Raw genomic sequence first — 72,089 nt, forward strand, 5'->3', positions numbered from 1 at the left:
TATACATTGTCCAAGGACTGGTAGTACAAATCATGAGCTTCTAAGATTAGAATTTACAAAGCTGGTATGAAATAAATACATCATCTGTTCGAAATGTACATAAACAGATTTTTATAACTCTAAGGCTACCATGAACAAGAGACAGCTATAACCGGAACGCATGTACGTCTTCAAATCCTGCTCTCATCGATTACAGCAACATCAACATCCAATATCTGCACGCAAGGTGCAGAAGTGTAGTATGAGTACAACCGACCCCATGTACTCAATAAGTAACAAACCTAATCTTAGGTTAAAAGTAGTGATGAGCTGGAACACCGGTCGGGGTCCAACACTAATAGCCAATAACAGTTCATGACAACATAATGAAATTAATAAAAGAAGTATCTCAAAGATAAAATACTCAGTTTGTTCACAGTTCTAGAAAAATAGGCTTGCTTTTTAAGGATATCAGTGAAAACCCAAATCCTTTACCGAAATCACCAAATTTATGAGTAAGTTTGAAAACTGTGATTTTTTCCCGAAAACTTTTCAACAATAGGTAAGATGTTTCATTATCAAATGGCATGAGGAAATTACATCTCTATGCCTACATGTCAATATGCAGGTGGAATTATGCATGACACCAAAAACCGGAGTGACAAAAAGAAATACATCTCTATGCATGTCAAATGTAATGTATCTCAGTGATAAGCTCATGTACTCACACTCTCAGAGTCTCACTGTCTCACACTTTTCACTCATCATGCTCAATTACTCGACATGCTCAGTCACTCAGTACTGTATATGGCCAATTCAGCCTAGGGGAAATCCATCCCAAATACATATATATCAACTAACAGTTAGTCACTCAGTACTGTATAGGGCCAATCCAGCCCGGAAAAGAGCCATCCCCAAATATATATGCTTCAGGCAAGATCCATGCCCAGGGAAGATCCATCATTCAGTATAATCAATTGCGCTCACTGGGGGTGTGTACAGATTGCGAAGGGTCTCCTTCAGCCCAAGCACCATAATAAGCCAGATCCAGGCATAAATCAATATAACATGTTGCGGCGTGCAGCCCGATCCCTTAATATCACTCACAATTATGCCCTCGGCCTCACTCAATCATCAATCTCTCTAGTCTCTCGGGCTCACAATGCCATGAAACTAGCCCAAAAATAATGATATGATGTGTCAATATCTAGCAACAGATACTGAGATATGATATGCAATAAATGAACATGACTGAATATGGAATTGCAATGTAAGCAAATAACTCAACAGCAAGAATGACCTCAGTAGGTCCCAACAGAATAAGCATATAGCCTAGATATAGTTTCTAACATGGATCACAGCTCAACAGCTCTAGTACGTAGAGATTTCATAGTTATAGATAAGATCAGGTAACTACACAATACTACAGAAATAATAGAGTCACAATTCATACGGTGCACGCCCACACGACCGTCATCTAGCATGTGTGTCACCTCAACACCAAAGACATAACACAAAATTCGAGGTTTCATACCCCCAGCACCAAGTTTAGAAGTGTTACTTACATCGAACAAGCCAAATCCAATACTGGACAAGCCAAGGGATGCTCCAAAAATGCCATCTCGTGCGTACCGACCTCCTAACGGCTCGAAACTAGCCAAAAGTAACTCAATTACGTCAATTAATGCCTAAGGAAATAATTTCAAATGATAAGGGTCGAATCTTTAATCAAAAGCCCAAAATCGACCCAAAAGTCCAACCCGGGCCCGTACCTTGGAACCCGATGAAAATTACAAAATCTGATAACCCATTCAATTACGAGCCCAACGATACTAGTTTCACTCAAATTTGACTCTCAATCGACATTCAAAACTCAAAAACTCACTTTATGAAGCTTTAGGCTAAAATCCTTAATTTTCTCATTAAAACTCATAATCCAATTACCAAAAATGAAGATAAAATCACGGAATATAATTAAAACCGACTGTAGAACACTTACCCCAATCCTTGTGATGAAATTTGCCTCCAAAATCGCCTCAATCCGAGTCCCGCATCTAAAAATATGAACAAAACGACCAAACTCTCGATTTAAAGCTTCTGCCTAGTCATTTCTGCTTCTACGGACACAAGAGCCGCTTTTGTGGCGTCGCTTCTGTGGCACGAGCTCCACATATGTGGACTCCACTAGCCAACCAACCCCTCGCACCTGCGGATCTCCATCCGCTTCTACGCAACCGCAGGTGCGAAGCCAAACGCGCTACTGCGCTCCATCTCGTTTCTGCGCCCAAGACCATCGCTTCTGCGGGGCCGCAGATGCGCCCAAATTTCCGCTTCTACGATTTTCCTCACCAAGCTCTCCCTCTCTTCTGCAACCAATTATCTATATCTACGGACTCGCATCCGTGTCTATTCTTCCGCAGATGCGGAAGTACCAGAACCAACATGCCTTCAGCAATGCAACATGAAATGAAAATGATCTTAAACTCACTCGGGCTACTCGGGACCCCGTCCAAATATGACAACAAGTCCCATGACGCAACACGAACCTATTCTAGGCCTCAAATCTCACTTAACAACATCAAAATGACGAATCGCACCTCCAATCGACTTAAATGAACTTTGAACTTTCAATTTCCGAAACTTGCGCCAAAACATATCAAATCAACTCGGAATAAACCCAAATTATACACACAAGTACCAAATGACATAGCAAAGCTATTTAAATTCCCTGAACCAAAATTCAAATCCGATATCCTCAAAGTCAACTTCCGGTCAAACTTATGAACTTTCCAAACCTTCAAATTTCCGGCTTTCGCCATTTAGTGACGAATCCTTCTAGAAATATCCAAATGTAAATCCGGGCATACATCCGAATCCAAAATTGCCATTCGGATCTAACAGAGCCATCAAAACTCTGTTCCGAGGTCAAATTCATAAAAGTCAAACTTGGTCGACTCTTCCTACTTAAAGCTTAAATCATGAAATTCATTATTTCAAATCGATTTTGAATAATCTGAAAACTAAAATCAATGATTCACATAAGTCATAATACATCATACGGATCTACTCATGCCCTCAAACTACCGAGCGAAGTGCAAATTCTCAAAACGACCAGTCGGGTCATTGCAACAGGAATTATGGTCATAGGGAAGTTCTCTCAAAAGTTTGAACTGGATGCTCCTCAGATGGTGTACAAAACTGATATGACCCCTTTCCACAAGTTGTTGTTTCACTTTGTCAATTTCTGCATTTTATAGAGGTTTGAGAGAAGGCATGAGGCTACCCTGTTAGATATGGCTGTGATGGAACTGCTTGACACTAGTATACCTATCAATCTCCCTAGCTTGTGATTCAGCACCTGGCAAGAGTTACAGATACCTCCAAGCCTAAGCATGTTATGCTTTATGGATTCATGTTGACTGAGTTGTTTGACAAGCTTAACATTGTCGCTTAAGTATAGAAATCATAATGATATCTTCCTGTTAGCAGCAGGGCAGAAGACCAACAAGTTCTGCTATTCTACCTGGTAGCAGCATGGCAGCAGAGCTCACTAAGAGGTTGGAGTTGACTGTTGAGGAAAATGCCAAGCTTCGAGAAGATAATTATGAGTTGAGAAAAGAAACCAGACAGCTTAGGGAAGAGCTCAGAAGGGATAGGGAAGCTCATGCCCAATAGATTGCCACCCTTGTAAAAGCATTGACCCCATCTACCTCTCACCCATGAACTTGTTCCTTCCCCTAGTGTCCTTAGTTTCTTTTGTTATCCCACTGATGCTTTAGTTTTTTTTTCTTCTGTTCTAGTCTGAGTAGGTTGCAGCATGTTTAATTTATTTTGGTCTAATGGTTTAAGATAAGGCCCTGAGCTTATTTTGGAACTGCTAAATGACTTCTCTTATAATGTTTTAATGCTTCACATATGGTTATCATTAACTTAGTCGGTTTGCTTTGATAATTCTTGAGCTTGTATTGTAGCCTGTATGGCCATGAATCTTTCATTAACTGTGCTTAATATGTCTAACATCTTTTTATTATTTTTTTATGATGCCAAAAAAGGGAAGACAGAGTTGGGGTGCAGTGTATGTTGTTATGGATATGTTTGTATGTGGTGTAATGCGCTTGTTGATCATGATTTGGTGTGATTACCCGGTTCTAGTATGTACAAAGTTTGTCATCATCAAAAAAGGGGAATTTGTTGAGTATTGAGATTTTGATGATTAGCAAAGTTTATTCAGTTGAAGTGTTCTAAAAACCAAATCCCCAACATAGCTGCCTAACCGCTTTAAGAACCAGCTCCTCAGGGTTAAGGACCAGCTCCTCAAGGTTAAGGACCAGCTCCTCGGGGTTGATGATTGTACATATTTTCAAGAAAGTAAATTTATATCAAAGTTACCTAGGTCCGAGTTTGGTTGAAGAAGACTGCTACTTATGATAAGGGTCGTTGCCCAAGAAAATACGTATGAATGAGAGAGAGACAAGAGTCCCAAGACTTGTGGAGTCTTTGAAACAGAAGGAGTCCTATCAAACGAGAAGCTGACTACTTTTAGGACTCCTAGAAGATCAGCACGTCAACTAAAGAATTACATTTTACACACTACTAGTTGAGTACCCGTATTGTTTTCTTCTTGAGTCATTCTAGTGAATGTATTTTAGGAAGTGTCACAAATAATTAGTGAGTTGGAGTGAGTGGTTGTTTTACAAGTTAGAGTAACTTGTAAATCAAATAGTTGTAGTAGGAGTACTAGAGAGTATTGATTTACAGTTTTGTACTCGATATATTTGGCTCATTGTTCTAGTGAAGTTGAAATTAAAAATTCTACGTAGTAGGTCGTGGTTTTTGCACTTTTTCAGCCGGGTGATTTTTCACGTAAAATTTATTGTTTTTACTTTACTGCTTATTTTACTTCACGTTTAAGGAGTAAGGTAAAGAACCAAGTTCTTTAGTAATTCATAAGGTCACTCAAACTAACACAACTTTTCCAAACATCTTAAAAATATTTGTGAATATAGTATCTTAATTTGAGTTATATAAAGAAGAATTCTTATATAGAGTTAATAGCCTATTTGACCAAGCTTCTTTTTGGTCGAAAGTATTTTTTTTCTAAAGTTAAAATATTTGGCCAGACTTTTAGAAGGAAAAAAATATTTTTGAGTAGAAGCAGAAGCAATTTTTGAGAAATGGAAAAAATAGTTTATCCCCAAAGGCACTTTTGAAAAAAATACACTTAAAAATACTTTTTAAAAGTTTGGCCAAAATACTAATTACTGTTCAAAAGTGTTTTTTAAATTAATCAGTCAAGCACAAACTACTTCTCAAAAAAATACTTTTTTGAAAATTATTTTTGAAAAAAATACTTTTCAAAATAAGTTTTTTTTTAGAGGTTTCGCCAAATATGTTAATGTGTTGATCCTTCGTGTTTTAGACCTTTTCAGAACCCTTGTACTTAAAACCTTGTCGCTTTTTTGGGGGTTTTGGGGGGCACAAATGGAGTATTTTCCTTTTGACGAAATAAAAAGAGGGGAAATACATGAACTGATATCCTTATGTAACGACATTATATTGTATTTCAAGTACTACTAGGGTAACAATGGTTAGGTTTGAGAACCAAAAATTCTCAAAACAAAGAGACAAGAAACGAACTTTGCGGTTACAGTGTCGGATTTCGTTAGTAGTTTAAAAGATTGCACACTCATCTCCCACGTCCTCTTCATTCCTTTTCTTTAATCCCCCAACAGAACTCATAGTATATTCAAGAAAAGCTTACCACGTTCTAACATCTCTTCTGTTAATTACTGTTAACTTTTCATTAATTTTTATCAATCAGTGTGGTTAATTGTCATGACCCAATGATTAGATTAAGACAGTTAGCCTTCGATGACTCATTAATGACATAATAAGCTAAGTCCAAGATTACATTAATCCAATTAAAAGGCTAACATATTTTATTTCATTATTGCATGAACTTGGCCCCTCTTCTTAGTTGTACTTTGCCTGTTGGTTGGCCCCACATTGGAAAAAAAACCTTTGTAAATTAATCATTTGGAATTATGGATTTCAATTAAAAAAATCAAGTAAATCTTCATCTAAACATTCTTTCAATTCCTTTGTAACCTTTTCTCGTATAAATGTCCCCAACTTTTCGCTCATTCCAAGTGTGAGATCATCCTCAAAACCTTATTTTGTCAGTATATCAGTTGACAATACTATTTAGTAAAGCCACCTCTATTTCTCTTTGGCCTAACTCCCTTTACACTTTTAACCAAAAAAATGGAGCAAATTGGAGCTTTTTTTGATGAAGAATGGGAGTCATTAACCAAATTATTCTCAAGTACTGAAACTGCAGATTTCATGCTTCAATTGCATGGCGATCAAGGCAGCTTGTTCGCGATAAATGCTCGCGAAAATGCTGGCTCGGGTTATGAGAATGGTCCTCCACAATCAGCATTATATCAATTAGGTGATGAACAACATGAAGCTAACACTAGCTTTCAGTATTTTTCTCAAGAAAGTAGCATTACCAGCTGTGGAAGTGATGGCATTTTTTTCACTAACAATTCGAACCACGACATTGATCATGATGTTAATAACCAGCTTCTTCAAGTAGCAATTAACAACCAACCTGATGATCAGTCCATTGATTTCTTTATTATGGACAACAAAAATAATCTTGAAAATTTGTCTATTAATTTTCCTGATGATACTAATGACATGGACTCACCCTCATCCAAAGAAGAAATGGTATGTGACCAATTGGACAATGTTGGAATTTCCCCTGTTTCAAGCAAGGAAATGCAGCTGAAGAGGAAGTTTGACAAAATTGCACTTCAATCAAGTTCAAAGGAACAAAAACTCAAGGAGGAATTACCTGAGAATCCGAAGAAGAAATCGCGGGGATCATCACAAGATGTGAGTTTAATTTAAGAACTTTAACAAAAGAGATTGATTAATATTATCTTTGTATATGAATCTCATTAGATTATTTACTCAATGCAGGCACAGAAAAATAAGAAAAAGGCACAGCCAAAAGGGAAAAAGAATCAAAAGATAACTCAAATTAACAATGAAGAAGGAGAAGATCAAGAAGCTAATAATGCAGCTATTCAAAATGGACAGAGCTCAAGTTGCTGCAGTTCTGAGGATGATTCTAATGCTTCTCAGGAATTAAATGGAGGGGCAATATCTTCAAAATCTAAAGGGAAATCAAGAGCCAGCAGAGGAGCTGCTACAGATCCACAAAGCCTTTATGCTAGGGTAATAATTAACACCAGCTTCATTTATTCACTTATTGTTCATTAACTTGTTCAGAGATTTATAATGTTAATAAACTAAGATTTTTATTTGCAAAAATTGCAGAGAAGAAGAGAAAAGATCAATGAAAGATTGAGAATCTTGCAGAACCTTGTTCCCAATGGCACTAAGGTAATAATGCTTTTTATTATAATACTTACACGTTTGTCCATAGATTTTTTTTCCTATTTTTTGGATTTTTTTTTCAAAAACGTGTTTGTCCATAGATTTTTGCAAGTTTTGGAGATTTTTCGAAAATGAGTTTTTCAAAACCACTTTTTCAAATTTTTCCAAACGCCTACGAATTCATCTAAAGGAATGAAGAAATTCAAGAATCCTCTTATTGAGTATTTTTCTTATTTGCTATATACATCAGGTTGACATTAGCACAATGCTTGAAGAAGCAGTTACTTATGTGAAGTTTTTGCAGCTTCAAATTAAGGTAAATAACAAAGCCTTCACATTTTCCAGTTTTTTTGGGGGATTTTTACATAAATAGCCGGTGATATTCATTATTTAATTTTTCTAGCCATATACTAAGATTATACATTGATTATACACAATTATACATATATAATGCATAAATTATGCATGTATTATACCTCCACCGGCTGTTTTTAGTTTAAGTGATTGGGTGAACGGCTATTTGTTGTTAATTCTTCTTTCTTTTTTTCCCCTTAAATTTGATTGATTGAATATGGGAGGTAATATAGCATAATTTACTAAATATTTCTTCTCTTGCTACAGTTACTGAGCTCAGATGAACTGTGGATGTATGCTCCAATTGCTTACCATGGAATGGACATTGGTCTCTATCAAAAGATGATGCCAAGTTTGTAATAACTTTGGAAGCTAACATTGCCTTGCAATTTTTTATTAGTTGTTATACCTTGAAATAACAGATACAACAGAAACCACCCAAGTATGTTGACTATGTAAAAAAAACATCTATCATTTCTTGATCATGAGGAGTAATTCTCATGTTTTATAAAGTAACCATCATTTAATGAATTAAGGTGAGAATATCTGTCGACTATGATTTAGTGATAATAGTGTATGTAAAGATCAATATTATGTCTTTATTAGATTGATGTAAACATTGAGTACGAACAAGCTTTTTCGGATATAAGTGTCTGTAAATCAAGAAATTGAAAGAATGAGAATTTCTTTTCTCTTTTGTTTCTACCTTCTTCTCTTGATAACTGATAGACAATAGGATTACGTATAAACAATTTGAAAGATCAAAATAAAACAAATCTTATTATCCTTGTTTATTGGCTATTTTGCTGAAAAGAACTCGAACCTACTTGTTTGGACCAAGCCACATTGGCAACAAGGGAAGAACGTTAAGGCATGCAGTTAGTGTGCATTTTGCAACGAATATACACCAATGCATTACCAATCTTAAAAGCGATAATAGGAGAAATTCAAATTTCAGATATGTCCATAGACATGCCAGTAGATTTGCTTTAATTAAAAAAAAGCTCAACTTCCAAGATTAAAAATTAGACAAGTGTTCAATGTATTAAAATACAAGATCGGAAAAAAAAAGGCTCAAATGTAAGTAGTAAGTAGATAGATCTGTTGTCACGAACCAAAAATCACTAGTCGTGATGACACCTAACTCGACCCGCTAGGTAAACCAACTAACAGACAATACAATCCAAATGAAATTATAGGAAAATAGTGAAGAATTATCTCGACATTTACAAATTAACTCAAGAACTGGTAGTACAAATCATGAGCTTCTAAGACATGAAATTTACAAAGCTGATACAAATAATTACACGGTCTGCTTGAAAGTTACATAAACAGATTAACAAAATCTAAAGTTACCAAGAACAAGTGGCAGCTATATCCGGAATGCACGAACATCTTCAGGGTCAGCTCCCGACATCACCAGCAGCTTCGCTCCAAAAATCTACACGCAAGGTGCAGAAGTATAGTATGAGTACAACCGACCCCATGTACCCAGTAAGTATTTTGTCTAACCTCGTCGAAGTAGTGACGAGGCTTTTTAGTTAAAAGATGCTCACTGATAAAATATGTACCGTAAACTAGCAATAAAACTATACTACAGTATAACAGAATAGAGTACACGAAATGAATGTACAAAGCAATAGCGGAGTACTAGAAGAGATCATAATTCAACAGTTTCCAATATCTCGACCAATCTTTTCCTTAGAACGAAAACCAATAGACCACAATAGTCACCCCATAACTTTCATAGCGTGAGGAATATACTCTGATATCAAGTCAAGTGCACGACAACACCCTTCGTGCATTTATCTCATCCTCAACAAATATGCGTAAAACAGTACCAATCGGATGGCAGAAATGCCGATAACAGTAATAACAAAGTAGGAAATACGCAAGTAAAAATAATGAACGAGGATATACATAAGGGCATCGGTAAGAGACTAGGCGGAAAGCATAGGGGTAATGACAACAATTAGGGAAAGGAATATAACTTCAACTAACTAGCATGGTGGAGGCATAAATATAGATATAACGAATAAGAGGGGAACACGTGATCTTTATGCGTTAACAAGTAGAAGCATGAATGACTAACACGGTAGAAGGCATGTACTAAGTGCAACCAAAATAGATACGACAAAGATATAATTATGACAGCAGGAAGTAGGCATGGTATTTTGCAAGTTTAGCAAGTAGAAGGCATGAGTGACACAATAACAAATAAGATAAAGGACAAGAACAGGGCATTAACGACAAGTCATATAAGGACCATAAATACAACAATAATAGCTCAATGTAACGACATGAACGTATATACAAAAGAAAGATATCACAACATAATGCATGTCCCCCGTCCTCATCTGCACGGAAACACCCATCGTGCCATGAACTCATGATAATTTAAAGCATGATAATATAAATGAAATGGAACGGCATCACCCTTCGTTCTTTACACTCACATAACATGGCACGGCATCACCCTTCATGTTTTTACTCTCAATAATATGGCATGGCATCACCCTTCGTGCTTTTACTCTCAATAATATGACATGGCATCATCCTTCGTGCTTTTACTCTCAATAATATAGCACGGCATCACCCTTCGTGCTTTACACTCTCCCTCACATGATAATATATAAACAAAGGAACAACATCACCCTTCGTGTTTTACACTCTTTCTTACCAAGCATATGTATATCAATGACAAACAAGGTATAAAGCATAAATAACGTCAAGGAGAGTGTTTAAACGAATATTCTAAATGAATCCCAATCATAGCTTTTCAAGCCAACAATAGTTCAATAAACCTGCAAGAACCTTATTATTCAAGTATTCCAACAAATCTCACAAATGATCTATAACATAAGTATATAGAATCTAGTATCTCAAGAATATCGGTCGTAGCAATGTATTAATGATTATGCATATTGATGACCGAATTAAACACACCAATGTATTCTCAGAATTTCATCAAATTTGATCAAGTTATAATAAGCTAAGTCTTAGTTTCTAACATTTAATACTATGTTCTTAGTATCTAGGAGTCAAGGCATGAGGTAAGAAGGTCACGTGATTCTACAAGATACAATTTATAATATAATTTACCCCCGAGCATGGTTAACCCTGGCACATGCATATATGCTCATCACCTCATATATGTATCACTCACGCATGTAGTAAACAATGTCAAATAGTAGGAAAAATTTCCTCAACAAAGTTAGGCAAGACACTTACCTCAATTCGGCTAACTCAATACTCAATTTAGCTTTTTCCTTTACAAATTCACCTCTGCTCAGCTCAATCTAGTCAAAGACGACTTAAATACATCACATAATGCAAGGGAAAATAATTTCAACTAATAAAGCTATGATTTTTATACAATTTCTAAAAGTCAACAAAAGTCAACCCCGAGCCCGCCCGGTCAAAACCCGGGTCCAATGGTAGGTCTTGACTACCCATAGCCTCATGAGTCCAAATACGTATTTTGTTTCCAAATCCGAGTCCTATGCGACTCTCAAATCCCAAATTTTTATTTTTCAAAGTTTTGACAAAATCCACAAATTTTCATGAATTTGATGTTAAATCTTATGTAAAATCATGAAATGTAGTTGAGAATTAATTAGAGGCACTTACCCAATGATTTGGTATGAGAATTCCTTCACAAAATCGCCTCCTATCGAAGCTAGGGTTCAAAATATAACAAAATGAAGCTAAGTCTCGGAATTCTCAGAATTTAGCAGGCTGCAGATGTTGCATTTGCGACATGGGGTTTGCAAATGCGACCTCCGCAAATGCGAACCAGAAGTTTTCCTGTCAAGGTCGCATTTGCGATCCCAAAACTTCGCAAATGCGAAGATCAATATCTCGGAAAAGCGACAGGGTCCATCGCAAAAGCGAACAACCCCACATCGCAAATGCGAATCTCCCCCCAGCAGCCCAAATTTCGCAAATGTGATGGCTGCTTCGCAATTGCGATTATCGCATTTGCGACAAAAACGTCGCAAATGCGATGACACCAGTACCAGCACTCAAAAATCATGAAAAGTCATTCTAAAACCAATCTTAAACTCACCCGAGCCCCCGAGGCTCCAAACCAACCATGCACCCAGGTCCAGAAACACAACACGAACTCGCTCGAGCGATCAAAACATCAAAATAACCTCTAGAATCACGAATCGGACGCCTAAACGCATGAAGATCAAGGTAAACTTCAAGAACTTCTAGAATCACAACCGAGCGTCTGAACCATATCAAATCAACTCCAAATTGAGCCAAATTTTGTAGACAAGTTTTATATGACGAAATGAACCTACTCGAGGCTTCAAATCACGCATAACAACCTCAAAACGACGAGTCGCACCTCAAGTAAAAATCAATGAACTTTGAAACTTCAACTTCTACAACTGATGTCGAAACCTATCAAAACACATCCAATTGACCTCGAATTTTGCACACACGTCACATTTGACATTACGGACCTACTCCAACTTCCGGAATCGGAATCCGACCCCGATATCGAAAAGTCCACTCCCGATCAAACTTCTCAAAAATCCAACTTTCGTCATTTCAAGACTAATTCGACTACGGACCTCTAAATTACAATCTGGACGCGCTCCTAAGTCCAAAATCACCCAACGGAACTAGCGGAACCAACGAAACTCCATTCCGAGATCCAATGCTAAAGGTCAAACTTGGTCAACTCTTCCAATTTAAAGCTTAAATCTTGAAGTTCATTCTTCCAAATCTATTTCGGATAACTTGAAAACCAACACCGACGATTTACACAAATCTTAATACATCATGTGGAGATACTCGATCCCTCAAACTATCGAGCAAAGTGCAGATGCTCAAAACGACCAGTCGGGTCGTTACATTTGTATGGGTCAAAAATTACCTCTGATATGATAAAACCATATTAATATTAAGGAGGCACTCGCAGATTGTCACGTGTCGTCAGTACGGCTTTAATAAAGACCTATCCAAGGTCGAAATGGTCCCTAAAGTGATGAATGGTATGGTCGAATGGTTAGCAAAGATCAGGGTCGAGAAGTCATCGTAGATCAAGGTCGAGGTCGAGCATCTTAGACAGAGTTAACAGCTAGTTTTAGAATATGACACAAAAGAGAATATTCTAGTGGATATTCTCTGTACTTGTGCTATTAGAGTTTTTAGGAATATGTTCCCTATAAATAGAAAGAGACATAATGACAGGGGACATAAGATTTGTAAAAAAATACATTGACTTTATAGAGAGAATCTGACTTTATTGCAAGCACACGAGAAACACCTTTTTACTAAGATTCTTACATAACCTTTTCCACTAGATCCAAGAACTACTTGAACATTCGAAGGCTTATTAATCATTCATAATTGTCAGAAGAAATATCCACAAATCTCACCTATTTTTCGGGTGACTTGCATGTTCTTATTTACATAAATGTCATCCATTGCTATTTCTTATTATTTAATACTATCTTTCTCCAGTTGGGTCATTGAATATTGTTAGCATTGTCCATATTTATTGCCCTTCGGTAAAGCATACATATTATCTATTACAAAATCGGCTATTTTGTCTTTTAGATATTAATATTAGCTAAGATTGACTCTACTTTATTTAAATCTAATTGGTTGAACCCGAATCTAAAATTTGGGTCAAGCAAGTTCCTTCGGTCATCGAGTATGCTATCGACTTTTCACATGTATTATGATAATATCGCTCATCTTTTGACTCTTATGGAACACCTTATCATACACAACGAGCCACTAGAGTCATTATAAAAGCTCTAGCACGAAAATAAGTTAAATTAACTATAAATGGTTAAATTAAAATTATCTAAGGTTTCACTTAATGGGCATTTCAATCTAAGCTAGCGTTTGGACATAGATTTGATTGAAAAAAATAAATTTTTGAAGTTATGTTGAAAAATAATTTTTGAAAGTTGAAGTTGTGTATGGACATACATTTTATTTGAAAAAAAAACTTGAAAGTTTGTGAGTGGAAGAAAAAATTTCACCCAAAAACTGCCCTGAACTAGTTTTTGGGAACTTGAAATTTTTTGATTTTTTTCCCCAAAACATATATTTCATAAATAAACAATGTTTTCAAAAAAACATTCTGAAAAAATGAAGCCAAAATATATGTCCAAACACGATCTAAATAGTTCAAACCTCAGTCATTAATTGCATAATTTTAAAATAACCATTTAATGAGGATGAATAGATGTGGACCATTCAGATCTTGAATGTTATCTTAAAATTATTACTCTTTCTGTCCCACTTTATGTGGCGGGGCTCGGATTTCAAGAGTCAAACTTCTTAATTTTAATTGTGAATTCAAACATAGAATCTTTAAATTTTTTGAAATAAAATTTACTCCCACCGTTCACTTTTACTTGTCCACTATTGACTTTGCACTTCCCTTAAGAAATAATAAATGAAGTGCATAACTTACCATGATATTCATATTAATTGATACATATTTTTAATGGATTTGAGAAATGATTTAAAATGAGTAATTAATATTCTGGGTATAACAGAAAAAAAAAAAATTGTGTTCTCTTGATATGTTAAAAGTAAAAAATAAAAGTGAAAATCTATTTTTAGAATACTGGACAAGTAAAAGTGAACGGGGGAGTATATATTTAGAAACTACATAAAAAGTTCAGTCACAATTATTAACAATTCAAAATATCTAAAAGGTATATAAAAAAAATAACGTTAAAAAAACTCATTTCATTCTCGAAATCTAAACTTCGTCACATAAATTGGGAGGGAGGTGTAAGAAACTATTCAAAAATATGAGGAATATAATTATCTGATTAAAAATATAAGGAATGTATCTATACTTAACATAGTAGTATTATAAAGATGTTTGGCGTAATTCATCAAATAGTACATGGCTAAAAGGCCTCCTGGCCACTTGAACTTGCACCCGATTGTCATGACGGTAAATAAATTTTCAAAATTCTCAAATGAATACTTCAACTCGAGAATAAGTTGTTTAATAAACACATCTGACAGTTGAATCATAGCGCGCACATTACAATTTTACAAACATGGCAACCCAGTCAGCAATAAATAAATTAAAACCTGCCACGTGTAAGGCGCGAAAACTCACTAAGTACCGAATATTTCCCATTCATTTTTTACTGAAAGACCCTAAAACACTCATTTCATTTTCAGTCGTCTCTCTCAAAGAACTCTACATTTTCAATCGTCTGCTCAAATGGAGTGAACGGTTGTCATAGGATTTTCCGCCCATTAGATCATCTGCTCATTATGTTTATTTTTCTTTCAAAATCGGTCCCGAAACAAGAATCTGAGTGTTTCGTGTAGCGTCTATTTCTCCTTCACCGGAAACATAGAAATCATTCAGGGTCCGATTGTAGTCTTTTGTGAAATTTCTGGTTGTTTTCTTATGTTTTTATGCGTTATTGAAGTTGGACATAATAGATAATGTTTTGTATGCATGCAATGGTTCTTTCGTTATTTAGGGTTTAAAATTAGGGCTTTTTGGAATAACACACTAAATTCTTATTTTTTTCTCTAAATTTTGTTGGTTCCTAACTGATTTGGCATGTAGTGATCAAGTTATGGTTCTTTTCCCGCATTTGCTTGTTGTTTTTCAAAGACAGTTCAAATAATATTGTCTTTTTCTTTTGAATATTTTACTAATTTGGACTTATCTTATCTTATTTTCATAGGGGTAGTGACGAGCTCGAAACACACACCTAAATTATGCTCGCTAATCAAAGATAGTATAGTAAAATATCGTATCCATAGGGATTAGATTTAAACAGTATTTTCGTAGTTTCTAGATTGGTTGCTATCCAAGATGATCAACATTTGAGATTTATAAGATGTCTAATTAAAATTAACAAAGAATCTAAAGTTATTGACTAATAACAATCGAAACAAGGAATAAGCAAAGAAGGTTATCAATGGGAGAAGATAGTGTTTTGATAGGATAGGTGCAAGATAATTTTTTGGGATCTAACTCTAGGTAATTCGCTTTTAATATTAAAGTGGGTCTCTCGAATTTACTCAATTATTAGTTCAAACAGCAAAAGCTCCTCTCTCGATTAAGTCTTAACCTCACAAGATGAATCAATTTAAGCACGTAAAGATATGCAAGAATGCATAGTGGATTGGTCTTTAGGAGAACTTCTCTCAATTATCCTCCTAACTAGGTTTAATTAATGATTCAGCTAGCCTCTTTCGATTACTAAGAAGAATTAATGAACTCGACCAACAATATAATGCAAAGAATTTACAAGTTATGCCTCTCTCGATTACATGAACAAGTAAATATAGATGCAACAATTAAATCATCCAAAAATGCGTCAATACATAAAACTAGAGTTATAATCCACAAATAATCATCAATACACCAAATCCATCAAACCCTAAAGGTAACTACTCCATAGATATGGAGCAATTCATCACAAATAAAGTTAAAGTATAGAAAAATACAAATTCAATCTAAACTCGGGTCTTGAGTGAGAAATGAATGATGAAATCCTTGTACTCGTGTTCTTCCAATTCCTCCTTAGCTTCCTTAGGTCGAATATGTGACAAAAGTCCAGAAAATAATATTTTTCTATGTATTTATACCAAGTAGGGTCGGGCCTAGATGAAATCACCTTTTTCTAGCCGAAATAGGATATTTACTCTGTAAAAAATACGCAGGCGCGCCGAATGGGGCGACACGCCATGCGTGGCATTAGTAGGGAAATCCAGAGAGCTAATTTTTTCACTTTGCGGGAATTTTGCACTAGCGCCCCGGTACGCATGGCGCGGGGCGGTAGTGTAATTTTTTCAGAGTAATTTTGTTTTCTCATTTTTTGACATCCAGACTTGGTCCTCAACCCCCGAACATGATCCCGACTTAATTTCTTGGGCTTTTACTCAGATTTCAAAGCTCCGACTTATTCTATTTAGCTCCAAATTATCTTCATAGCTCGGAATTACTTCTTGCAAGGCATAAAACACACAATAAGTGCAAAATATAACCAATTAAAGCTCAAACACAAATAAAGTGTTGTGAGTTAGAGTGCAATAAGCGACAAAAATACGTAATTATAGCCTACCATCAACACCCCACACTTAAACCATTGCTCGTCCTCGAGCAATCAAACTACACTTCACATAGACACGATATTTTTAAACAACTCTCATAACTCATCACACCAAGAATAATTAAAACAGATTAAGCACTCTAATGTAATATCCTTGCCTCAAGATTTGACTCAAAAGCACCACACTTTTCACAACCCGCTCACTTACTCTAACACAGAGGTCAACGACATTACCTTTCCTTCATGAATCAAGTGCCCTCACACAATAATAGAGAGTAGTTTCACACACAATAAAATTTAAGAACAATTACGAACTCAAGATAGAAATAATTCACTCACTCTCAGAATCATATACCATAAAAGACGTACCATAGGCTTGCCCGTAAGGATCAAGTAGGACTTTAATTAGTTGTAATGTAGGCTGCAGGATGGGTAGGATACATTTGGATATAAGAGTGACTACACTTCCCTAAATACTTTAATACATACAATTAACCATTCAAAACCCCACACTTATGTCAAACCATAACTCCACATTTACATCAATATACATTAACTCCCTACTTCTTTAAGAACAATTACATCAAGAGTCACCACTATCAAAGAATATTTTGCACAACAATACAACTATTTTTTTTTCTTTTTCAATTCAAGTAGCTCTTACATTTTCAAAACAGTACACTTTCTTCCTTATTTCAATAGTTCCATTCAAAAGCCAAACCAATCACCCTACACTTTACCTTTTACAAAGTTCATAACAAATTTACGTGCTCACGAGAGGTAAAAGTTCAAATTCAAACAAATGAGTAAGGTTTGTACTGTGGTTGCTAAAGAAACATGATTACATTCTCAAAAGGGTTAACTACGATACATAACAATTAGGTGGGTAAAAGCTTATAATTGGCTTAACAAAAAAGGCCTAAATCACTTCCAAGACTGAATAAAACTACTATTACGCTTTGCAAACATACGGGGCAAGTTCTAGACATCAAATGCAATGCACAGAATAACACATAACCTCACACACACATGGCACATAACTTATTCAGGATCGGATTTATCCCGACTCTCTAATCAAAGAAATTAAGCAAGGTCAAGATCAAACAAATTAAGGTACTTATATACGAGTCAAGAGCTGAGCTTAAGCGTCACAACTAAAGTACTCATTATTCTCAAGGTATAATAAGGTCAAGAGATATTGCTTTCAATTCAAACCATAGCACAAGGTTTCCTACTACTTCACAAAATAAAAACTAACTACACCCGGTTCAAACAAAACTCTTAGAAAAGAACCGCGACACAAAAAAAAACCAAGGGGGAATTATTACACTACCTAACAAAAGAAATCTTTTTGTCTTTTTCTTTCTACTTTAATCCCTTAAGAAACATGTCTATGATATCCATCGTCGGCAAAAATCGAAAATTTTAAATTTTTTATGGTTTTTCAATTATTTTCTATCTCTAACTACTACAACTAACAAAAACTAACACTAATATACATACATACAACATATCCTCCACCCCACACTTTAAGTTGTGGCATGACCTCATGACACACAATTAAAAAATATAAGGTAAAGAAAATTTCCCTGAATATCTAGTCGGGGCCTGAGTCAAAGTCGGGCTCCATTCTCCGCGCCTGAACTAATGCGCACATCCCTGCAGACAACGGCGTCAAAATTTGACAAGCGCAAAATACAACACAAAATTATTGCTCGCTAGTCAAAGATAGCATCGTTTAATTATCGTCTCCACAAGGATTGGATTTAATCAATGTTCGAATAATCTTCAGTTGATTACGATCCAGGAGAATTAACACTTGATTTGATTACTATTACTACGATTAACTACTAAAAATTAAGCAATTAACAATTGATCACAAAAGACAGCGGATGAGCAATAAAGGAATATCAAAGAGAGGAATAATGGTATTTGACTAGGTAGGTGTAAGATAATTGACTCGGGATCCAATTCTTGAGTGAATTCACTCTATAATACTATTGATTCTCACGAATTCAACAAATCATCAGATTACACTTGAAGTGAAGGTTCCTCTTCCGATTAAATATTAATTTCTGTAATTAATCCAATTGAAGCACGGTAGACAATTGCAACAATAAAAAATGATGGTCATGATCTAAAGGGTAACTTCTAACGAATATTTTTCTATTTTCTAGTTCGATTAACAATTCAAGAGGCTCTTTCAATTACTTATTTGAATAACGAATTTAAACTAGAGCATAAAATGTAAAGCAATTCAATATCAAGCTCATCTTTCGATTAAGCAAAATAAGAAATGACTCCACATTATGAATTAAACTCCAACAATTAATTTTGACAGTTATCAAGAATCGAATCCCTAATCAAGTTATCAAAACACCGTATCTATCAACACCCTATTGGAATTTACTCCATATCTATGGAATAAGTCATCTCAATAAGGTTCAAAAAAAAAAAATCAATACTAATGATTCGATACAAACTCGCGTATCACACCGATTGTAGGTTGAAATCCCGAAGAATTCTTGTGTCTTCTTGCCTTGGTTGCTTCTCCAATCTTTTTAGGTCAAAAGTCCCTTCAAAAATATCTTTTTGGTGTATTTATACCCTGTAGGAGTGGGCCCAGGCAAAATTACCTTTTCCAAGCCGAAATAGTACAAATACATTGAGAAAATTATACATGCGCGCCGCGCATTGTGCCGCCCCATGCGGGGCGCTAGTGAAAAAGTTAAGAGAGCAACTTCTGACGAGAAGCAGTACAAAAACACTGTCGCGGTGCCCTGGGTGTCGCGGTAATGGAATTTTGCTATTGTGTCACATTTTGCTTCATGATGAACGATTTAACTTTGCCCCTTATGAGGCATAGCCTAGCACATGACATGTTAGTGTCCAACATCAGAAGGGTCTTGTTTTGCATTTATCTCAAATTTCTTGGCACAAGGCGGCACATGACGAATTGCACGACGTGGAACTTGACAATTATTAGAATGTTGAACTTTCACTTTGCTGAAAATTTGCATAGCACGACGTGGCATCCTTGGTTTATTTCCTTACATTTTTTTCTTTCCTTTTTTTTCTAGGCATACTCGGTCCTTGACTCCCGAACTCGATCCCAACGCCTTAACTCTCGAACTTATACTCAGACTTCAAAGTTCGCTTTTATTCCTTTTAGCTCTATAAATTCTTTTTAGTCCGAAATCTCGACCTACACAACAAAAAACACGTAATGATTATAAATTGACCATATTTTAGCTCAAACACAATTAAAGTATATTAAATAAAAGGTGCAAAGTAACCAAAAAATTCGTATTTCTAGACTACCATCACGTAGTGAGGCAGGATGGTTGTTCTTGTGAAATTACAATTTCACCATCATGAACAACTGGTAGCTGGCCCATTAATGAGGTATGAAAATGGTATAACATGGTCTACTATTGTAACTGTTGACACTGATGAATTGCATGTTATTCAACTCAAAAAATGGGCAAATGATATGGGGTACTTAGGTGTGGAGAAATTTGCATGTTAAGTCAATAAAAAAAGAGCATTTCGATTTATTAAGTATGATGCTGATATGTTAGAATTCTGCAAAGACCTTCATGATGGGGATTTTATTGATGTTTATTTATATCAAATTGTTAATATACCATGTGTTGATATTGAATTGGATGAAATATTAAGTAGTGGTGTAGACCCCAGTGATATTCCATATGACCAAACAACTGGCTTTAGTGAAGTGCCACAAAGGCAAACAAGTAGAGCTAATGCTAGGGCAAAAAACTCACCTACCAATGATATAAATAGTGGTTGTTTTATTGAGAAAAAGGGTAAAGGGAGTATTGCTGATATAGAAGAGTCTACTGAGGATGAAGGGGAGTTCTACAACTTTCATCTAGCCATAGTTTCAGATTGTGATGAATTTGAGAGTAATTCCAAGAGTGAGGATGGTGAATATGAGGGTGTTTCTGCTGATGAGGATACAAATAAGTCATTTTATGATGCTGATGACGATGTTATTGGAGAGACAAGTGATATAAAAGCTGACCTAGTTGCTGCTAGATATACCAAAGTAAATCAGAAGAACTGGAAAGAGAGATCTAGTGATGTTAATGTAGATGAGCTACCTAGTGGCTCAGTAGGCATTGACCCTGGATTTGAAGATTTTTACAAGGACAAGACTACTAAATATGCTGGCAAATTGGAAGGGGATGAGCAGTACCTAGACAGTTCAGATCCAGGGAGTGAGGATAGTACTGATGATGATATAGATGCAGATGATGAGGTGCAGAACCTTCCTCCAAGAATATACAGTAGAAAGGTCTACTTTGACCCTAACTGTAAGAAAATTATTTTCCAACTGGGAATGGTCTTTGAAAATGTTAGACAATTTAGATCTGCTTTACAAGACTATGTTGTACAGAGGATAATTCAGTTAAAGTTGAGGCCAAATGAGAGGAATAGGGCCAGGGCAATATGTTTGAACTCTAGTATATGTAGATGGCATATTTTAGGCAGATTACATGGCCACATACAGAACTTCATTGTTAACACATACTACCCTATTCATTCATGCTTCCAGTCACAAAGAACAAGCTTGCTAACACAACTTGGATAGTTAAGCATTACAAAGATAAGATCATTAATCAGCATGACATAAAGCTTAAGAAGTTGCAAGAGTTGATAAGAATTAAGTATGGTGTGTATGTAGGAAAAATAATATATGCGAGGGCTAGACAGAAGGTAATAGGTAAGTATTTAGGTGATTGCAAAATGGAGTTTGCTAGGATTAATGATTATGCTGACATGATAAGAACTACTAACCCTGGTAGCACTGTTGTGGTGAGGACTTCAAAAGAAATAGAACCTGGTAAAGAGGTATTTGTGAGGATATACATTTGTCTACATACTTTAAAGACAGGTTGGTTAGAAGGGTGTAGAAATATAATTGGCTTTAATGGTGCATTTTCTGAAGGGAATATGTAAAGGTGAGCTATTGTCATGCATTGCTAAGGATGGTAATAAACAAATGTACCTTGTTGCTTGGGCAGTGGTTGAGAAAGAGACCATGAACAATTGGTCATGGTTTTTTAGGTGTCTAATAGAGGACTTGAAACTGACAGAATCTGAAGGTGAAAGACTAATAATTATGTCTGATATGCAGAAGGTATGTGTATTGTTTTAATATTATTTTTTACTTTAATACTTAAGCTTGCATTATATGAATTCTAACAGTGTATTTTTGTTGTTCAAGGGACTTGTTCAAGTTGTATCTGAATTGATGTCAAATGCTGAGCATAGAATGTGTGCAAGGCATATATGAAGCAACTGGAAGAAAATACGGAGTGGTGAGAAAAGAAGTAAGAAAATATGGGGTTGTGCAAGAGCTTCAATTGAAGCATTTCTGAAGGTTAAACTAGATGAGTTGGCAGAATTGTGTGGCAATAAGATAATAGAAGACTTACTTAGATATCCCAAACAGTCATGGTGCATGGCCTTTTTTAAAGACTGTAGTAAGTATGATGTTGTGAAGAACAACATGTGTGAGACCTTCAACAGTTGGATACTTACTTCTTGGCACAAGTCAATCATAACCATTTGGAAGAGATCAGAGTTAAGGTAATGAAGAGGATGACTAATATGAGAGAATTTGCTACAAAGTGAAATTATGATATATCTCCTATGGCAATGGGGTACATTGAATATCAATCTATAAGAGCCACCAAGCATCAATATAAATGAAATGGGGACACTGGATTTGAGATCCAAGATAGAATTTACAAGCACATAATTAATTTTGTAAAGAAAGAGTGCACATGTAGAATGTGGCAATTGAAAGGCATACCCTGCTCCCATATAGTTTGTGCAATTTTTTTAAAAAGGTATGACACTGCTGACTATATTGAGCATTGGTATAAGAAGGAAACATACCTCAAGGCATTCAATTGTTACATTCAACCTATGACCAACACGGAGATGTGGCCTCTAACTCAAAACTCCAAAGTTGAGCCTCCTCTAATTACTAAGATGCCTGGTAGACCTAAGAAACATAGAAATTTGGTAAAAAGTATGACAGTGCTAACAAAAAAGGCTGTGCAATTCTGGTAAGAAACAAATACTCCTTATGCTTTAAGTGTTTTTAGTCTTTTGCTGAATGTTTTATATCATGGGTGTTTTAGAAAGGGCAAAGTTCAACTGCTGGTGCTAGTAGTAGTACTGCAAATGCCAAGGCTATTACAGCTGTATCAAGAGGTCATTTTGGTACTACTGCTAGTGGTGGATCTGCAGCACAACAATCTGGTACTACTGCAACAGCTAGATCTGCAACTCAAAGAAATTCTGGAACTGCTGCTGATGGTGGATCAGGAACACAACAATCTGGAACTACAGAAGAAAGATCAAGGACTCCTCAACAAATTCTTTAACTTTAGGTGGAAGGCCTAGGACTGCTGGATTTGGAATACTGTTTGGTGAATCAGGGATAGTCATAGAGAGGGTAAGTATGTGAAATTCTGTCCAATTATTGTGTCTAATTACTATACTAAGTTCTGAAATTATATTTCTATTTGAATGTAGTTTGGGTTAAAGGACAAAGTCACCCATTATCCTAGGCAAATAATTAATACTAGCGAGACCAATATTAATCTTGGATATAGATCACCTGGACTAAGGTGAAAAGGAACAAATGCAGTAACACAACGACAACTTCAACAACAAGCTAGAAGGAGACAAACTCAGGCAACCCTAAGCCAATCTGAAACTCCTTCTTCAACTCAACCAAACCTGAGTCAATCTCAGTCCAACTTCAACTAGTCTCAATCATAATGATTTGAAGAAATGTTTCTTTTTGTGAAAGTTTAAGTCTTTAGTATCAGCACTTATTTGTAGGTTATTTTGTGGAAGATTTAGTCTGAAATATTCAGAACTTAGTTAATGTTGTTTTGGTTTGGTTTAGGCACAATAGTAAACTGGTTTTTGCTAGTGTGCATATTTGATGGCCTACTTTCGAATCAAGATTGTTGTTTTGAACTTGTCTAGTATATGTTCAGATATTAATACCAAGCATCACTTTTCATTGCAGCAAAATACTTCATACACTTGACATTGTCATTGTTTGTTAAGAATAAACATATGATACAAAGATCCTAAGCTAAGAATAACACTACAAAGAGCAGTGCAACAACAACAAACACAATTACATATTATTTTTCCCTATTCCTTCGCTGCTCATTCACAAGAATTTTTGTTAGCAGTCCCAAAATTACTTGTTTGTAATGATCTGGAAGAGGTGGGTCAATACACCTGAAAAAATTACATCAACTACTTCTACCATACTTTGAGCATCCTAAGGACCTTCTACCCGGATTGGTGGGCTTCCAGGTTATGCAAACAACAACGTCAACTCCACAACGATGAAATACACGGCTTTCCATTGTATTCTTAGCCTGAAGAATAAAATATCGACCTAGAGAAGAAAAAATTGACTTGAATATGTAAAAAAATTGAAGAGAGAAGAAATTCAAAGCTTGTATACATCAAAAAATGGAGGTTGTAGGCCAACGGAGGAGGAAGAAGAAACCCTCTAAATAGATGGGCCCTTGGGTTTATTACCGTTGGGCATTCAAAAAAGAACATTCACGGTCCTGTCAAGCGTGAACAACAGCTAACTAGGAATTACTGATGTCACATAGATTGAGTCAAATGATCGGAGGTGTTTATTAGTTCACTTGTGCTAAGTTGAAGTGTTCACGAGGAAATTTTGAAAGTTTATTAAGGGGAGATGAAGCCATTTTGCCATAGTACATTTTTTACTATTAGCCACTTTTCAACTTGACTAGGCGCATGCGTATGGGAGTGCGGACGGTAATTACACTTCGGAATATTAAGAAAGATCGTACGTTCTTAATCACCAAAGTAAAATACAGCCAAAAAGCGTGACTGAGCGCGTGTTCCCACTTCTCCCCTCTTCTCCTCTTCCCCGTCCGTCTGCCATGGCTACGACGGAGCAGCCACTGAAGAAACGGAAGCTTTACGAACAACTACACGAACCATCACCAGCACCGCCTCAGTCACCGCCTCCTCCTCCTCCGCAACCACCACCACAGCCTCAACAGCAGAGCGTCGCTGCTCCGGCGATATCTCAGGATGAAATCCTCCGACGGAGAAGGAACCAAGAAGAGATTCGCAATGTTTACGAGTGTTACAAACGTATTAAATTCTGCATCTCACAGAACGATCATCGTCTTTCATCCGAACTCGAACAAGCCTACCTTTCTCTCATTACTTCCTCAAGAGGTCAGTATTTAGCACTTTTTTCTCTCTCTCTAATTTCGCTTTTGTTCCTTTTCTTCTGAATCGTGAAATTGAGTATTTTCGTTGCTATTTGTGTTCAGTTGCTTGCTGCAGAGTCAACATATGTATGAAGTTTATACAGTTCTTTTTCTCTTCGTTGTTATTCGAAGAATAGGAGCTAGTAATGTTGTGAGACTGATCAGTTACATGAAGTAGGTGTCTTTAGGCGTTTCTGGGATTTTCCCCATCCCTTGTATGATTCATGAACCCTAGGTTTTAGAAATTACCGCTTCGCCTAGTTGGAGTGAAAAAGAGGAGATGTTCAAGGAGTGCAAATAAATGTGGAGGGTTTGTTTCCCTTGCCAGACTGAAAGGAAGAACTATATCTTGTTTACTTACTTTCAACTTTATAATCCCACAAGTGGGGTCTGGGTCGGATAGTCTGTATGCAGACCTTACCCCTACCTCTCACGAGACAGAGAGACCGTTTCTGAAGACCCTCGGTTCAAGGACAATAGGAAAAGTGGCAGTAGCAAGCGGTAAGAACATCGATATATAAACAACAACGGTATAGTGAAATAATTGAAGCGAAAGAAATAACTGGTAAGAATATAGCGTTACGAACAGGAAAAAGGAAAAAAAGACTACAAGACTAATACTATTGCCACTAGGATGACAAAGGAATACATCTAGCTACCCCCTAACCTTCTACCCTAATCCTCAACCTCAACACCCTCCTATCTAGGGTCATGTCCTCAGTAAGCTTAAGTTTCGCCATTTCATGCCTAATCACCTCACCCCAATACTTCTTAGGCCTATCTCTACCTCTCCTCGAGCTCACCACAACCAATCTCTCACAACTCCTCACGGGGGCATCAACGCCTCTTTTTCTCACATGCCCGTACCATCTTAACCTCACTTCATGCATCTTGTCCTCCACTGGGGCCACTCCCACCTTGTCCCGAATAGCTTCATTCCTAATGTTATCTCTCCTGGAATGCCTGCACATCCACCTTAGCGTACTCATCTCGGCTACTTTCATCTTTTGGATATGAGAGTAAATTACATTATTATCCAAACAAACCGACGAGAGTAATGCGAGCAAGGATTAAAGCTTTCTCATGGTTGAAGTGATGCGAAGAAGACTATATTTTGAATTAGTGACAGTGTGATGCAAAGTGAGGGTTATAACTTCTCATGGTTGAAGTGATGTGAAGAAGAGTGTGTTTCGGGTCACCGCTTCTCATGGTTGAAGTGGTGCTTAGCTATGTTGCTTGGATTTTTCAAAAAATACCACTGCACCAAACCTCCAAAAAATGCATAATATTTGGAGGATCAGACACGGGTATGCAACATTTTTGGAGGATTTGAGCAAACATAGATGCTAAGAAGCGCGAGTTTTGGGCAGTGAGGTGCTAAGCGATCCAAGTGACAAGCATCACTTCTTCGAATACAACTTTAAAAGATGGATGGCGTTTTGCTATCTGAGTATAAGTATTCCTCTTTGCTATCATCTGCATCTTTTCTTAGCTTGCGAGAAACTTATTCTACTACTTTTGTTAACTCTCCTTTTCCTTACTTTTTTCTTCATCTTCTTTTTTCTTTTTCATAATGACTCTTTCTTCTTTCTCTAGTGTCTGAGTCATCTTATTCTGTTCTATATACTTGGTGTCCAAAAAATAACACTTATTAATCTGATTAATGATGTCGTTTAGGGTATCTTTTTGACCGAAATTGTCAGCTCCCTTTAGGACTGCTCATATGGTTGACCATTTCATCAAAAAGTATCTGTGCCATTAAAACAATTGTCTGCATGTTTCCTTCTGGCACAAATTGGACATGCTTAAATCTTCCAGGGATACTTGGATTTCTATTCCAGTTGTGCTATGGCGGGTTATATGGAAGAAAAGAATTACTAGAGCTTCAAAGACAAGTAGTATAATGCAGTTAACCTTAAACTCAAATGTATACATCTGCTTACTTTTTGGTGCAACTGGCACAGATGTATTACATCCGTGAGCCATGGTCGATTTTCTCAGTTCTTTACACACACTGTAAAGTTCTTTTTTTGGATGTACTCTTTTCCCGCATTCCCTTAATGCTAGTTTTTAAATCAATAATATCAGTACATTACCTATCCAAAAAAGGAAAAAAAAAGGAAAAAAAAAAGAAGAGAAACCTGAAAGAGGTGATACCAGTTGAATAATCACCAAAAAAAGGAATGACGAACGATCACTAGGAAGGAGACATTGTGCCATCAAAACGGCCACTTGAAATATACTAGTAAAGTCATCATAACAAGAAAAACTTTTGACTGAACAGTTGACATACCAGGGACTTCATCCAAATTTTAGGCTACTTACAGTCTACTGAATGATTTTTCTTTGCACTTTAAAAGGTAAGCAATTTTCCTACAAATAAACAATTAAATAAATAATATTCTATGACATTTAAAATCAGAGAAGGTCATTAGAGATGGTTTGATCATGTCAATTCACAGAACTCTATATGCGACGGTTTGTAGATGCAACTATTAGTGCTAAAATTCGTACTTAAAATGACATAGAAGAAAGTTGTATCTATCTTCGTATTATTTTGAGTTAACAATAACTTTGTAGCGTGCACCTATTTCATTTGGATGAAGGGCTCTGGATTGCCCTGTATCGAGTGGCAATAATCTCTCCTACTTGTGACAGTCCTCTCCAGTCCTTCAAAAAGAAATACTCTCTTCATCCCATTTTATGTGGTGGTGTTTGGCTGGGTATGAAGTTTAAGAAAGAAAGGAAGACTTTGAAATTTGTTTGTCCAAAAGAAGCTACAGACATTTGTGAGGTTATAAATCATCTCATTAAGGGTAAGATAAGAAATTTAAAGTTCAATTGTTTCTAAATATAGAAATGCGCAATTCTTTTCGTGACAGACTAACAAAGAAAGTATGCCACATAAAATGGGAAAGTGGAATTAACAAATAGAGAATGAGAAGGAAAATTGCAGAGATAGATTACACTGGGGTGACATGGTTTATTTCTCAATTCATTGAATGATTATACATATGAAACTAAGACAGGTTACCTAGTGACGTGTATTGGTGTTCTGTCCTGTTCTTTCTAAAATCTCATATAAATGTGCCAGTTGTTCTATGAGATCCATGCCCTTGCTACTCATGCTCAAATGTGATGCAAGTGTGCCAATTGTTTTTTGAGACCACTTTCGTTCCATTCTTTCTAAAGTGTCCCTAAATGTTCTGCGGGACCCACTCGTATTGACTAATTGGCATGAACAGCAGTTGCTATGTTTATGCTTCTAGTTCTATCTTGTGCAACTTTGCATTAACTTAGTTCTACTTAGCTACTAATCGAGTAATTCTTTTCATGCTTTCATTATCGTAGTAAATAATTGCAGTATAATGAATTGCCATCAATGTTCCTGATAGAAAATCATTATACTGACGCAGCCTGTGAACTCCCAAAGGGACTTACTCCTATTTGTTGAAAGTATTCCTCTTTGGTACTGAAATATATTGCATGTTCTATGAAGTTTTAACTTAAATTTTCATCTATGATTCTCGGTGTACAGGCTGCACAAGCGTACAACGTTTAGTGGCTGATTTTATTCCTCGATTTGCTTCGTATTGTCCTACTGCTCTTGAAGCTGCAGTGAGAGTTGTTATCAACATGCATAATTGGAAGTTAGCTTTGATTGGTAAAGGAGATGATATAGACGGTGTTGCATTTGAAACTGCCAAGGCATGCATTTTTGGTCTAGCTGATATCTGTCAAAGTGCTGCTGCTGAGGCGCCAACATCGTCAGTTATTCAAGGAATTTGCTCCACAGTATTCCATGACGCACTCACCTTCTTCATATCCAGTTTTGAAGGGAAGGATGTTCTCGAGATTGCTGACGAGGAACTTTTTGGTATACAGGATGCTCATTCGTTCTCTGAGTACCAACAAAAAATTTTAAACAAGGAAAAATCGGTATTGCTCAAGCTATCTGAGTTCCGTGTACTTAGTTTCCTCAGAATTTTCTTTACTTGCCCAAAAAACTCAATTGCAACTTGTTTTGAGCTCTTCGGCTCTACTGGATCGGAGGAAGCTAAGCGAGAAGGATATTACTTACTTCGTCAGTTAACAAACAGGCTTGATGATGCTATTGCTCATCCTAGGAATGGCGGAAATAGTGCAGTGACATCATCAGCAACATCCAGAGAAACAAGTAGCAAATGTAAGGGTCTTGTGGATGATGGCCTTGCAACATGCAGCAAACAAGTCTCGGACAACAGCTCTATTGTTTTGAAGAACTGCTTATTAGGACTGGTACAATACCGTATCTAACAATTTTCCTTTGATTAACTAGTCAGTTACTGTTCCTTTTTCCGTTTTCCCCTTTCATCTAAAAGCAATTCTCTGAGACTAATCCTTGTTCTTTTGTATTGGTTGAAACATGGGACCTCTTGTCCTGTGTCTATTTCTGTTATTATTTCAGTACATCTACTTATCTGTTTCATGTTATTTTCTTTTTCCTTTTTCCGTCTAGAAGCAGTTTCGTTTCATGTCAGCTCATCATGAGAAGCTGGAATCAGTATATTGTGCTTTTTTTTTCCCTTGTTTCCTAGTAGGGCAGATGACAGAAACCTAAACTCAAGGTTTAGGTCTGAGACTTACTTGCCACATGGTTTCACAGATTATGAGCTCATCAGCTCACTAAGTAATTTTTGTCCATCATGAGATTGTTCAATTTGAATTCAATATTAGGGGTGGGCATACATCGGTTACCGGAAAAACCGACCAAACCGATTTTTTTGGTTTTCTCGGTTAGGTTTCTTCTGTTTTTTGGTCGGTTTCAGTTTAGAATTTTTGGAAGTTTGGTTCGGTGCTCGGTTTTTCAAAGAAACAACCGATTAAACCGAATAACCGATCTTAAATATACTTATTGCATCATATCTTTTAGTTTTGAGACTTACATGGAGAAACAAAAAAAATTTAGGACTTAGGATCCCTGAGTAGAGGGAGGAAGGAAGATTGACTTGCCATAGTCGGAGATTTGTCGTTCTAACCAATCAACGGACACTAGATCTCTCTTTAACCATAACAACATCAGACGTTCGTAGGCCAGGATGCCTTTTCCATTGGAAATTGAAGTAGATTTTGGCTGTTCTATAGTATCATTACGTCTTTAAGTGCTTCTGATTTAGTTGTTTTCCTTCTGTGAAGAGTTTTCTTGGTAAATGAGTTTAGATTGACTGTCTAACGGCGGTCGTCTGAGGCACCTTTTACTGTCTACAGTGATGTAAAGGTTCTAACTTTCTTGGTTTTCTTCTTCTTTCTTATGAAGAAAGTTATACTTTTTTTTGAGTAAGGTAACAATATATTCATCAGCACCAAGTTGGTACTGGTATCCAAAAAGAGAATGTACAAATTACAGAGGGCCTTGTATCTTACAAAGAATCTAAGAAATCTACAAGTGATTCTGCATCCTCTATATAGTTCTCTTTACACCAGAATTGAAAAGACAAGAAACAATTCAGCTTAATTCTTTGTATGGAACTAATTTTATCCTCAAAACATCTACGATTCCTTTCTGTCCACACCGTCCACCATGTACATACTGGCACCATTCTCCACCATAGCTTCTGACACATCCTTGTTTCAATATAATTCCAGCACCACAAAAGGTCCTTGGTATTCTTTGGTATTACCCATTGTATTCCTGCCAGGGTAAGGAATAACTGCCACAGAGTATCAGTTACCTTGCAATGTAGAAAGAGATGGCTATTGGTTTCTTCCTCCTTCTGACACAAGAAACATCTGGAAGTCATAGGAATCCCCCTTCTCTGCAAAACTTCATGAGTGAGACAAGCTTATGAAGAAAGTTTTACTTTTTTAATAGAAAAGTTTCTGATTTGGGGAATCACTTGAAGAAGACGACAGGCATCATTGCAAAATTGTTTTATGAGAAAACGAGGCCCAAATAGATAAATCCGAACCAAAAACCAAAAAACCGACCGAAATTTCAAAAACCAAACCGAATTGAACCGGCCGATTGCCCACCCCTAGATTCAATATAAGCTCCTCTTTTTTCTTTACTTAAATCCATCACAAATTAAGTGTGTTGAATTATACATTTCAAACGTATTATCTGATAATTGGCTTTCTATTCTCTCAAAAGTTTATTTAAGGCTTTTCCCCTACAGTACTACCTTAGTATTGTATATCAATAAGATTTTACCTTACAAGAAAAAAAATATTTAGGTTTTACCTAAATTCAGTACAATCACAACTTAGAGATCATTGCTTCATTTTCACCGAGTGCTCAATGTTTTTATTTTAATAATTTTTTTCCTTGGTAATTATCTCATAGATCTATATAGAAACATAGGAGCATTCTATTTGATGAAGTTATATAGTGCTTAAAATAAAAGGTGAAAGAACTTCTATAATATGGACACATCACTTTATGAAAAGGGTGCATTGAGCTCTATATCCTATGTTTCTCATGAATTGTTGTAAGATCTGATTTGTTATAGTTCAACAGAAATAAGGGAGGTCAAGGATACATACTTAAACCTTGAGGGCAGTTTTTGTAATTGAATTGTTCAACTAGTGGCATAGCCTTCTCGCTGAAGTTATGTCTCCCATTAATATCTGAAACCCTGATTGCTATGAGGTGGAAAATAATGTCTGATGATCTTTTGTTGATGGTCAATCCTTCAGTTTTGAAGTCATCTTGGGGAAAAGGTTTTTTTTTTATGTTTGAACTGTCCCAGACCCCACTTTGTGGGATTATACTGGGTTTTTTGTTGTTGTAACTGTCCCTAGAAAATCGATGTTGTCACGAAGATTTCTCTGGAATTTTCAGAGAGTTAAACACTTAATTTCCATAAAGTATTGTCATCTTTCCTGTGGTGAAAGTGATAGTATGATTGATTTATTTGGTCTCTAAGGCTTTTGCTCAAGATGTGCACTCTTATTATGATTCATTTCTTTGGTCTCTAAGGCTTTTGCTCAAGATGCATTGTCTTTAAATCTCTTTATACAGGTCGTAGAGAAAGATAATTCTCTGATGAGTTGGATTTGCTCAAGGTTTAAGAAATTAAGTAAATCAGCATCCCCTCGAGTTGTTTCAGATATTTCCTCAGTTCTTGAAGGAATATTGCAGTCTTTCTTAGATGAAGTGAAGGCAGAAAAAACGCATGAGTATGGTGATGAGGATGGTTTGGGTACAGTAAAGTATGCTAGTGAGTACTCGGGTCACGAGCTATCTGCTAAAAAAGAAACTCATGAAGTTTCTCGAAGCCCAGCAATCCCTCTGGGAGCAAATCACCGTTCCAGTATGAAATCAAATACTGATAGTGGTGAGCATAGGCCTGTGGTTTTTGATTCCAAAGAGTCTGGAGTTTTACCAAGGCCTAAAGAGGTTTATAACCAGCAGATTCTTTCACCTATTGCTAGAACACCGTCGAACTTGAGAAGTGGTTCATCTGATTTAGGCCACCATGGTGGCCTGATGGAGAACCACCAAAATCCAAATATGGACCGTTCATTACCAGCCTCAAGATCAACTGGAGGCATGAGTTGTTCCATGGAGTCGCCTATGCAGCGTTTACCACTGCCTCATTCTTCCACAAATCAAGTTGTTTGGTACACTGATGGAGACCCAGCTGCCGCAGATATCTTTCCCGCTTCAAATCAGCTATGGTTGGGGTCTTTAGGCCCTGATGCATCTGAAGCTGCTGTCAGACATAAGTTTGAGATGTTTGGTCCAGTGTATCAATTTGCATTCTTTGCATTCAGAGGTTTTGCTTTGGTTGAGTACCAAAACATTATGGACGCGGTGAGAGTCAGGGAAATCATGCAGGGAACTTCTCCTTGGGGTGCTGGTCTTCGAATAAAGTTCTTGGATATAGGATTAGGAACCAAGGGGGCTATAAATGGTGTTGCTGTTGGTTCTAGTTGCTATATTTATGTTGGAAGTGTTCAGAACCATTGGATGAAGGATAATGTTATGCATGAGCTGAGAAAAGCACTTCAAAAAGGTCCTCGGATGGTTACTGATCTAGGCAGCGAAGGTGCATTGCTGATGGAGTTCGACACACCTGAGGAGGCCACAATTGCCATGAATCAGCTAAGGCACTGGCGTAAGGGAAGGAGTAACTGCAATCAGCCCCTAAACTTAGGTGCAGCTAATGCCACCGCGCATGCGGAAGGTGTAAGACCTAGCTCTGCCTCTGTTTATGTTGGTATTGGAAGCAATATTTGTACCAATAGTACTGTTGGGCCAAATCACTCCCAGAACATGCTTGAGAACCATTCTGACAGTCATGTTCCAAGAATGTCACGTCTATCTTCTTTGCTTTCGCAGTTAAGTACCAAATATAATGTTACATACAATCCTGGCTATAAGAGTCATCACATGCCAGGGAACTGTGAAACTGGATTCTTGGGAGGAGATACAATGCAGACAAATACAGTACGGATTAGTATTCCAAATGGTAGCTCCTTGTTTATCACAGAAGATGAGCTTTTGGCTATTTGTAATCTTGCCATTGACAACAAAGGTTCTATCATCAGGTTAATGAGGGAAAATATGCCTATGGGTTCTTGTTGGCTAGTTGAATGCAGCAGCATGGATTCTGCAAATACTCTCCTGAAGACTCTTCGTGATTGTCCTGGGTTATTCTTCCAGATAGAATTCAGGTATGTACATTTTACCTCCCCCCCCCCCCAACAAACAAAAAAAAAAACCCCACAAGCCCCAAAACGGAAAAGGGGGAAAGAGTTCAGGTATGTAATTGCTTCGAGCTGCTTGTCAGGTTTTAATTCACTCGACACTGATATTTTTCAACGTCTTTGTTCTAGTGCTATTTGATTGTTTATTATAGGTTTAAAGCGACAATTTGATTTCTGTACTTTTCTAGTCTTTCCCACTCTGATTGGGAACAAGTCCTCTTGTTTTTGGACGAGTTTGTCTCTGTTTAGTGTGTAGTCGTCAAAAAACTTACCTGTTAATTTTCCTTATATTTAAGATATGATTTACCACATAGCTATATCCCTCAAGAGTGTTGGGGAATGTTCCATATCAAAAAAGAAAAAAAAATGTTGGAGAATTTTAATGACATATATCATGGAAGTTACCTTTCCCGATAACAACCAAGCTTTATTGAAAACCTGAGTGTACACAGATAGTATGTCCTTCAATCTTTCCCATGTTGAAATTTGCCCTTAGCAGTCCCTTGCAGCTCTGATCACGAGTGATACACTTGCGTGCATTGAATTCAGAAATAGGCATGTTTATGGAAACCTTACCGAAACTTTTCTGTAACCTTCATAGACCTGTGGTGAAAAGTGATGCACTTGAATTAGCACCCAAGGGTGTGCCTAGCGGTCAATGAAGTGGGTTGAGAACCATAAGGTCTTAGGTTCAAATTCCAGCGGAGACAAAAAGACTAGGTGGTTTCTTCGCATCAACCCAAGCCTTACTGGACAGAGTTACTCGGTACCTATGCTGGTGGCAGGTAGCAAGTACCCCGTGGAATTAGTCGAGGTGCGCGCAAGCTGGCCCGAATGCCGTGGTTATAAAAAAAAGTAGTGTTTTTCCCCCTTAACAAACCTAGAAATTTTTGAAAAGATCTGGAGTCATTTGAATGATTTGTCACATTTGAATTTCTAACACTCTCTTCTTATCTTTTGTTTTTGGTTCCTGTATACCTAGAGTGCTTTACATTGTGTTAAAAGCTTAGGACGGTCTTGCTCTATAATCTGAGCTTAACAATTGAGCTTCTCCTCCTGTTGTTCAAACAGTCACCCTGGGCAGCATCATATTCCTGCTCCTGTAAAAAATGAAGGTAGTATTATGGAACTCACATCACCCAGACTAAAACCAGAGCAAGCTAGCATGCCTCATGCTGGATATGCACCTCAGTCGAACTGGACACCTTTAGCAAGCAGAGGGATGCCCGAAGTTGGTACTGGAAAAGCTGATATGTTGGTTCCGATTCCATCACCTAGAGGTACTTGTCCATTACTCTAGTTGTGATCTTTCCAGTAGCAGTTTGATGCTCATTGTCATACTCATTGTCATACGGTTCTCCTGATGATTTCTGCAGGTAATAATATATTCTCTGGTGTTGTTAATGACATGTGGATGCACAGGAAAACTGAAGCAGAGCTTCATTCTAGACCGGCAATTGTTGCCTGCAATCCTGCACCTCCTCAATTGCCTACTAGACCACTACAGCCTATTCAAGGACCTCCTACCGTGCCGCCGCCAGTTCAAGCACTTCCTCCTGCAGCAGCACAGCCAATTCAAGGACCTCCTATTGCACCACCACAGCAAGCACAACCGCCGCCCTTTGGGCTCCCAATGTACTTCCCCCCAACTGGGTGGGATTCACGTGGTCTGAACCATAACTTGCCTCCAAATCCAATTCCATCTGGTGCACTTCCTACTAATCTCCACCATTGTTCAGTTGCACCACCATTTGTACCTGCTTCTGTGACTCCACTGTCACAGATGCAAGGCACCTCCATGCCACCATTTGATCATATGTTTCCCGTGCCTGTTGTTCGACCACCAGTTACGTCTTTACCACCACCACCTCCTCAGCTCGACTCATTACCCCCATTACCTCCACCTGTCTTGCAGCCTCCATTACCTTCATCCCCGCCTCCACCACCTTATCCTGACCCACCTAATATTCCTCCTCCACCTAGTTCCCCGCCTCCCCCGCCACCTCCATTATCGGAATCTTTGAATTTGGTTAGTTCTGAACCATACTTGCAGTATCAGTGGCGGGGCTCCTTGAGTAAAAGTGGAGTTCATTACTGTACGATTTATGCACAAAGAGTAGAGTCGGATGTTTGCAGGTATTCAAATGCCAATGCTGAGCCCACAGAGTAAGGACTTCAGTGCCTTTGATGTTTTGATGATTGATTTGTAAATATTCTTTTTTTTAAAAGTGGAAATGTGTGCAGATGGCCTGCTAAGTTGGATATGACCAAACGCACTGATTTTCGGCATGTCAAATCAACATTTTGTAGTACACCACCCCACAAAGTGAGTCCTTTGAACATTATAAGGAACGCTCTGCATATCATATATATATATATATAGCACATATTAGCACCTTTTGATAATTGTTGTTTGGCAGCTTTACTCTTTGTATATCTGTGCCATATCTTTACCAGGTTTACCTATTCTAACATTTCTACTTTCTTGTTCAAATTAATGTGACACAGAAGGAGATATGCTGGTTGCTACCTTCTTCTCCAATAGATCACAAGGGCGTAAGTTAATCATGCTCTCCTTCAGTTTTCATTACAGATGAATGCAGTCATGATGTATGCTAGATGGTAGATGGAGAAATGTTTTTGTGTATCTTCCCAAATTACTTGTTATCACCTTGATTTGTGCGCGTATTTTTCCCTAAAATGGGAACTAAATAGAATTTCCAAAGAAAATCATTTTAGAAAGAGGATCCAGATATAGGAATTTGAACTTTTTCCTCAGCTGTTTGCTAAAATAATTAGTCCAGTATCCAACTTTTCCCACTGGTTTTATCCATGACTTGCTATATATGCTCAGATATGGACCTTAAGGAGATTTTTTCTGCATTTACTTTTTACTTTTCAAAATTCCTTCTATTTTTTTGCAACAATTGCTCAATTGTTACAACTGGAAGCGATTTAGAGGACTAAAATGTAGTAACTTGCTTTGCAGTTTCATGATTTTATATCATACCTGAAGCAGAGGGAATGTGCTGGTGTAATTAAAATTCCAGCCATAAAATCAATGTGGGCAAGGCTTCTCTTCATCCTTCCACAGTCATCTGATACCTGCTCTATGCTCTCAGTTGTGCCTAATCCATCTCTTTGTCTAATTGGTCTGGTGTTGCCTAAAGAAACAAACTTTGAATGGGTGTGATGTTAGTATATGTGGGCAATACCGCATCGGGAAAAGGATGGACGTGCTGCTAATTGCCTAATGCTGCTGCTCGCCAGGTTTTCTTCAGCTTTTTCCATGATTTTCGTAATGGCATTTTTCAGAGCTTTGGTGAACGCCCATGGATCACAAAGATATTCCCGATGGGCATTCAGTTCTGATTTGCAGTTGCAGCAATGTTGAACGGACCGATAGTGATTTGCTCGCAAGTATCAATCTGATATACAATATCGGGCAATAGATCAACTCCTCATTCTGTTGAACCGCTGTCATCTAGTGTGAGATAGTTACTGGGAAGTTAATGTAATTTTAATTTAAATTGTAGGTAACTCACAAATCATTTCATTGATATTGCACCAAGTTGGTGCCAACTCAATGTTAAGTAATACCGTAGTAGCGATGAAGTTGGAGGAAAGCATCAGGAAAGAATTGAGTGTCTTATTTGTAGGAGTCTTCTGTACTTAGAATCTGCTAAGCCTTTTCTTCTTTCTTTCTTATCTCCGTTTATAGTGGAGCGACATTTTTTGATGTCCATGTAAGCATAGTAGAATATGATTGTATGTAAAGTGTGAAGAAAAATTAGCTACACGAATGTTAACTATTTGGTGCTGGCTTCGCTATGGATGGACTGCTGGTATGTAGCTCGACGTTCTAATTTTTGATAGTATGCAATGTGAGTAAAGTTCTATTTATGGGGTTAGAAAATTCTTTCTATTTCCGTAAGACCCATGTTCCCTTATTACCGCTTGAGTTCAGACTAAGATAAATCGAAGTGTATGATTATAATCTTATCAAAGGAAAATAAAATCATTCAACTCTATTATACATTATCAAACAGTTGTCCGACTTTGTGTTTGAATCTGATGTAGACTAGTAGTCGAGTTAGCTCTTTGCTGACATCGACTCATGTACAATGTCCGGTTGCTGGTCATGTCTCCGGTCCAGTTTAGCAGCCAAGGGCGGCTGAGGTTACTATCTTGAACATGCTAAAGACTATATCATTGGCACCTTTCACTCAAACAATAGTAGCAGTGAAAATTGCTTGCAACCATTATCACTGGAAAGGCAAAATTTGTTTCTTGTACTATCGAAGATAGTAGGCAGTGGAAAGAACCCTATAAGCATTATTTCAGTTCCAACTCTGAAGATAAAGATAATAAATTGTACTATGAAACAACTAGAACTTATCAATGAATAAGCATACTTTATTATTATTTCTAGCAGTAGATCTATTTGGTATATACATATTTTCTTGCAATATTATCATAAAAATTACCAAGTATGTAGTTTAAATCATAAAACACATAAGGTAGACAGGGGCAGATGTAGTATTTTAAAGCCGGGTTCATTTGAACCAAATACTTTTGATACAGAGTATAAATTCATGTGTAAGAATATATTAAAATTGTAACAAATAATATGTCTGAATTCATAATAATAAAAATACAATTAATTCAATACTAAAAACCTTAAAGACTGAATCCATAAAGTTTAAATCATTGATGCGCGAAGGTTGAGTATCGATGCACAAATACGAGGATACGGGAAAAAAACGAAAAAACAAGAAGCAATGATAGACTTGGGACAAAGTATTACTCCATCATTAGTATTAGCAGAAGTAAAGATCAAATCATCCCTTAGATATCAATACGAAAACGGAAAAGATCCAAAATTGCCCTGAACTATGAGAAATGAAGCAATTTTATCCTCCGTTAATAATTGGGGTCAGATACACCCCTATCGTTACCAAATGGACTCAAATATACTCTTATTGACTAACAATCAACTATTAAAAAAGTAATTAATCTTTTGTCGAATCAGTATTTTCCACATGTCCAAGCTTAAAATTAAACCAACCCCAAACATTAAAAATTCTTTCTCTTCCTCCTCATCTTCTCACACCATGACTCCTCCCTACCAGCGGCCACTCGAAAATTTCGCCGGCAATTTCGAGCTCATATTAGAACTATAATCTATAGCTCAATTGGTTATTTTAGCGAACTAGCTCACAATTTTCCCTGATTCTTAGACAATATTTTCTATTTATAGTGGATATGTAAATCATTAGTTCTTTGTTGGAAAAGTAATGTGATTTTTGGAACAAAATTAATAAATCCTTGCGGATAAGGAAAGCTAATGACTTTCTTATCTATCCAAGACGCCAATTGGTTTTCTTATGCTGCTTCTGGCAGTGTTAGTTTCCCCCACGGTTAAAGCTTTCTCCATTATCACAAGTTACCCTCATAAATTACATATCAAATAAATCTTTATTGAAATCTCTCAAGAAATATACTTAGATCCTTTCAACTTAGTAGTCACTCCAATAATTATATTCATCTCCTATCTCACATATGTTACAACTTGTAATATTGAATTCTTTTCTTTCTTGAATATGTAACTTCATGTTCATGTGAATTTCATGATCTTTAAACCTCATTATTTGTTTATTAATTTTTAATGAAAATTTAATTGTGGGTTTAGGAGGGAAAAAATAAAGATGGGGAAGTCACCGGGGAAATTTCTGGCGATGGTTGCTGGCAGATGAGTGGCGGTGTGAGAAGATGAAGAGAAAAAGAGATGGTTTAAAATCTTCGGGGTTGATTTAATTTTAAGCTTGGACATCTAGCAAATACCGAAGGATTAATTACTTTCTTAATAGTTGATTGTTAGTCAGTAATGGTATATTTGAGCCCATTTGGTAACAGTAGAGGTATATCTGACCCCAACTATTAACGGAGGTTAAAATTGCTTCATTTCTCATAGTTCAGGAGCAATTTTGGACCTTTTCCGAAATTAAAGTTCAAACCAAGTAAGATTATCTTTTTATGAATATTAATTTTCTAGTATAGTACTTAAACACAATTAAATACCATGGATAATAATTTTCATGAATATTACTTGGGCAAGAAGGTTAATAGCTTGTTTGGCCAAGTTTATTTTTGGGCCAAAAAATATTTTTTTCTTTTTTTCAAAAGCACTTTTGATAAAAAATTGAGGTGTTTGTCCAAGCTTTTAAAAGGAAAAAAATTATTTTTGAAGAGAAACAGAAATAATTTTTAAGAAACAGAAAAAAATAGATTCAATCTAAAAAAATACTTTTGAGAAAAATATATTTAGAATCAATTTTCAAAAAATTGGTCAAACACACTCTAAAGTATTTTTCAAATTAATTAACCAAAAAAAAGTTACCAAACATGCTATAATTTCAACTTCCCCAAAACGATGCTCCAATCCGGTTCGGCGGCACTGAAGGAGAAAAACTATATTCGCCTGTGTGCACGAAGTCAATACATTAACATAACATAGTTTTGAGTATCTAAAATTATAGCTGAAGACATGTCGAATCGCTATTATAGTAGCCAAAACAGGAACGAAAAAACTCAGAAGAAGTTTGTTCCAAAGAAGGAACCTCACAATTCTCAAACCCTAGCAAATTCCTTCAGGCAATCGATCTCTAAGCAATCCGATGGAGGTGCTGCCGCCGTTAACTCCACTAACGCCGGCTCCGCTGCCAGAGAGCTCAGCAGTAGGGTTATGATGGGAAACAGTGGCGCCTGGGTTTCCACCGCTATTCCTAGTGGAAGTTTTGTGGATTATTTGCCTCAGGATGAGGCAGTAGCAGCTGGCCTTGGAGCCGATGAGGGTGCATTGGATCCCGTGGAGTCGCAGCGTGTGGTTGATGTTTTGAACAGGGAGTTGTGTCGGTTACTTAAGATTAATGCAAGAGATTTCTGGCGAGAAGGTGATATTTTGCTCTTGCTTCGTGAAATCTGGTTATGATTTGTATGGTTTGAATAATATGTGAATTCTTAGGTATTATTTGTATCATTTGATTATTTGTAGCGGTCCGATTTGAATAAATTTGCATCAAGTTTATAGGAACGAAGATTGCTCATGTCAACCTTGTTGTTTTTCTGTATTGAAGAAAAAAAATGATTAATGATGTTTGAAGCTTTATAATTTAAACAGACTGCTTATGCTGTGTAGTAAAATGGTTGGACCCCCGTAAAAACACCTTTTTTCGTTATTCCACATTTGCTGCAGAAGACTTCAAAGCTCTATCCTACATTTAATGCTTAGACACCAAAATGCCATGCCAGGCTGAAAGAGAATATTAATCGGTGCTTATAGAAACAATAAAAAGAAAAAAAATCTCCAACCATTGTGCATAATCCTTGTATCAGCAGCGAAATTCCGTTAGAGAAATGTTTGATACGTTTGTTCTGCTTAAAACCAACACCCAAAGAAGATAGTAGTAAATTTGGATTGTTTGTTGCTTATTTATTGAGTAACGACTTGGTCAATGACGCAATGCGTAGGAAAGCATCCAAGGTTTATATGAGCTTTAAGAAAATTAAAGCACGTGCTTTAGTAAATTAAGGTACGGATGATTTTATGCTGCACTTAGTAGTTAGTATCATGGATTAAGCGCCCTTAGTTTAATAACATTGTTGGGTTGTTGTACATTTTTTCTCCTCTCCTGCTTTCGGTCTTTATTAGTGGTCAGCGGCATTTCTCTTCACTCTTTTCTTGAAAGCATTTTTAGGGGAGATGGTACAATTTTCCATACTAGAGCCAGAGTTATAGTCAGGTGTGCTACCTTGCTGGCCACATCAGTGCCATATGATCATTACCTGATACACTACAACAACAAACCCAGTATAATCCGAATAAAATGGGGTCTGGGGAGGGTAGAGTGTACGCAGCCTTACCCCTACCTTGAGAAGGTCTAGCCTGGCATTACCTGATACACTGTAAAGCATAAATTAGGATATTCCTCTTCTGTAATAATATATTTGCCTAATGCTCTTTTTGGGTATACTTTAATTGTGTAATCGTTGCCATTACATTTGCTATGCTCCTTGTAAGATTAAAGAATCTCGATCAAATTCATTCATGTTAAAACATCTTTTTTTTGGGGGGGGGGGGGGGGGGGGATAGGTTTTAGGGTTTAGGGTTTGTATATTGTGTTACTGTACAACTTTTACCCACGTCTCCCAATTTCTCTATTTACCAGTGGCCAGCGACAGTTCCCTTCACTCTTTTCTTGAAAGCTTTCTGAAGTTCAGGAGTAGGTGGTATGATTTTCCATATCGAGGAGCCAGGGGTATAGTTGCTGGGGTCATTGTTGGTGAGTTTGAGCTCTGCCGGCGTATCTTTATGGTCTTATATCGCATGTGAGTTACACCATTTCCAAAGTATTTGATGCATCAAGTTGTATTTCCTATGTTGTGCCTTTTGATCTAAACGGCTCTTATATTTAAATTAAATGCTAGATCGTCAAATCGGGACCCTGGAGCTAAGACTGCTGATAGTCTTAGTCAGAAAGATCATGCAGGTGTGTGCCCCTGACTCATTGCAGTTATTATTTATGACCTTTTTAGACTTCAAATTTTATGATTGATTGGAATTTTATTTTGGAGGTCAATTTCAAAAGTTATATACAAGTGGCAGTGCAGGTGTATCATGTTTGTTTTTTGTATTGAATTTTATGCAAGTAAAATGCTTTATTCACTGCCTTTCCTTATATTATGCCTAGCAGGAAGATCATGAATTTCAGAAAATGGAAATACTACCTCTGAAGTGTCAAATAGAAGCGTAGTTTTCTTTCCATTACCTCTGTGTAATAGTGGCTAACAAGTTTGAATCGGCAAGGTTCAATTGCAATATTATGCTTGTGAAAAATTGAACATGTGTAATGTATCTGATTCTAACTCCCTCGAAACAACATCCTAGACCCTTTTTTCTTATGGTTTAATTGGAACATTATCAGCTCTAAGAACCCCCTAATATGACAATGTCCCATTTTAGATTAGATTTTTCAACTCTAATAGCTTGCTTTTTCTGATTTGTCAACCATTTCCGTATATTAGCTTAGAATCAAAGTTATTCAAAACTTGCCATTTTCACAAGCAATGGTGGTTATCCATGCAAGGCCATTGAATTCATTTGCATAGTAAAAGTCCTGAAGATGTATATATTTCTCTAATTATCTTTGGAAATTATATTCGAGTGCACAATATTCACTAATTGCACTTGTAGCCCTTTTGCAGGAAAAGAAGTTGCTTGATTTACCAAAGTTATTAGACATATGTGCCATATATGGTCATGAAAATGAAGATCTGACAAGAATATTGGTATGTTAACTGTACTGGCTTGTCGCTAAGCGATTGATGATATGGCTTATTGTTCTTTGGTTTCAGTTTTATCTTGTTTCATAACACAAATCCCGATGGTGAGCTAACATTTCTGACCTATTATTCTGCTTCCAGTGGCAGGAAAATTGTCCTGTTAGAGGACAAGAAATATGAGAAATACTATTTCACTTCTGTGCCTTTACCCGTTCTTTGGATCCTTCTTCTTCCTCCCTTCACTAAAATTTAAAACTAAAAAGAGTATTATAGAGGGTATCACATGCAAATTGATCAAATGGACCAACTTTCAACTTCAGAAGTTCATCAGCAAATTGGCCTTGAAATTTGAACATTTCAGGCACCTTCTGTAAGATATAAACATCTGAGGAAATAACTACTGTAGTTGTTTTCTTGTCTTTCTATGGGGTGGGGAACACACAGAGTATCAAAATTACTGCCCATCCATGTCATGTGGCAGCTTTATCTCTTGTCTAGCTAAGAATAGCTTCACCAAGAAATCAAAAACTTCTAATATATGAAGAGAAAATCTAGAAACCGTCCACGTAAAAATGTAAAACTCTTTGCTTAAATGCTCTTACATGTAAAACTTCTATCTATGAGTTGTTTACTCTCAAAGATTATATATGTCGGTAGAAAATATAATGAACTTCTAGTACTTATTATTATTATATTTATTTATTTTTATTCAATATATAGATGGTTACTATTTTCTTTATTTTTATTTTTATTCTATATAATATTGGCATGTACATTACACCCCTTAGGTGCGGTCCCTCCCAAGACAACGCGGGATGCTTTATGTATCGGGCCTGCCCTTTAGTATAATTTGTGGCAGTTGTGTAATGTAATGGTTGGGAAATGCTTTTTGATGAATATTGGGAACTTGGTTTTCTTCATGAGCCTAGACTTCTATTACTACTTGTTGTCGTCTTAGTTTTTGGTTTTTTGATTGCATTACTTACTGCTAGTTTTGTATTTTTGCTTCGGTTGTCAGATTGGTTTGCTTGTTATTGCCCCTCCCCTCTCCCCTTCCTGAGCCGAGGGTCTACCGGAAACAGCCTCTCTGCCTTCTTAAAAGCAGGGGTAAGGTCTGCGTACACTCTAACCTTCCCAAACCCCACTTGTGGGACTACACTGAGTATGTTGTTGTTGTATAATATTGGCCTGAGATGAGTTTAAATGGAGTAATATGGTATAAATTTTACTTAAAAAAAATATGTCCACTGAAACTTTCTCACCTCTTCATAATACTCCTCCATAAGCCACATCAAAACGGTGTTGTGATGTTTAGGTTTGAAATCATATCTCAGTTGTGCACATGCTTTGCATGACGATATATTGAAGTATGGATTAAAAATACCTAGATGGAGTTAAAATTTTGATATTTAGATCAGTGTTTTGGATAGCGTGCGGCGGCAAATAGCGACGAGGGTCCGCTTCACTGAGGCGAGAGGCGTGCAGCGAAGCGCTCGCCTTTTTGATGTGAAGCGACAATTTATACAAAAACATAAAATATTATATATATTAATAAATATATCAATTCAAAAGTTAAACTCAACAGATAGTCATAGTAGATTCATAAACTAAAGTCTAAAGTGTAAAACACGCAACATCTATTCTTCTTCAAGATTTTCAAATTCTAGAACTTCATGAATGTTAGCATTATATTGGCTATCATCTTCTTCATCCTCGGAGTCTTCATCATTTAGGGACCGGCTTGAACTTGCTACTCCTTTTCCCTTGTAATTTGAACTTGAAGAACTCCCTCTAAGACCATAGATATTCTCCTCAACACCAGCCGCCATAGAAACAGTACCCCAATCAAGATCATCTCCTACATATACTTGTTCTTCTTCATGATTTTGTGGGGCTCCAGTTAACCATTCATTTGCCTCGTCAATGTTATCCAACAAAATTGGATCAATGGTATCGCGAGCTTCATAACGTCGCCTCAATGTTCTATTGTATTTAATATACACTAGATCATTGAAACGCGATAACTCAAGCCTATTCCTTTTCTTGGAGTGAATCTGCGCATAAATTGTTTAGATTAATTAATAGATACTAATAATAATACAATATAGAATATTTTAATATAATAAGTCTGTTTCTTACATGCTCAAATACGCTCCAATTTCTCTCGCATCCGGATGCACTACAAGTTAGGCCTAGTATTTTGATGGCAAACTTTTGCAAGTTTGGAGTTTGATGTCCAAATTGCATCCACCATTCAACTATAGAAAAATATTTTAAAAGTTAATAAGTATAAATCAAATAAATTAAATTAAAACTATAAGGATATCTATATTAAAGTTAGTTACCTGGCGACCTTATTTCTCTGGCTCTAATGGCCGCCTGTAAACCAAAAAGGCCATCTGCTTGTGAGTACCTACCAAACTCCTCCCCTATTTGATCTACCATCACTGAATCAGGGACCAACTTCTCAAGACATTGATGGTACCAACCCAAACCTCTGAATCCAAAGTGTCATCTCTAGTGTTCTTGTAAAATAATCCTGGGTTCAGAAGATGGCCTGCTGCATGCAAAGGTCGATGGAGTTGATTCGACCACCTGCTATCAATAATCTCAAAAACTTTCTCATATTTCCTAACATCTCCCTCAAATGACGCTTCAATAGTCTCTTTGGCTCTATCCATAGCTTCATAAAGATAGCCCATTGGTGGTTTTCTCTCCCCATCCACCATACGAAGCACCCTAATCAAAGGACCACCAACTTTAAGAGCCCGAACAACGTCATTCCAGAATGATGGAGAAATAAGAACTTTGGCAACTTCTTTCCCCGCAGCTTCCTTTGCATATCTATTATCTTTCCATTCATTTGAAAGAACTAGCTTTCTCAAGTTTTTCTTTTGCAAGTAAAAACTATGCAATGTTAAGAAAGCCGTTGCAAATCTAGTCTTGGCCGGTCTCACCAAATTTCTTTCATTTGTGAATTTCCTCATGAAATTCAACAACAACGGCCTCTGACTGATGTAAGAATATATCTTGACGGCCTTAGTGAAAACTATAAAAGTAACAATAACAATTTTATAGTTAATACTTAATAGGACATAAGTATAAAACTATAAATAAAGTTAAAGCTTTAAAGATAACTATATTAAAGTTACCTGAAGCATATGGGTTTTCCTTGAATATGTCACCAAACATCAAGTTGATACAATGGGCAGCACATGGAGTCCAATAAATGTGTGGATACATAGCTTCCATCATCTTACCCGCACTAACATTCTCACTAGCATTATCGGTAACAACCTGTACAACATTTTCCTTTCCAATTTTATCAATAGTTTTCTAAACAAGTTGTACATTTTGCTTCCATCCGTAGAAGAGTTGCTAGCATCGTAAGATTCAAGAAAAACACTCCCTTTTGGAGAGTTCACCAACACATTTATGATCATTTTCCCATTCCGCGCTGTCCATTTATCCATCATAATGGAACATCCAAACTTGTTCCATTCCACTTTATGCTCCTCAATAATTTTGTCTATCTTCTTCACCTCTTTTTTAAGATGAGTTACTCTAACTTCATGATAGCTAGGAGGCTTCATTCCTGGGCCATATTGTCCTACGGCCTCAATGAATTTATCAAAAGTTTTGTAGTTAACACAGTTGAAAGGAAGCCCTGCATCGTACATCCATGCTGCAAAGGCACTTACGGCGCGATCCCTCAAAATCTTCTTGGCTTTTAAACCTGAACTAGAATCATCTTTTCCCTTTTCTTGTTGTTTTGCCGAGAAATAAAGATTGAGAGGACCTTTTGTCACAGTACGTGTCGTGGATGACCCACTAGAACTATTAGAAGATATCTTTTGAGTTTTTTGGAGGGGAGGTCCCATTTGATCATCTTCATCCATTTCATCATCTTCATCAATTAGATTCACCGATGCTTCAAAATTCATTTGAGTTTTTGTCACATTTTTCTTATCAACAAATGCTTTTACTTCCTCCCTAACCTCGGGCGGACAAAGAGGACATTGTACTACATTTTTAAATCCACCTATCAAATGTTGCTTGTGACGAGTTATTCCACCATGATATGTTTTTTCACAAAATACACATTTAATTGCGGATCTTGATGAGCCTTTTATAGCATAATTCCAAGCTATATCATTTCGTTTATTACTATCGGATGACGCCATTTCAATGTTGTTTTATAGAAAAAAAAATTATCACGTCAGTATGCAATTAATTCTATTCTATAAGACTATAAGTTTATAATTGAAAAAACATAGCAAAAAAAAAACAGAGCCTAAAAAGAGACTACTGCTACTGCCTCTGCTGTCGAAAAACAAACCCAAAAAAAAAATAAGAGAAGAAGGGAAGAAAGAGGAAGGGAAGAAAGAAAGAAAGAGCCCCTGCTCTGCTCTGCTCTGCCTCTGCTCGAAAAACAGCGCACCAAAAATAAGACAAGAAGAAGAAGAAGAAGAAGAAGAAGGAAGAAAGAAAGAAAGAAGAAGGAGTTGATCGCTGAACTGAAGAAAGAAGAAGAAGAAAAAGAAAAATCGAAGTGTTGACTGTCGAAGTCGAAGAAGAAGAGAAGAAGAAGAAGAAGAAGAAGAAAGGAGAAGAAGGAGATCGCTGAACTGAAGAAAGAAGAAAGAACAAGAAAAAGAAAAAGAAAAAAGAAGATGACAGCAATGGTCGAATCCAAGTGTCGACTGTCGAAGTCGAAGAAGAAGAAGAAGAAGAAAAAAGGAGAAGAAAGTAACATACCTGGTTTACTGTGCTGATGTTTGATTATGGAGAAGATGAATCCCAAGCCCTAATCTTTGAAGTTGCTTAGTTGTATTCGCTGAAGGAGAAGAAGTTAAAACCCAAGCCCTAATATTTGTATTTTACACTGTCGCTGCCTTTTTCTTCTTTTTCTCCAAATAGCGTCGCTACGCTACGCCTCTCGCTACACAGGCAGAAGCGTACGCTTTTTCAGAATCGCACCGCAACAGCCCAAAATAGCGCTACTGCCTCGCGCCGCGTCGCCACACCCTATTAGCGACGTAGCGCTCGCTATTTACAACACTGATTTAGATCAACACTGCTTTGTAGATCTTCTGCATATCTCTGAAATATTCCCTGGTGGATTAGGCGTTGAGACCAATTTCATATAAATGTTTGTAAACATTGGGATCATTACTTAGCTTCCTGAACTAAGAAGAGTTTGTAGTAGAGAGATTTAAGCACAGCCTACTATAAAATTCAATTTTTGTCTTGGGTTAAATATCACGTGCATGACCCACTGCAATCACAGTGCCTATTCTTTTAGGCCTCAAATCTGACAAGTGCACTGTAGTCGTGCTGCATATGGCAGCAAATGGGGTTCATTTGGTCTTGTCACCAATTTTAACTCAAGAAACAACTGTGTCAAAAGAAAATGTATCAGGAGATCTAGATGAACCGTTTACTTTTGTTTTGTTTTTGCTTATGATTTGTAAAATACTTGTGACAGCTCCTAGTTGGTGCTATGTTAATAATACACTTACTATTTCTCTCGAGAAAATTAAAAAAGAAACAACTGTTTGGAATTCTTTTCTTAAGCATTCAGTGAAACCAAATTTAGAAACAGTTTCCTTTGCCTTCGACATACATTTTGATAAGACAGTGCTTCCTGTTGTCATTTCTGCTTTGTGTTTGCTTTTCCTGCTTCATCCAAATTTGAGTATTTTCTTCTTTTTAATCAAGGATGCTATTGGATATTCAGATTCCCTGTTTCTGACTCATGTCTGTATCGATGTTGTTCAGGTCTTCAATGCCATAAAGTCACAGCCATGGATCCATGATGATCTTTCATCTGTTATTTCGCACTTTCTTAGCATCGTGCAGACTATGTATCAGAGGTGTACATCATCGTTAGAGGTATTCTTCCTTTAATGGCCTGTACTCTTAATTGACATCTTTACATTTATTAAACATAGGGGGTCAGGGAAAGGGGATATGGAAGACGGAGTAGTTGGAATCAAACCCGCACTTATTGCGTGAGAGAATCCTCTGATACCAGTATACCACTAAACTTTATGTCTTGTGGTACCCTTTATTCATTTAAAGAGTCGGTGAATTATCCAACATTGATTTGTGCTTTATTTCTGTTACTGAGATTTGAAATATTAGACTTTCCCCTATTTTTCTTTGCTTCCTACTTTGCATGTTCCTGTACTTCCATTGCCAGAGTGGTTCCTGGTTGCATATATCTCAGATGCTTTTGTATAGAGTACAAGCTTTTTTTGTTAAGTAGAAACTTGCATCTCACTGTTTGTCCAAAAGGCATGAATGTATAAGTTCAAGCTTTCCTTGAGGTCGTTTCAAGCTAACATCATTTGATTTACTTTTAAGATAAGAAATATTTTCATTTTATATTATGGGAATAAGTATATGCTTGAATAGACGAATTTGGGGTCTACTACGAGCTATTTTTTTGAGTTTTTTTTTTTGGAATGTGTTGAAGATATAGTTAAGTAAATAAAAGTGTGCTCTCAGGTTTAAGTTTTTAGATGAGATAGTCACATTACAATAGAGTGCTTATGTGTTGTATTTAGATGTGTATGGAGTGGTGTACTTATATGCAGAAATGATAAATGCAGTTGTCTGTGCTTAGTACACGTGTTTCTTTTACTACCATGGTTCTAGTTTTATGAATATCTTGAGCCATCTAGATGTATGTTGATATACATACTGTTAAATGTGGGTTTCTCATAAGGATGCTGGCGATCGCAAAAAAGATCTTGCAAAGGGTTATCCAAAGTTATACAGGACTAACTATTGTATGGCTGACTGCAGGTTTTATTTTCCTCTGGTCACTTGCAAGATCATGGGCACAATCGACTTCAAACAGACTATCTAGAGGTGAGTTGAGTTGAGTTTATTCCGATGGGCAGTAAGATAGTTCAGGAATATGTGTATATATCTGTGTGGTTTCTTTTGTTTGAATAAGGATGCTAACTTAGTACAAATGAGAACATTCCTTCATGTGGAGACCACTGAATTTTGAGATGATTGCACTGCGCTCTTTTAGGGGAAAATTATCCACCAAAAACTTTTATTTCTTATATTGATTAGCTTCATGTGCCTGTTAATAATTGAGGTCTCACTTGTATGCGTTCTCCTTCAATTTTCCTGCCAGTAGTGTGCATGGGATTTGTTATTTTTTATTTTTTCTTGCCTGCAGGTGATGGACTTCTTAAATGATGCTGTGGTATCTATGGATGCGTTTGTCAATGCGTATAAGCAAGCATCCATCTACTTCTGCTGTCCTGTTGAAATGAGGTACTGACGTTTTGGTTGACTAAAGTTGTACCAGTATTGTGTAATGTGTATATACTACCGATGAATGGCTAGGTTGATGCACCTAAAATCTCAATGTCTTGCTCCAGAATACAGACCTCCTTATATTGCAGAGCAGCAGAGTATCATTAACTTCTTTCCTTGTATGCGTCTCTGATAATTTGCAATTTATTTATTATTTTTCATGCCTTGCATGCTTGAACATTGTGAATTGTACTTTCATTACACCCAATTTGGGTAATTTGTATTCTCATTACCTGCCTATGGATAAAGAGCTTTTGTGCTTATTTGAGGAAGGCACAACAAAGTTCATATTCATTAGCTTTTTTTGTCTATGCAGTCATGGGAATGAGGAGGTGCTTACTACGCTTGCAAGATTACATGATTCATTGCTGCCCTCTTTGCGGCGGGGTTTCCACATTATTTTAACCTCTGGAAAGAAAGGTTTGACGGAATCATCTAATGAAATGCGCTCAAATGTTTTTGTCAGTCTCAAAATGTTATCCGCAAGGATAGTAAATTTTGGTTGGAAGCTGCTGAACTTGTGCTATCTAAGTGATGAGGCTTTTGTTGAAAGTTCTCCTCTTCCTGCAACCATGAAGATGTTCCCTACCAATGTGGAGGATCCTGCTATAAGAGCAGATATATTAGTGCAGTCAGTGAGGGATATCAGTGGAGATTACTCACAGGCTCTAGAGGGACGTAGCAAAGGCACATTTCTCCAAGTCATTGACAAAAATCACAACATAATGAGCAGAATTGAGTTACTACAGAATACAGGTAATTAGCTTAGACTTACTCTTGTTACTCAAAGTTTAAGGTGGCTCACCGATCTTGCTATTAAGTGGATTCTAAATTAAAGCATGCATGGCAGAAAGAAAATGGAACATATGAGACTCGTTTTGGAGTGAATAACATTTTCTGTGATTGAAGCTTTAGCAGAAATCTGCTACATATCTACATTTGTTTTCTCTTTTGTTATGGCTTGTACATATTTATGTTGAGAAATGTGAACCCCTCTTCTTTCTTCTCTAAATCTTTTTGAGAAACGTGAACCCCTCTTCTTTCTTCCTTGGCTTCCTACTCTTGGAAAAATGTGTAAATCATACACAATGAACAGGTAAATATTACTCTTATCTGACGTCTCATGTCTCTGCTTATTCTTCCTTGAACTCATGCATGTTTGTGATTTTAGGATGGAATCCGATCTGAGTTTGTCTCATGCAGGGTGGATATCAATGGATGATGATCAATTCAAGTTTCTGTCGGGGATCATGGTACACCCAGTAGAAGATAATTTTGGAAAGGCAGCCAATCCGGCAGTCTCCCAAAAGGATAACCAACCACCTGTTGATGAAGACACTGCTATTATGGAGTCAAAAATAAGTCAAATAAAGGACCTCTTCCCTGATTATGGAAAAGGTTTCTTAGCTGCTTGTCTCGAAGTATATAACCTAAATCCTGAAGAGGTCATTCAGAGGATTCTTGAGGGTACCCTTCATGAGGACTTGCAGTCTTTAAACATTTCCTTGGAGAAAATACCACAACCCAAGTCTGGTGTTCCATCCATGACCAGAAATGATAAGGGTAAAGGGAAACTAGTGGAACCTGCGCCAATGCCCCCAAGAAACACTATGCCTGCAGCAACCCCATATCAAGCTGAAGGCTCATCTAATTCATCTACGACTTCAGTTGGAAGGTTTATCAGGAAAACAACCACTGAAGAACCTGCTTCCTTGACACTTGACTCTAGAGATGCAAAGGATTTGGCAAAAACCATTGCACTTTCGTCACAGCTTGAGTATGAAGATGAGTACGACGACTCATTTGATGACCTAGGTCTAAGTATTGGTGATTCAGCATTTGAGGAAACTGAGAACCTCCAAGACAAATCAAATTTCGGTCGTGGGAGAACTTATGAAGCTGATAACGGTAGCTCAGCTTCCAATGCTTCTAAGTGGGGATCACGAAAAAAGCCACAGTTTTACGTCAAAGATGGCAAGAACTACAGCTACAAAGTTGAGGGCTCTGTTGCAGCGGCTAATTACAATGAAGCTTCTTTAGTAAATCAAGCTCAGAAGGAAATGATACATGGATTGGGACGAGGAGGTAATCATCCTTTAGGTGCAGTTAAAAGGCTAACTGAGCCAAGCGAGGCGAAAGATGACGAGCCGGAAACAGATGAGAGTGGTGGAAGGGGGGGAGGTCGTGGGTTCTTCAGAGGGAGAGGAGGGAGGAGAGGAGGAGGTAGATCAAATCATTACAGAAAGGACCAAGCCATGAAAAAACATTTTTCAGGCTTGACAGGCCATTGATATGGAAATTTTCTTTACCTTTAGTATGTATACAAAATGTTGATAAGCCGACGACAAAATAACATTATCTTTTAGCTACCTTTAGAGTTTCCAATCGACTGTATAGGTGATTCGCAGAAACTTCAGTTTGATTTTGTTTCATTGAAAATACTTTAGCATATATGATGACTCTGAGTTTTGTTGAATATACGATGTAATAAAAATGCTTATCAAAATGTTAACAACCGCAGATATTTTTTAAGAGATAATGATTTAATATAAACGATTATGTAAACTATGATATAGTTAGTTTAGGATTGAAAAAGACAAAGTAAAGCAGACCCAAAAACAGAACGATTCCTGAAGTTCTGTTGCCCTTTACTTCCAAGAGAACTCCTGGAAAGACAAGTTCCCAACTCATGAGAATGTGGCCAACCACTAAAGGAAAGTTATATTCCTCTTTAAGCAAATTATTTATTTATTTATTTTTGATAACTAAGAACTTCCAAGGGTCAGTATAGCATGATTTGAAACTTAGCGAATAACAAGTATGTCACTTTACCCTTCTCCACTTAAATATCAATACGACTTACTACATTTTGAAACTCGATGGACCAATAACAAGCCCGTCTCTTAACTCTTCCTCACCACTTAAAAATCCGTCCCTACATTCTTTACTTAAAAATCAAATCTTTTTTATCTGCTATAGGATTCGAACCCGTTAGACGCTCTTACCAATGTACCAAAGCATCTGAACCTCATAATTTCCAAATCCCAGACCCTGCTAGTATCAAATTAGATGCTTCTGAAAATTATAATCTAACAGGTTGTTTTTACTACTCATATTCAAATAGAGTAAAAGGATCAAATATAACCCTTTTACTTTGGTATATTGTTCACATCTACCATCTGTTATGCTATCAGGACATATCTACCCTTACCGTTAGTCAAACTTTTTAAAAATACTCTTCACCTAACGGAAAGCCACCATATTAAAAAATGCCCGTTCTTTTTAAACCCATTAATAACTCGTTAAATTCCTTTCATTTACTGCTTCCTCACATATTAGTCATCTCCTTTATAGTTACTTGTTGAACTCAAGAAGTGAAAGATATAAAAATACCCACAACCATATATTCATTTATGTATTGAGTCCCGATTCTTTTAATATCCTTATTGTATGTTTATTATATTCTATTTTTTTCAATTTCTTTTTTTTCTTCTAGCTTCTCTCTTTGTTTTTTTCCACCATGTCGAACTGTACCGAGTATTCATCATGATTTTCTTTCCATCATGACTTGAATATTTATAGCATCTTATTAGGTTAACAGTTCTGAAGTCTTAAGGCAGCTACCGAAATATTTCATCCTCCAACAGTGAGCCTTTGTTGATGAGTATTCACGCACCATGATTTTCTTATTCTGCTTTAAGCACTTGGGCAACAAGTAATTATCACCAAATCACGCCTTAAGAACCAGAGTTAGATTCCAAGCTATAGGATGAGATACTCATAATTCTTAGTAATAACTGAACGTATAATGAACAAAAATTACAAAATAATTAGAGGAGATTCAATTTAATATCAAACTACAGTCTAAGGAATTCATCAAGAATGAAAGAAAGTACAAGCAACTTAACAACCTAAGTACACTAACTTAATGTATTAACCAAACACAAGTATTAATAAAGTATATATCAGTTATTACCAACATACAAACCAACCGTCAAGTATGCATTGCATTAAATAAAGGGATGCCATATTATCACCACACAAAAAAAAAAAAAAAAAAAAAAAACTGAAAGTGATAACATGACAACTTAATGCTACCATGAACAACTAATAACCAAAAATATAAGTTCTTACTAATGCTACTTCCACCATCATTCTAAGACTCTCAAAATAAATAAAATATGTTAAAACATCTCAGAAATTTAAGTTCCAAATTTTTAGATGATAGTTTTAACAGGTTATGGGTTAATGATTTTTTAAAATGATTATTTTATTAATCTAGTGACTTTCCATTGGGTTGAAGGTATCTTTAAAAAGTTTGGTTAAAGAGGGTAAATATGACCCGACAATATAACGTAGGTTAGATATGAACAATATACTAAATTCTGTTATATATGAACAATAGCTACTTTAGTATATTTAGCCCTTTTCCCTTCAAATAGCTACATTGGCATTCAGCTTTTCCTCTGCAAAAGATGCCGCCATCCCCCCCCCCCCCACAACCCCCACCCACCCACACCAAATACCCAACAAAAGCTGCAGTGCAGATTTTACCCCAACATGCTAGTACTTTTAATAATCAACTCCCACAAGACCAAGCAAAACCTTTCTGCTACAGCAAGATTTACTTCAAAAATTCAATAATGGTAATAAAATCTCACACTAACTGAATCATCTATTATGACAATATGTGTTCAAATAGAAACATAGATGCACAGTAGCTGGCCTTTTTATGCACTACATGATGAACATCATTAATGGAGGCAATCAATTCAAATCTAATTTAATACTCTATGAGAAAGAAGAATAAAGGAATACTACCAAGTAGCAACAAAATGATCATATACAACTATCCTTTTGTTTTATCATTTTGTTCATCAAATCTGCAACTATGAATGAATAATTTTGACACGAAGGACACTTGTCCTAGTAGGATGCTTTGGCTGAGAACTGTGTGGCTTCAACTGCTATTATTCAGAACTCGCCACCACTCGTATAGTAGCCGATATTCTTGTCCTGGAAAAATATTATGAAACACTCAGGATAGTTGAAGAGACCTGACAGCCCACAAACTAGATTCCACATCCCACCCCGTGTAAGACGCCAAACAGAATCTTCTTCATGATTAGGGAAGAGGGGAGAAGAGAAAGAGAAAAAATAAAGTGGTGGGGTGGGGGTGGGGGTGGGGGTTGGAAGCCTGATCACAAAAGAATATAACTTGCCTGGGATATCATCCTTTGCTTGTTTAGAAATTGAGTCCGGGCCTTGTTTTTTTCTGAATTTGGTGACTTAAACAATCTCTGCAAAACAGAACATTATCCCAAAATAAATGCTTCCCCTCAAATTCAACCAATAATTCAACAAACAAGGAAAAAGCATTTTGGAAAAAATACATTTATACAACAAAGTCATTTGAAACAGATTATGAGATGAGCACTTCTTCCAGTAATAACAATTACTACCTTCGCTCCATATTATTTGTCGCTTTGGCAAACCAAATATTGATGCAACACATTTTACATTAAAACAAAGGAAGCATTTCTTACTTTTTTTTCTCCAAATGTAACCTTACTGCTCCAATGAGTGGTGTCAATTATCAAGACGCTTATGCGAGAGATAAATGGTAATTTAGGCAAATACTCTTACGTTTAAGAATATTAGATGTCTTTCTCAAAGAGCGCAAAAACTTTAAAAGACAAATAATATTGGACCGGAAGCAGTAAAAATTAAAGTATTTCATAGAAGCTAAGCATGCTACCTTTTCAGCGCCGGATACACGGTGCTCAACACCAGGCAATTTCTTCTTTGGCGTGAAACCAAATACATCATGAAGAAACTCATTTTCCTGCATAATTTGGAGAGGAAACAGCTAATGACCACCGATTAAACGATTCCAATAGCCCAAAAACTTGATTTTTTAACTTAGAAAACAAACCCGCATATGCTTCACAAATCCTCCTCCAAGGAAGTGCTTAAGGAAGTTTAACTGTTAAAAAAACAATGATTTCAGCAAATAAGCAACCAGCCGTATTTTAAAACCAAAAAGAAACAAAAGGGACCTGTATAAGTTGAGCCCAAGTACTTGTGCTAAGCGGTTCTCCACCAATCTTGGTCGAGGCCTCAGGACTATACCCATCCTGATGTTAGTTGTCAGAAATTAGAAAATGCAGCAAAAAGAAAAGAAAGAATGTAAAAGGAGCAACTTGAAGATAGCGAATTACCTCGAGAAATTCCAATATATCTCGAAATGTGTTTCTTTGGTTGTTAAGATCCTTCTTGGCTGATCCTTTACCTCCAGCTTCTGCCGAAAGGGTTCTTACCTGGTTCAGGACTTTTGCCCTTAATCCCTGTATATGTAATAATTCCCTAGATTTGTTAGCTTCATCTGTGGAGCTGTCACTAGATCCTTTAGCTTCACCAGAAAACTTTTCCAGACTCCCAACTTCAAAAACTAAAGCAAGTGCTTCGCCTGCTGCAATGCGCACAGATCGATCTTCCTTGTCTAGAAGAGTTGAGAAGTAGGAGATTGACCTGCATCACAAGTAAATGATTCACCATCTAACACTATCACCAAACACAAGCCTTACAACAGCTCATAATTCTCACACGTCTAATTTTCCTTGGACCGATGCCACAATTACAAGTTCTTTTCATTCTTCTTCCATGATCCCTTTTTCCTTCTTTTTTTTGTGTGTGCATTACAAGTTCTTTTCATTCTTCTTCCATGATCCCTTTTTCCTTCTTTTTTTTGTGTGCGCGCGCACTGTGTGGAGGAGGGAGAGGTTCAAGTGGGGATTTTAGGAGAGTTACTCACCCTTGCCAACTTTTTGGGTTAAGTGTCCATCCATCCATGGTAGTAAGGAGGAAAGACCAAGAAGATACAACTGCTGTTATCATTGCTGGTGAAGGTTTAGCAGATGAAACCTGATCCATAAACCAGGACAAGTTAAGAACTGCCTAAGCAAATAACTGATTTGATTGACAGGAATCAAGCATTTTATAATTTAATTTGTTAGAAAACATCCATATACAGCAATAAGATACTATACGACCTATTTCAGAAAATGAAAAGATGATCACGAATAACATACATTAGGACCCAGTTTTGGATGAATGACTTGCCACATCAATTGCATCGACTTTTCTGTTTTCTCCGGTTCTTCGCCACCAATAAAGGTAATAATGGCCAAACACTCCAGTAGCTAAAACCACAAAAACCAAACAGCAGTCAGCTCCAAGCTAGCTAACACCAATATTAAAAGAACTTTTCACCATCTATGAACATACCGAGGATATTTTAGAATTATCAGACCGAGATTTAAGAGCCTCTGAGATAGGTGACACTGATTCTTCCAGAACCTCGTGTGCTTTGTCCCCAGGGCCAGCAGTTAAAGCAAGAAGCCCTATCACCCCAACAAAGAAAATTGAAAATTTTCAAACTCAAACATTTGGCCGAATGATCAAGTTAAAAGGACTACAATTAATCAACATGCACAGATGACTAACCAATAACATGAGATGCCAAAGCTATCTCCTTGGAGGAACCACGTTTAACGGAATTCAAACATTGTTGCAGTAATGTGGCAAACCTGAAGGATAGAACATAACTGTGAGAAACACACAACAAGGCATGCACCTAGAGCTTTTTTTCCTCGTATAAAGTAAAGTAATTTATTACAATGAGAAACATGCACCTAGAGATCTTAGAAGTCAAAACATGATAGACGACAGGCAAGTCTGGTGGAAGTTTTCGACAAGAGGTTTCACGTTTCATTCACAATTAGATTATAGTCATGGCAGCATACTATTTTATTTACTATTGGATGAAACATGGCAGCATATTAAATGTGCATATGATATAATGCATTGCTTGTTACGGCGCATAAAATTAAATTCCTTACCAAAATAAATACCAAAATGATGACTATACCACCATTACAATGACATTAATAGTGCCTATTGAACTAACTGAAGGGTTCAAGGAACATTCTAAGCCATTATTGAATGGGCTATAAAATCTGACTAACCAATAGGAAGGCTCTAATTCATAGAATACCATCACAGTGGCAGCAAATCTTCTAAATGGTGTATTACTTCATCAAAAAAAATTCTAAAGATAATAATTCCCCCCCCCCTCCCCTCCACCCCCCCCCCCCCCCCCAAAAAAAAAAAAAACTGAAACAAAAGTCCAGAACAATACAATATAAACAAGCACAACTGATAAGACGTAGAAGCATGCACTTAATCTACATCAAATTTCCTATGTATTCAACGAATCAGAATAATATGATTTAATAAAAGTAGGAAAATTCTCATACTTCTTTTCAACAAATTCATGCTGTATGTTACTATTGAATGCTTCTATAATAGATGCCAAAGCCTTCTCTCTTGTTGAGCCCCTACAGCCAACAAACGGGTAGAAATACTAGTTAGCCACATTCTTCATCAGAAACAAAACCTCAAGTGGAGCAAATGATAAAAGATGGAAACTTCAAAAATAAGTAATAGTATAGTCAAACCTTTTCTCATAAAGGGCGTCCACGCACTGATCAAGGACAGTCTCCTTATCAAATTGAACCTCCTCTAAACCAGACAACATCATATCCGACCGAGTAGTTGACGATGAACTAACGCTATCCGTGTCATCGCTATCCAGCATTGCAGCACTCCTACGTTGCGAACTTCCTAAGAGGAAAAAAAAAAGATCCACCAGCAAACACTTTAATTCCCAATTCCATTTGCCTATCAAAACAAAACAAAACCAAAATAAAATCCCAATTCCATTCTGAAATTCCCAAAGTTCCCCACAAAGCAACACACTTTACCCAACCCCACAAAAAATAGGGTTTCCTTTTATGCTTAACCCATTTGGATCCTATTGTTAGCAAAAACAACTACTACTATATTTAAGTAGCGAGAAGTTAAAAGAACCCAAAGATCAGTATTCGTTTCAAAGACAGAAACCCAATTCAAAAAGCTGATATTTTTCAGGATAAACAAGTTAAATAACAGAAACCCAATTCAATAAAGTCTCTATTTTCACAATAAAAAGGTTATAGAACCAAAACCCAATTCAATTTCATGATAAACAAGTTCAATAACAGCAACCCAATTCAACAAAGATGATATTGTTCACGATAAACAAGTAAAATAACAGGAACCCATCAATGAAGTTTATATTCTATCACAATAAACAAGTTAAAGAACAGAAACCCAATCCAATTTCAGGATAAACAAGTTAAATAACAGCAATCCAATTAAATAAAGTCTATTTTTTCACGGTAAACAAGTAAAATAACCGAAGCCCAATTCAATAAAGCTTCTATTTTTTCACAATAAACCGAATTCAGTTTGACGATAAGCAAGTTAAATGATAGCAGCCCAATACAATAAAGTTGATATTTTTTGACGATAAACAAGTAAAATAGCAGAAACCCAATTCAATAAAGTCTCTATTTTTTCACAATAAACAGGTTAAAGAACAGAAACCCAATTCAATTTCACAATAAGCAAGTTAAATTACAGCAATCGAATTCAATAGTTTCTATTTTTCACACAAAAAAAAGTAAAATAAACGAAGCAGAAACTTACTTCTACCCATGGTGACAGCTCCAGGTAACAAAGGTTAGAAGCAAATACAAGGTTGACTAAAAATCTGACGATGAAAATCAAAATCAAAAGGCAAAGCTGGCTTTGAACAAACAGAGAAATCAAACTTCTTAATTGAATCGAAGAACAATGTATCCATAAAGTAATTTTTTGGGAAGAAAATTTGAGAAACGGAGAAGATCTAGAGATTTCGCACAAGATTACAAGGAAAAGAAAAAGAGAAGTATTAGGAGAAAAAGCCTCTGCTATTTATAGATCTAAGCACAAATAATAATTGGAAAGTTTTTTATTTTTTTCATAGAACGAGATATTCAGGTGGGTGGCTGCGAATATTCGGGAATGGTGTGAAAGGAAAAAAAAGGGGATGGTAGGGCTGATGACGTGGCGTGATCAGAGCCGTAGAGTTGGTTACCGGAGAGTTTGAGAGTCCAGTGGGGTCCATGGATATGTGAAAGACAGCGTTGAAATAGGGATACACGTGGAAAATGCACGTGCAGAGTTTCCCTTCCTACGGAACTGAGTGGCGTGTGTTTTATTTCCTTTTTCTTTTTCTAGGTATCGTGTTTCTTGAGTGTGTATTTGTTACGAAACTAATATAAGCTTCTTCTTCTTTTTTTTGTGGTGAAAAATGTATTTTTATTGTCAATTACAGTATCTATTGATAATTGTGCATATTTTGATTATTTCGTTGAATATTTATTTACCAAGTATTAATTAGGTGAAGTTCTAGCTATAAAATAAATATTTTTGCCTTCGTCTGATTATTTCCTTCTAATTAGTATCTAATATATTCACATTTTGTTGAAACGCCAAACTTGCATTTAGTTATCTGTTCTAAGAAGAAATAAATTGACAATTTCTTTACCGTCAATATTTATATAACTTTCTATCGAAATTTCTTCAATCAAAAACTAGTTCGAGAAGCATCTCTCATTCACCACGACGTAGACTATCTTATTCCGATGATGATAAATCATAAAGTTTATAGTATATACAGTCAACATTCTCTATAATAACTTTATTTGTTCCGATATTTTTTTGCTTTTATAATGAATGTTTGTTATACACCTATAACAACATTTGACGTTTACATATATTTTGGCTGTTATAGATAAAAACTATCCAAAAATTAATTATTTTTTCTTTTTTCATGTTACATATAAAAGATAGAAAAATTATTAAAATTTAAAATCTCAAAAGATATGCATATTTCACTAGTCAAATATTGAAAAAAACTAATATATTATTAATAAATTTATAACTAAAAATATAAAGATTTAAACTCTAATGCGGGTATTTTAAAGTTACCTAAAAAATAATTTTTTCAAGATTGATGAAGAACTTTGTAATTGTAGCTTGTTTCGTATATTTCATTCTCTTACTAGCGATATAATACATGAATTGGTGAAGATTCGTGTCCAAATTTTTCAACAAAAAGGTATCAAATAGTTTTTCCTTAAAGTCAATCTAAGAGCTTAACAATTAAATTTTCTATCTAAATATTTTTTGAAAATTGTCCAATAAAAAAGATATTATGTGCATATCTTCAAATGTTATATCTTATGCAAGATAGAAACATTATTTAATGGAAAAGATTGTGTGCATATTTTTAAAATTATTATCAGTAATCTTAAAGGTTCTATATGGCTATTATAGATAGGTAATTTTACAAAGAGCGTTCTGCTATAAAAATGGTTGTTGCTGTCATAGGTAAAAAGCTGTTATAGAGAGGTAAAATATAACTTTAAAAAATCGATTCTGGGGAAAACCTAACTTTTATATAGAATAACTGTTATATAGGAATATTGTTATAGATAAGTCTAACTGTAATACCCCAAGCCCCTGAATATGTTTTCCTTACAACAATAAAATTATTGACTTGTTTTATTGAAATACTAATGTTCTCTTTCTTTTTTCTTCAAATTGTTTTCCAACAATAAATATATTGTAATATGCATTCTGCTGAATACAAGATGTGTTTCACCATCATTTAACTCATCATTAACAGCAATTTTCTATTAAAATAAACAATGAAAATGTTCTTTTCTGGCAAGTAAAAGCTGTCCTCTTAATTCCACTTGATATATTAGTTTTTCGTTTTGATAACCAATCAATGAACCGAAATGATTTCTTTTAATTTTTTCATTTAATTCTTCTATTAGGATAAGAAATGTCCTATATTCACCTTTCAATAACAGAGAGATGAGAAATTATTATGTGAGAGCTCGAAGGGATTATCATGTGGGAAGTCAAAAGGATTTATTCGCAAGAAGGGAAGTCCCCACAAAAAAAATAAAAAAAATAAAAAAAATTGAGATAAAACAGAAGAGGAAAAGCTCCTAATCACATTAAAATTTCATGCAGTTTAGACATTTTTCTAACAACATTAGTTTAAAGAATTCCATATAAAGTTCCTTTATCTCCGGTACGGAAAATATTTTCTTGGAAAACAAATAATAATCTTATTTATTTTTCAGTGTTTTGTATGCGTAAACTTCCAAATACATAAACCTCCGAACTCATAATTTTGGAACTTGTAAAATTTCGAACATGTAAATCGAAAGATGAAAAACTAAAACTGAAAATATATAAAAAATAAAAAACAAATTCGGGGGGGGGGGGAGGAGGGAGGGGGGTGCAGAAAAAAAAAAACATCAGAAGTTTAAAATTACAAAAAAAGTACCAAAAAAAAAAATGTGCGGGGGAGGGGGTATGGGGGTGGGGTGAGGCAGTGTGAGGTGGGTGGTGCAGAAAAATGAAAAAATAGAAATTTGAAATTACTAAAACCTTTTTATGAGAGGGGGTGAGCTGAGAGAGGGGGTGGGGTTAGCTGGGTGGGTGTGGGGTGGGTTGGTGAGGGTGGGGAAGGTTGAGAAGGAGTTTTGGAAAGGTTGAAAAGGTTAAGTTCTATAAAGCGGTGGTTAGACCGGCCATGATGTATGGGGCTGAGTGTTGGCCCGTTAAGAATTCACATATCCAGAAGATGAAAGTAGCAGAAATGAGGATGTTGCGGTGGATGTGCGGGCACACCAGGATAGATAAGATTAGGAATGATGATATTCGAGAGAAGGTGCACGTGGCTCAAGCAGGCAACAAAGTCGACTATTCGTCTTCACTTCCTCAAAAGTGCTAAAAAGTTTGATGACAAGATGCGGGAAACGAGGCTTAGATGGTTCGGGCATGTTTAGAGGAGAAGTCCAGATGCTCTGGTACGGAGGTGTGAGCGGCTGGTTGTGGACGGCACGAGAAGAGGTAGAGGGCGACCTAAAAAGTATTGGGGAGAGGTGATCAGGCAGGATATGGCGAGACTCCAGATTTCCGAGGATATGACACTTGATAGGAAGATGTGGAGGTCGAGTATTAGGGTTGTAGGTTAGGAGGTAGTTGAGTCGTGCCTTACTTCGTACCATTGTGGGACTAGCCATGTATGGTTTTTGTCTAAGATAGCTAATGGCAATGTTGTGTCTTACTATTTCACTTTTCAGTGCAGGTCATATTTACTAGCTGTCGCTTTTGCTTTGCATCATGGTGTTCCTATTTTTTCTTATGATTGTTGTGGTGATACTAATATTGTATCAATTTGCTTTGTATCTTTTTTCTGGATTTCATGGTATTCCTATTTTTTCTATGATTGCTGTGGTGATACTGATACTAATATTGTCTCCCATTGTCTCCTTTTGTCCTTTTGTCTTTTTTGTTTTCTTGAGCCGAGAGTCTTTCGGAAATAGCCTCCCTACTCCGAAGGAGTAGGAGTAAGGTTTGCGTACACACTACCCTCCCCAGACCCCACTAATGGGATTTTATTGGGTTGTTGTTGTTTTCCCTTCTTTTGAAAAAATATTTTCCAAAATATTTAAAACAACCAAACATGAAAAAATTTAAAAAATTCATACCAAACACACCCCTCTTTTCCCATTTTTGTTTCCATCTCGTGAAGCTACAGCTATTGCAAATACCATATAAAATTCATGATATTGAAAGCCCCATTTTTGGTGATTTTTGGAAATGAAAATAACTCTTATGTTATTTACACGTGAAGAAAAATACTTTCCAACTTTACTCATATCAATAGATATATATCATGTGTTTTTACATATATTTTTGTAACTTCTATAATTACTAATACTAGTTTATGCTATATTTTACCATGATCTATCACTTATTCATAATTAACTGAAAAATATGATACTTCCTCGGTTTCAATTTATGTGACAATGTTCGAATTTCAAGAGTTAAACGAATTATTTTTTACCGTAATTTTTTTATATGCCTTTTAATATTTTAAATTATTAATTATTGTGACTTATAGTATTTTTATGTAGTTTTCAAATATATAAATTTTATTTTAAAAAATTTAAATATTTTGTAATTAAATACACGGTCAAAAAATAGGAAAAACTACCATCTATAACCCCTCAAAATTTTAATAGCCCATATTTTTTTCACTTACACGAAATGGCCCTTCGGCCCAAACATATTACATCTAATAGTCCGAAATATCTATTTTGTATATTTTTTGTATAGTGGCAGTCTATTTTGTATATCTTTTGTATAGTGATAGCCTATTTTGTATAATGACAGTCTTTTTAGTATATATTTAGTATAGTAACAGTCTATTTTGTATATATTTTGTATAACGACAGTCTAGTGTATATAAATTATATAGTGGCAGTCTATTTTGTATATATTTTGTATAGTGACAGTCTATTGTATATAAATTGTATAGTGACCGTCTACTTTAATATATTTTTTATATAGTGACAGTCTATTTAGTATATATATTGCATAAAATTTGTATAAAGAGTGTACCGTGCATCTTGCAATGTATCCATAATATATCATTAATGTATTCCGAGCACTTTTGTATCCAAAGTGTATAGACTATTCTACAATGTATAGATTTTGTATATATTAAGTGTATCGTGCATTTTACTACGTAGTGATGTAGTAAAATGTATATATGAAAGATTTTCTAGAATTTAATATTGTGTTAAAAATTACAATGTTGATAGTTATTGACAATTTATATCTATTATATAGTATTTATTTGAATGTACATTTACGTTCTTTGTACGTAAAGGGGTATTTGATTTAAAGAATGAAGAACATATTATTGTGTATTAAATAAATAAATAAACCCATGAAACAAAAACCATAACAATAAGGATATATTATTTTGAAGATGACCGACTGCTTTCATCTAGCAAATTAAGAGTCAACAACAACAAGGATATATTTTTTTAGGTTTTATTGTACACTATTCTATTTTTTATAATTGAAAGTTTTTTTGATTTGGTTAGAAAATTAAAATAGTTCTGTATTTCACGTTGTTTGGGGATTAAAGATATATTTTTTATTTTTAAAAATGAGATTCTTAGAAGAAAAAAAAGCATTTGAAATATCTGGCGTCGGGTTTGGGATGCGTTCGATGGGGCTTTTTGTTTCATCAACTGGCTATTGTAATTAATTAATTTCTGGCCAGTGACCGTTAAAAGTTTGGCCGAGCAGCCAACAATGATAAAAGCTCAAAAAAATATCACGTAAATTGAGATAGAGGAACTGAAGAAGTATCTTGTAAAATCTAATGATTAACTTTTTAAAATTCTTGTGTACTTTCTAAAAAGCTTAGTCAATAAAGTTTGACTCAAAACCAGCTCATCAATTTCAATATTAACTGCCCATTTTTTTCTGTTATTTTTTCAGTTATATAAACCGGTAGTTCTTTGTGTAATAAAAATATCACAAGAACGCGCCAGAAAACTTAGCAGCATCAAAACGGTTACCATATAAATGTAGAAATAAGAGAGATAGAGAGAAAAAAAGAAGAAGCTAAAGATGGAAAATCCTGGTTCAAGTAAAGCAGAAGTGCAGCAATACACATACAATGTAGCTGAACAATTAGATGGTGGCAATGATGATCATACTGATGATAATTACATGCAGATATTATACAAGAAAGAAATCGCCAACCCTATACTCAATGATCAAGAAGCTTTAAACATTATCAATGAGAATTGGATTCAAGAATTTCGCACTGCTGCAATCCACTACATTCTCAGAGTTAGTAATCAAAAACCCCATTAATTAATAATGTGAAAGAATTAATACTGATTTTCTTATTTTATTTTGATGCAGACAGGGGAAAGATTTCAGTTTAGAATCCACACAGTTTACACGTCAGTGATATATCTTGATAGGTTTCTTGCTACACGGACAGTAATTGTAAGTGAATTAAGATTCCTCTGAAAATGGTAGTATTATTGATTGGGTTATTTTCTGAATTGCTATAATCTTGTTTGTAGAGGGGACAAAACTGGTCAATAAGGGTAATAGCAGCAGCTTGTTTATCATTGGCTGCAAAAATGGATGAAAGCAGAGATACATTGCCATCATTATCAGAATATCCTATGGAAAATTTTGAATTAAATAGTAACCCAATTAATGCAATACGGATGACGGAAGATTTGATTTTAGATGTCCTTAGATGGAATATGTGGTTTGTCACTCCTTTTGCTTTCACAATATTTTATTTTCAATCAAGATTCTGCAGAGAAGATTCAAGAAAAGATTATATTAGAGCCAAAACTATGGAGATCATAATGAGTGTACTTAGAGGTAATGAGGTTCTTTAATTTTCCCTGTTCAATTCGTAGATTTATGACAGTAATTATAGTTATTAAGAGTTACCACTAAGTAGGTGTTTGGACATACAAATTGTAATTTTTGAAAAAAGGAGAGTAGTATTTGGAGTTAAGTTGAAAAATGATATTTGAACTTTTGAATTTTGTTTGTATATGCATTTCACTTGAAAAAATATTACAGTTTTATGAGTGGGGAATTTTTTTTTTTTTTTTTTTGAAAAAGTAGACAAAAACCACTTTTTGATTTTTGAAAAACTCATTTTCGAATTTTTTTTTTCAAAAAAACTTGCAAAATTTCTTGGACAAACACATTTTTGAAAACAAATTGAAAAAAGGAAAAAAAATTTAATGGACAAACAGGGCCTAAAAATTTGCCTAATTTGTTGTGCAGATGTGAGGTTAATGAATTACAGACCATCTGTAATAGCAGCAGCTGCAACATTATTAGCACTAAACCAAAACTTGACCAAGGAAGAGCTTGTGATAAAAGCCTTGCTTTTAAATGGAGCTGCGTTTCTTCAAATTGTGAGTCTTTTTTTTATTAACTTTTTTCATATTCTCCTCCGGATTATATATGTTATTTGTATAATCTAATGTAATTACTGTGTTTGATTCAGGATAATGTGTGTTACTGCTACTATAAATTGTTAGAGCTGAACAAGAACACCACCTTCAGGTAAAAAAGAAAGCTCCCTTTTGAGGATGATGAGAAACAATCTCAAGAGAAGAAATAAAGAGTTTTTGCCAAGAATTCTTCTCAAGAATCAGATTGTAATCCATTTTGTTACCTGGGACCGATTAGGTGCACTCATTGATTAAGTAATCTCTGTTTGTTACCCTATCAATGAGTGCACCTAATCGGTCCCAGGTAAAATAGGGCAAATGCACAATGAAATGTAGTTACATTCATTTCATTTTTCTCTTTACCCCTACTGCCTTGGAAGGGCAAAGAGTCTATTTAATTCTTTGTTTGTTTATTTTTTTTTTAACCTTTGAATTTAGTTTTAGGCACAAGTAAGCCAAAATCATTTCATAATCCTTTCTTGTTGTTAGCTTCTCCCTTAACATCACAAGTCCTACCTTGGACAGTTGGACTAGCCTTTTTCAAACTGCCAAGGCTGCCACTATACTGTTAGTTTTTATGGATTTCATGGTGTTTTTAACGCTGAAATCATTTTTCATTAAATATTACTAATTTCACCTCAATCTTTATTCTTATAACTATAAATCATAACACAGCTTATGTATGTGTAGAAGTTGCCGATAGCACAACTATCAACGTCTGTCCAAATTTTTACAGTTTGACCTAAACTAAAGCATGCACATAGCTGTGAACTGAAACCCTATCATTTTTACAGTTTGGCCTATACTAGAGCATGCACATAGTTCACATACCAGTAGTCGAAAGGTTAAGCATTTACTGCAAAAGTAATGGACCATATGCTAAACAGACTACAGAGCGAGATGCAGATCGGAAAATCCCTCGACAGAGGTCCTAAACCATCTCTAGACGAAAACGTTGAGATAATGACAAGGTAGTAACTTCAGTTACCTCAAAACAACGATGGAAAGATCTAGTAATGGTTGAAATAAGTTAATGGAGTTCAAACAAAAAGAGAATAAGGGATATGATTGTTCCAAAATATTGATATAATGATCCAATGAAACAAAACCAACCAGAAGCATACCATATCAAGGTGTCATTACAACCATGACATGTTCAGAAGACGTTATACTTCACAAGTCATTGATTCAAAATTTCAAATCCCCTTGAGGTGTACAAGAGAGCGCCAGCAGTCCAATATCTTCAGAACCGTTTTTCCAAATGTTATAAGAAGCTGTCGGAAATTGATAAAATTGACCAACCCTTGCTTTTAAGTTAAGATCTTCAACCTTCAAGTCTGTGCTTTGACACTTCTGATTGATAGCAACTTAACATTTGAGTCGATGCCCTTGAGTGATGTTCAAGCAAGTTGTCACTTACTAGTTCCTCCAACTTGATTTCAGGTTGATCCTACTGGGATCATCTTGATGGCAGCAGCAATCGGCATGCCAAGAAATCCAATTGCAACACTTGTAAACCACTGGTGCCATGTAAGTGGACAAGTGCTTGCAAAGGTACCAAGGAATTCAACAATAATGATCTGGAATAGAACTGTACAACCGAGGACGCTGACGAAAACATAATTGTTCAATATACCATTGAAGACATTTATCTTGTCCATATCTCTAGAGCTAATCTCATTGAACACCTGCAAGAAAACGCAAAGGTAACACTTGAGTTTTACTAGTGGATTTGAGTGAAGTTCTAATAAATGGCAGAAGTTCCACGCTTCCAGCAAACTGTTTAGTAACCTCCGCAATCAATTTAAATGTGGAATTGAGATGACATACTTTTTTCCATTTAGCAGAAACATTAATAACTACTAATACTTGGAAAGCTTTCATGATTACTTGCAGTGATCTATCTGTGTTTTGAACTCACTTTACAAATATCCATTAACATCAACAAAATGTGAATCTACTCAAGAAATAGAAAAACATGACAATATAATTTTTTGCTAATAATGCATTAGAAAGTCGTGAAAGATTATATATTGAAAAGGAAAACTGGAAAATTACCTGACAGAATACAAATGAGTTGAAAATGAGTGTGTTAAGAATCAAGTCGGCATCTGAGCCATCAAGATGAAAGAGAGCTTTGCCTGAAGTCTGAAGATACCATATGACTACAAATTGGTAAAGAGATTGTCCCAAAATGTTCCTCCACATGACATTGCTAATGAAGTTCCCCTTCCTTCCTACAGGGGATCGCTTCATCAAGTCACCATTAGGAGGTTCAGTAGCTAGAGCAAGAGCTCCCAGGGTGTCCATTATCATGTTAACCCATAGAAGCTGAACAGCAGTAAGCGGAGCATTCCCTGAAAATGCATAGAAGATACATCTCAAAATCACACCTTTAGGGGAAAATGTGTTAAAAGTAGTAAAAATTACTTCCCGCGTTTCAATTCATATTTATGTAGCATTAAAATATGTAAATTGTATTTCAAAAAGATTGAAAATTCCATGTCCGAATTCAACCGAAAAGCACTCTGAAAAGGTTCACATAAACTGAAATGGAGGGAGTAATTTTCTTAGGTCAAGATACGCTACCTGTCAAACAGGCTGAAGAAAAGTTGACAATCAAGGCAACAACATTTACAGTCAGCTGAAATTGAACGAACTTTTGAATATTCACATAAACTGAGCGCCCCCATTTGGCCACAGTCACAATTGTTGAGAAATTATCATCTAAAATTATGACATCAGCACTCTCTTTAGCTACCTGGAACAGAAAGCCAGACAACATGATGACTACAGGCAGATAAATGAACATTAAATAACCATATAATGTTTCCACTATGTCCTACTACACGAAGCAAGATGATACAACTAATCACTTTCACTTCGAAGCCCAAATTGTAGAGGGAACATACTATGTAAGGGCACTTCAAATCTTTGAGCAAGAAAATGGGAGGTTTAACAAGTTGCTGAATGACAATTTGCAGCTTCTATAAATGCTAGACGGATAGCAGCTCTTTAGTTTTAGTAAGCCAGAATTAGTAGAAGGAATCATAGGATTCTAAAATCATGAAGTGCTTGGTTTAACAGTACAACTGCCAAATCTAATTACAAAGATTTCCTTATCAAAAATAAAATCTAATTACAAAGTTTAAATAGCTAAAAGGAAGCTGGACTAATACACATCAAGAGAGAAGTCATTCAGGAAAAACCCACCAACAGCACTTGTGAGGTTATACATATTGAACATCAATGATTAACAAAATAATAATCATATCTATACTCATTACAGCACTGTATAACAGAATCTATATAATTTACAATCTTTGGCCAGGAATGTAAAGATCAAATGAAATCTAAATTGTATAGAGAAAAGCCTTAATAGGAACTGCAGTTGAAGCTAGGTTGCTTATGGCGTAACAGAAGGAAGATACAAAAAGAGATAATTCCATTAGCACTTGGCAGATAAAAGAAAGTGGAGACATGCCAAAACTTCTTATTTTGTGGTAAGAGTAAATTCTTTGTGAAGAAACAATAGGCTGGTGAAAGAAAGATCATGATTTCCTTAGCAATAAAGAGAAAAGAAATCCATAAGCATGCAGCTGGAAAACAAAGAAAGTAGAGCCCTGTCAAAACTTCTAATTTTGTGCACAGCAAAATTCTTTGTGAAGGGAACATTAAGTTCGCGAACAGAAAAGCATCACGACTCCTACAGTACAGGACCAAATTAAGCATCTTGGGCCAGAACGCACACAACTAATACATCCTTTGAAGGTAAATCACATTACAAACTTCCTCTGAAAATTTTACAGTTTCATTTTTTTGGGAGAACGGGCCAGGAATAGCAATGTAAGCACAAATAATTTATTTAATTTCCCATTTTCATCATCTAATTTGACCTAGCACACAGATTTAAGTGCAGAGTGCAGTTACTCTATATGCAAGTCAATATTTTTTGTCAAACATTCTAATATTACCCCCAGCATGGTTAATTAATTGGTCAATTTACTAGTAGTTTCTTGTAGAGTGAAGATACTATGTGGAACTTTTGTGTGACAAAAACATAACTTTTGTTCATATAAAATCCAATAAGGGAAAGTACAATTTTCAGTGGAGTGGAATATAACAAATATGCTAGCACTTTGCTAGCAAATAACAAAAAACTCTCCCTCTTTAATCGACAATTATCCTTCCAAATCAAAAAAATGGTTCAGTGTCTCATATTACTATTTTTCTTTTAATGATAATGATGTCCGGGTCAGCTTGCGTGCACCTCAACTATTCCATCGGCTACCTGCTACCTCCCACTAGCACAGGTGACGTGCCGATAACTCTGCCAGCTAAGTCTTAGGCAACTTAGAAGAAATCACCTAATACTTTTTGTCTCTGTTGGGATATGAACCTGAGACCCTCATAGTTCTCTACCCACTTCATTGACCATTAGGCTACTCTTGGGTGCAACAAAAAAAAGGGCAGTGATAAGTAGGGGTGTTCATCGGTCGGTGCTGTACGGTATTTAGACAATTCGGTTCGGTATTTTCGGTATTCGGTTTCCTAAAATGTTATACCAATACCATACCTAATTAAATTCGGTATGGTTCGGTTTTTCGCCTTTCGGTTTATTCGGTACGGTAACTTCGGTTTGTTCAACTTTAAAGTAACTTTTTGAACGTAACATTTAGGGGAGAAAAACACCTTAACTAGCCAGCAAAATTAAAATTATAACTAGCCAATAAAATCAATCTTATGAATGCAGCAAC

The 72,089-nt window shown here is 36.1% G+C and overlaps 5 protein-coding genes across 6 annotated transcripts in view; 3 read left to right on the forward strand and 2 right to left on the reverse strand.

Annotated features, from left to right (window-relative positions):
* The first annotated feature begins 6,149 nt into the window (after positions 1-6,149).
* Positions 6,150-8,387, forward strand: LOC107815966 (uncharacterized). Its single transcript, XM_016641613.2, has 5 exons — positions 6,150-6,882; positions 6,970-7,227; positions 7,330-7,395; positions 7,640-7,705; positions 8,011-8,387. The coding sequence occupies exons 1-5, from the start codon at positions 6,244-6,246 to the stop codon at positions 8,101-8,103; spliced, it is 1,122 nt and encodes a 373-aa protein (XP_016497099.1). The 5' UTR covers positions 6,150-6,243; the 3' UTR covers positions 8,104-8,387.
* A 16,222-nt stretch (positions 8,388-24,609) lies between these two features.
* LOC107764711 (uncharacterized) lies at positions 24,610-53,052 on the forward strand. The gene is made up of 17 exons (XM_075227198.1): positions 24,610-25,109; positions 28,683-29,422; positions 32,145-33,802; positions 34,907-35,115; positions 35,212-36,001; positions 36,080-36,161; positions 36,344-36,391; positions 36,825-37,022; positions 40,359-40,788; positions 42,064-42,223; positions 42,323-42,384; positions 43,089-43,183; positions 48,959-49,072; positions 49,991-50,056; positions 50,379-50,476; positions 50,835-51,274; positions 51,722-53,052. Exons 1-17 carry the CDS (start codon positions 24,806-24,808, stop codon positions 52,807-52,809), a joined length of 6,582 nt encoding a protein of 2,193 aa, XP_075083299.1. The 5' UTR covers positions 24,610-24,805; the 3' UTR covers positions 52,810-53,052.
* Positions 53,053-55,173: 2,121 nt separating this feature from the next.
* Positions 55,174-60,473, reverse strand: LOC107828210 (uncharacterized). 2 transcript variants are annotated; one of them, XM_075226224.1, is made up of 13 exons: positions 60,110-60,473; positions 59,038-59,203; positions 58,837-58,917; positions 58,025-58,107; positions 57,806-57,921; positions 57,610-57,720; positions 57,333-57,442; positions 56,740-57,049; positions 56,578-56,655; positions 56,454-56,504; positions 56,277-56,363; positions 55,741-55,818; positions 55,174-55,534 (listed from the first exon to the last, which is right to left on the reverse strand). In XM_075226224.1, the coding sequence occupies exons 1-13, from the start codon at positions 60,117-60,119 to the stop codon at positions 55,493-55,495; spliced, it is 1,323 nt and encodes a 440-aa protein (XP_075082325.1). In that variant the 5' UTR covers positions 60,120-60,473; the 3' UTR covers positions 55,174-55,492. The 2 variants fall into 2 exon arrangements, with proteins under 2 accessions (XP_075082325.1, XP_075082324.1); XM_075226223.1 differs by having other exon boundaries at positions 59,038-59,260; positions 60,110-60,454.
* Positions 60,474-65,962: 5,489 nt separating this feature from the next.
* Positions 65,963-67,557, forward strand: LOC107828208 (cyclin-D5-1-like). Its single transcript, XM_016655482.2, has 5 exons — positions 65,963-66,187; positions 66,263-66,343; positions 66,430-66,742; positions 67,160-67,293; positions 67,386-67,557. The coding sequence occupies exons 1-5, from the start codon at positions 65,963-65,965 to the stop codon at positions 67,446-67,448; spliced, it is 816 nt and encodes a 271-aa protein (XP_016510968.2). The 3' UTR covers positions 67,449-67,557.
* Positions 67,558-68,371: 814 nt separating this feature from the next.
* Positions 68,372-72,089, reverse strand: part of LOC107828209 (calcium-transporting ATPase 1-like) — a 9,150-nt gene continuing 5,432 nt past the window's right edge. The window contains exons 5-7 of the mRNA XM_016655483.2: positions 69,922-70,093; positions 69,391-69,689; positions 68,372-69,020 (exon numbers count right to left, since the gene is read on the reverse strand). Of these exons, the coding sequence (XP_016510969.2) occupies positions 68,772-69,020; positions 69,391-69,689; positions 69,922-70,093 (720 nt within the window). The 3' untranslated portion in view covers positions 68,372-68,771. The remainder of the gene's footprint in view (positions 69,021-69,390; positions 69,690-69,921; positions 70,094-72,089) is intronic.

Source organism: Nicotiana tabacum, chromosome 12, assembly GCF_000715075.1.
Source record: "Nicotiana tabacum cultivar K326 chromosome 12, ASM71507v2, whole genome shotgun sequence".
In the NCBI taxonomy this organism is placed as follows: Eukaryota; Viridiplantae; Streptophyta; class Magnoliopsida; order Solanales; family Solanaceae; genus Nicotiana; species Nicotiana tabacum.

Coding starts and splice junctions, on each gene's coding strand:
- LOC107828210 (XM_075226223.1), bottom strand. Junction 58,108..58,836: donor CATGAATTTGTTGAAAAGAA/GTATGAGAATTT, acceptor TCTATCCTTCAG/GTTTGCCACATTACTGCAAC. Junction 57,443..57,609: donor ATCCAAAACTGGGTCCTAAT/GTATGTTATTCG, acceptor TTTATGGATCAG/GTTTCATCTGCTAAACCTTC.
- LOC107815966 (XM_016641613.2), top strand. CDS start 6,244: ATGGAGCAAATTGGAGCTTTTTTTGATGAAGAATGGGAGTCATTAACC. Junction 6,883..6,969: donor CGCGGGGATCATCACAAGAT/GTGAGTTTAATT, acceptor TACTCAATGCAG/GCACAGAAAAATAAGAAAAA. Junction 7,706..8,010: donor TTTTGCAGCTTCAAATTAAG/GTAAATAACAAA, acceptor CTCTTGCTACAG/TTACTGAGCTCAGATGAACT.
- LOC107828208 (XM_016655482.2), top strand. CDS start 65,963: ATGGAAAATCCTGGTTCAAGTAAAGCAGAAGTGCAGCAATACACATAC. Junction 66,344..66,429: donor GGTTTCTTGCTACACGGACA/GTAATTGTAAGT, acceptor TCTTGTTTGTAG/AGGGGACAAAACTGGTCAAT. Junction 66,743..67,159: donor CATAATGAGTGTACTTAGAG/GTAATGAGGTTC, acceptor TTTGTTGTGCAG/ATGTGAGGTTAATGAATTAC.
- LOC107764711 (XM_075227198.1), top strand. CDS start 24,806: ATGGCTACGACGGAGCAGCCACTGAAGAAACGGAAGCTTTACGAACAA. Junction 25,110..28,682: donor TCTCATTACTTCCTCAAGAG/GTCAGTATTTAG, acceptor CTCGGTGTACAG/GCTGCACAAGCGTACAACGT. Junction 43,184..48,958: donor AAGATCTGACAAGAATATTG/GTATGTTAACTG, acceptor GATGTTGTTCAG/GTCTTCAATGCCATAAAGTC.